Source organism: Artibeus jamaicensis, unplaced genomic scaffold (assembly GCF_021234435.1).
Source record: "Artibeus jamaicensis isolate MK-2021 breed Jamaican fruit bat unplaced genomic scaffold, CSHL_Jam_final scaffold_1019, whole genome shotgun sequence".
NCBI lineage: Eukaryota > Metazoa > Chordata > Mammalia > Chiroptera > Phyllostomidae > Artibeus > Artibeus jamaicensis.
The window spans coordinates 12327380-12399468 of NW_026522025.1; the positions used below are offsets into that span (position 1 = coordinate 12327380).

The 72089-nt window shown below is 38.8% G+C and overlaps 1 non-coding gene and 1 pseudogene across 1 annotated transcript; one reads left to right on the top strand and one right to left on the bottom strand.

Moving 5' to 3' along the window:
- The first annotated feature begins 11602 nt into the window (after nt 1–11602).
- On the top strand, nt 11603–35107 carry LOC119042510 (40S ribosomal protein SA-like; annotated as a pseudogene).
- Nucleotides 22645–22780, bottom strand: LOC128625885 (small nucleolar RNA SNORA11). Its single transcript, XR_008389748.1, has one exon. It is a non-coding gene; the product is annotated as a small nucleolar RNA SNORA11 (small nucleolar RNA).
- Nucleotides 35108–72089: the final 36982 nt, after the last annotated feature.

Genomic DNA, 72089 nt, shown 5'->3' on the forward strand with positions numbered 1-72089 from the left:
AAATCGGGAGAAACAGGAACCCTCATTCAGTGTCGGTGGGAATCTACAATGGTGCAGCCCCTTTAGAAAACAGGCTGGCAGTTCTTCAAAAGACTAAACACAGAGTTACTATATAACCCAGAAATTCCAATCCTAGATATATATCCAGGAGAAATGAAAACATGTGTACATGCAGAAACGTGTACATGAATGTTTATAGCAGCATTATTCATGATAGCCAAAAATAGAAACAACCTAAGCATTCACCAACTAATAAATAAATATGGAAATGTGGTATATATCTACAGAATGGAATGCTACTTGGACAGAAAAAGGAATGAGGTAGTGATACATACTACAACATAGATGAACCTTGAAAACATTATGCTAAGTAAAGAAGGCAGACACAAAAGATCACGTATAGTATTATTTCATTATATATGAAATGTTGAGGATAAGCAATTTTATAGAGACAGAAAGTAGATGAGCGGCTGCCAGAAGCTGGGGGCAGGCAGGAATGAGGGGTGGATGTTAATAATGGGTCTGGGGTTCTTGATGAGGTGATGAATATGTCCTGCAACGAGATGATGGTGAAGGACATACGATGCTGTCACTATTCTAAAAACCACTGAATCCTACGCTTTAAAAGGCCGAATTTTCTGGTATGCAGTTATATCTTAATAGTGTTGTCTTGAAAAATACAAAATTCTTACCCTGGTCTCAAAGATTTTTCATAATCTGGTTTGACCCTTTATCACTTTCACCACCTCCACTCTGTTCCTCTCTTCCGGCTGTTTCTCAAACACTCAACCACACTCCTGGCACACGGCTTGTAAACTTGCTACTCCCTAAGCTGGGAGTATTCTTCCTCCTCTAGACCTCTCGTCCCTGTAGCGTTCTCCTCAAACACGGCCTTGTAGAATCCGTGTTATGAAAGTTCTCTGGAAATAGCTCAACCACCCCCACTTTCCTACTGCTCATACTCTATTTCCTTTTTCTGAGCACTTCCAGTATAAGCTCCAGTACCACTAGAGGTACTACTGTACCTCTAGAATTTATAACTCCGCAGGGCATGTAGCACATGCTCGAAGTGACACAAATAACAAGTGCCTAGCAGTGTGTTTCAATTGGCAGACGCCCACTTTCAAGGAAGAAAGTCCCTGCTCCTAAGAAGACTGTTAATAGCTCCACTGGCATTGAGCTCCATAGAAGAAAAGCTATATACTAGCACAAGCAGGAGGAGTAATCGAAATTATTGGGATTAGACCTGGTGGCAACTCTAATAATATCTATATTAGAAAGAGAAATATCCCAAATATTGGGATTACAGGTAGGAGTATTTGAGTTGGTGGGAATGAGATAAGATTATAAAACACAATCTGCCACTTTATAAAATCCTCTAAGCATCTCCTGGTGGTCCTTTTATCTTTCTGATGGTTTTCTCTGCTACATTCATTGGTAAAGAAAAGTGAGGAGACAGTGGCAAAGGATAATTGCTGACGGGGCAGACATGTAATTACACTGGGAGAAAGAAGCAAAGAGAAACCTTTACCCTCCAACATCCCAAGTCTTTTTCCTCTTCAAGCCCTGGAAATGGTGATGTAAGTTCTATGTGCGCTGCTCCACAGAGACCGTACTACTTAACACAGAGCACACTCCAAACCCTAAGCTGCTATCTCATCAATTCCAACCCTTTGGTTATAGAAGAGGGCAAGAAAAGGTGTGGGTGTGCAGAGCCACGACTACACAAATAAAAGGGAAAGCCCTCCCAACAATGGTCCTGGAACATTTGTGCACCCATATGCAAAAAAATTGATCTATCTCATGCCATATGCAAAATTAGCTTAAAGTCATCACAGAACAAAGTGTTAAAACCCCAGCAATGACATTTCTAGGAGAAAATACTGCTTATCTTGCATTAGCTAAATATTTCTTAGATATGACAAAAAAATACAGTCTATTAAAAAATTGGTAACTTTGACTTCATCAGAAATGTTATTTGAGGGACACTCTAAGGGGAATGAATGAATACGCACAGGCCACAGACTGGGAGAACATATCTGCAAATCATATATCCGATAAAGAATGTGTATTCAGAACATAAAAAGAGCACTCAAAATTACATTTACTGTATTCTCCCTTACAATAAATGGGCAAAAAAGGTGAACAGATGTTTCACCAAAGAAGATATACAGATGGCAGATAAGCACACTGTATTGGTTTTACAGAGCTGCCATAAGAACGTAACGCAGACTGGGTGGCATAAACAACAGAAACTGACTTCTCACAGTTCTGAAAGCAAGAAGTCCAAGATTAACAATCCTGTCGCCAGGGCTGGTTTCCTCTGAGGCCTCTCTTCTTCACTGGCCAGTGGCCACCCATCTGCTGCCCATTTCCATGGTCATCCCTCTGTGCATGCTTGCTTCTGGTGTGTCTTCTTCTGAAAAGGACACCAGTTATATTGGATAAGGGACACACCCCAATGGCCTCATTTTAACTTGATTGCCTCTTTAAAGCTCTATCTCCAAAAATGGTTACCTTCTGAGGTGTTTGGGGTTGGGATTTGAACATACAAATTTGGGGGGGCACACAATGAGATACCATTACATACGTATTAGAATAGCTAAAATAAAAAGACTAATAACAAATCTTGATGAGATGTTGAGCAACTGGAATTCTCATACATGGCTGGTGGAAATGTAAAATTGTTTTCCTGTTTTCTAAAAAGTTAAAAACACCCCTACCCATGTGACCCAGGTTTTGAACTTCTTAGTATTCACCCAAGAGAAATTACAACATGGGTCCGCATAAAGATGTACATTGAGGTCCGTACAGCTTTATCAGCAATATCCAAAAACTGGAAACACCCAAAATACTCACCAGTAGGTGAATGGATAAACTAATTGTGGTATATCCATACAACGAAATATTACTCAGCAATAAAGAGGAACAAATTATTGATACACAAGACAAATCAATCTCAAAATAATAATGTTAAGTGAAAAAAAAGCCAGATACTGCCACCCAAAAAAGTATATACAGTTTGACTTCATTTACATAAAAGTCTAAAAAATACTCACTGATCTATAGTAACAGAAAGCACAGGGGGAGTTGCCTGGGGACAGAGGTGGAGGCAATGAAAGGGCCAGAGAGGGTGAATTACAAGGAGCACAAGAAAACTGTCGGGGGTGACAAATACATTCGTAATATTGATTATAGTGATGTTTACACCAGTATAGGTATATACGTCACAATTTACCAAATTGTACTACTTAAAAATTATGCATTTTATTTTGTGTCAGTTTTACCTTAAGAAGCTTTTATATACACACACACAGTCCAAAGAACAAACCATTCTGATGTTGAATGAATGGTCTCCTAATTACCTTTTCCCATGCCAACCTGTTCTTTGCTCTGCCCCCAGAATAAACTTTTAAAAACATATAATATTCCCATAACTCTTCTTCTTAAAAACTTCCATGGCTCCCCACTGAATAGAATTCTTAGGACATTTTTCTTCACCTAATCTCCATTTGCTTTCTAGGCTGATCTTTGCCTCTTTTCCTTCAGGCTTTTCTATACCTATTACAATGCATCCCTCATTGAGTCTTGGACATTCAGTTTCTTTGCTTAGAACACCCTTACTCTTCTATGACCTGCTCCCACCACTCAGTCTGGAGAATTTCTATTCAACCTCCAGGACCCAGTACAAGTGGGGTCTTTCCCATTTCCTCCAGACCAGTTCTCCCTCCTCACTGCTCTCAGGACTCAATACTTACTCTCGTTAATAGCTTTTGTATTATAGAGCTTATGGCTGTTTGTTTTTCATCTCTTCAATTGAGATGTAACTGACATATAACATTATATTAATTTCAGGCCCACAACATAATGATTCATTATGTTAGTATAGATTGTGAAATGATTACCACAATATATGTCTAGTTAACATCTGTCACCATACACAGTTACAAAACATTTTTATCTTATGATGATAACTTCTGGTAAAAGGCAAAAGATTTGTCTGATTTTAAGAAAAAGCAGAGTATTGTGATAACTTTTAAGATCTACTCTCTTAGCAGCTTTCAAAATAAACAATACAGTATTATTAACTATAGTCACCGGTGTTTATTTTGTATCTGTCTTCCCCATTAAAGAAGACATTGTGTCTCTTAGTTTTCCAAGAGCTTAGCAAAGCAGCTGATACGTAGTAGCAATTCAGTAAGTACTAGTCAAATGAATGAAAGCACAGTGGTGCTTTGCATATTTTATGTTTTAACATTTTTAACAATAAAACAATTAGCTTTAATAAAGTATTTAAAGAATCTCCTAAAATAAGCACATAAATGTTGTATGCATGTAATAAAAATTATTTTTATAAAATGAATAAAATAAAATGATCTTGTGCTATAGTTAGGATTTACCACACAAACCAAATATCAGATGGCCAAAAATTTACCCAGAAATTCTGAAGATCATCTAGTAGGAAGACCTGGAAAGAGAAATGTGGCTAATTCATCCTCGAGATTAAAAGGTATATTCTCATTTTGATGTTCTGCTATTTATATATGCAACTCCCATTAATGCTAATAGGAATTGTGCACATAAATTCTCACAAACTGAGAGGAGAACACATCCCTAAATGTGCAAAGGAGGGATACAGGCAGACATGTAATTCCAGAGCCTAAGAAACTAAGCCCATAGTTAAGACGTGTGGATCTCTTGATGGCAGCCGACTGAGTTGCTAGCACACTTACAGGCCCAGTTCATCACACTATATCTTCAGCCCTCCAACCTCTCCCAGTCCTGGAAGCAATGGATGCTGGTAAGCGGCAAATTGCCTCGTCCAGGGGAAAGGTCTGTCAGCGGCAGAAGTCTCACAGGACCAAGGAGGAGAGGCAATGACAAGGTAGAGCACTGTCTGGGGAAGTTGAAAACTTGCCAAAGATCCTTTTGTTTCCAGCTCCTACAGGTTTGTTTTGGGGGGGGGGGGCGGCTTTCATTTGACAGTAATGTCTGCTTAGGAGAGAATTTCTGAATCTAAAACCTTCGAATGAAAGCCAAATATTCTGCTCTGCAGGAGAATATTTATAAACCTGGTCTATTCACAACATACCATACAAATGCTCTGCTTGGAAGAATCAACCAGTCAGTATTTCTGAAAACCCAAATCAACTCCAAGGGGAATACAAACACATGATTTCACATGATATGTGATCATAATCACTAGGTCTTTACAGACTCGTTAAAATTTCCACAAGTTATTCTACATACTGCTGTAATAAATTTACTTCTGACTTTAATCCTGCCAAAAGCAGTAAGAATCTACATTGACTTTAGCCTAGTTGAAAAGCACACTGAACTTGGAATTCAAAGATTTGAATTCAAGTTCCACCTACTAGTGCTGAATAAAAAAATCCCTCGGAGCCACAGTTTCTTCTGTTGGAGAAGGAGAGGCAATAACCCTTGCCCCATCCACCTTTCAGAGCTGTTATGAAACTCACATCACATTCTTTTAGCTTCTTTGTGAGCATCACAGTCCTTGACGCAGCCTCCTCCTCCCAGCCTTTCAACATGCCGTTCCCTCTGCCTTGGCATCTACTAGACTCCTCCTCATCTTAGCTCAGTCAGTACTGCCTGACGGAAGTCTTCCATCTCCTCCCTTGGTCAAATCCCTGACTTTACATGTGCATAGCAGATAAACATCTCCTGAAGACTGGCACTTCTTACTTCAATATTGGCTGTCTCCTTCAATGAACCATAAGATCCAGAAGAGCAAGGTTTGTGCCTGTTTATGCTCACCACTTCTTTCTCAGCACCTATCACAGTGCCTGGCACATAGTAACTACTCAATTAATATTTATTGACTAAACATGTCTGTCATCTTATTCTAGTAATGAATAAAGCAAGTTAGCAGGCATTTACATCTTAGTAAACAAGAGATAAACTCTGAGAAGGAAGGGATTTTTGTCTCTTTTATTCACTGATATGTTCTTAGTGTGCAGAATAGTCCTTGGCAAACAATAGTCATTCCATAAATATTTCTTGAATAAATGAAGAGATAATATATCTATAAGCTCAAGAAATGATGATAACATGTAACAAGCCTCACTGGCTTACTACATATTCTTTCACTTATTTCATATCTACTTTATTAGGCAAAATCATAGAAGTCATAAACATGACCATTACTTCCTTACTGGGTGACCTTGGGAAGTTACACAATCTCCTTCAGATCTGTTTCCTCATCCCCAAAAATGAAAATAATATTACATGTCCTGTTTTACATGGTGTAAGATTCAAAGGAAATCATGAAAACCATAAAGAGCCAAATAGATGAATAGAAATAAACTAGTGTTTTTGAGGGCCTGCTATATATGATAAGCACCAGACTAAGCACTGTGCTTAATAAATGATAGAATAGCGAGTCCCTCTGTGCTGGTCTCCACGCAAAAACCCCTAAAAACTCATGCTTTTCCCTGTTCATCATTTTCCCACTTTTTTATTTTTGATCATAAATTAAGACTACTCACATGTTCTCTTGCACTTTGAAATACAAGAATTCTGGGAACTACAAGGCACAGCGAGAAGTGGCCGAGATCAGATAAAGGAGAACTTAGAACTTCAACAAGAGATTCGGCCAAAACTCTAAATGTGGAGAAGGGGCAGGCAGTGAGGAATCTGAGATTATTCTCAGGTTAAAGGACGGAGGGCAAAACTCTTTGGGTAGTGCCACTGGATGTTTGGGGTCAAAGACAAGTACTGCAGTTTTGATGAACATTCTTTTGTGAACCTCAGAGACATTAATTGTGCGGCAGAAAAGAGCATAAGGAAGGGTGGTGGACAGTGACACTCTCGCTGCCTTTTCTTTATTCTACAGAATACTTGTAGATAGTCTTGAGATAGCGGTGTGCTGGCTTGCTGAGAGCAATCACAACATTTCAGGTGTGCCTACCCTAGAAAAAGAAAAGCCCCATTCTCACTCTCCCCACCACAATCCACATGCAGTGACCCACCATCCCTTCTCCCTCTCTACTCATTATTACACTACTCACTGGGGGCCCAACCAAGTCCTCCAGACAGACTGTTGACACAGGGCACTGTGGTCAATGTTTCCCAAGTAGAAATAGGTCTGCTTGCTGGGATGCACTTACATGATATAGTGAAACAAGCCAAGGGGACTAGACACGACTAAGGGATGCTCTTATTTTCATAATTCTGGGTTGCAGAATTGTATTCACTACTTGAAGAGAAGTACACACACTTAATTACACACTCATATTGAGAGATTCTCATTCACCTGGGTTTGCTGATTAATCTCTTAAAGGGAGAGCATGAAAATTTCTCCCTTTTAAAGCCATTTTAGCTGGTGTATTCCCTTGACTCTGATCCAAAGAGCTCAAGTTAACACTTTAAGGGAAGAAATATTTTCAAAAATATTTCTGAAAAGAAGGCTACATGGTTTTCACAAGAAATGAGGCATTGCTTCTCCTGTATTCAACGTGTATTTTTCCTGAAGTACAACTTCTCTTCTGTAAGTATGCAATATTTGCATTCCTATAAAGCTCATGTTATTTAAGAAGTGATTGTAAAAACTAATGGTTTTAATGAGGGGAAAAACGGTTTTCAGAATTTTGAGTTCCCAGGAACAAGAGAAATGAAAGAATTTATAATGCATAAATATATTTTAGTTTCGTAAGTGAAAATTATCTGATCAAAGATAATTAGCTGATCAAATCATCATTAAGCAGATTCTAAACACCATGTAAGACTAGATTTTTTAAAATGAGATTTTAAATCTGTTGTTAACAAATGAGAGATAAAACATGCATTTTTAATATTTTTAAAGCACAGAATCAAAATAAACAGTAGCACAGTTCATAACTACTAAGAAGAACCACAAAAATAAGTTGTCACCCTGGTGACAACACACCCTGGTGTGGTTAGTGGACTGAGCACCAGCCTGTGAAGCAAATGGTCACCAGTTCAAATCTTGGTCAGGGCACATGCCTGGATTGTGGGCTGGGTCCCTAGTTAGAGGTGTGTGAGAGGCAACCAATTGATATCTCTCACACATCGATGTTTCTCTTCCTCTCTTTCTCCCTCTCTTCCTATCTCTTTAAAAATAAATAAATAAAATTTTTTAAAAAACACACACAGAAGAATAAATTGTCAAATGAACAGCCAGCCACTCAAAACAAACATGCGTGTGTTCCCAATGCTGCATGAATAACCACCTTTCTCCTGCAACTGATGTATAGCCGACAGCTGCATGTAATACAAATCATGTTCTCTAATTACTCTACCTCCACGTATTCTACGTGGACGGTGAAAACTCTCACTGTAGGAGAAATGCCTCTTCATCATGCCTGCCAGTCTCTACATGAAACCCAATCAGGAAACTCTATTACAGCAAAACTAAAACATCTCTGCCCATCAAGAAACCTTAAGTGTGAGGCATAGGTGTAGTGGTATCTTAGAATTCTGGCTCTGTCACTGACTAGCTATGTGATCTTAGGACATTTACTGAGTCTCCCTGAGTCTTGGTTTCCTCATCTATTCAGTGGGGATAATGATACATTTTTAGGGGGCCTGTGAAAATTAATCGAGATGCAATAAACCTTTAAGCACAGATACTAAGAATCCAGTGAAGGATAGCTATCAAACAAGTGATTTCATGAAAAGAAGAGAAGAAGAAGAAGGAGAAGGAGGTAAAGGTGGGGCTGGGGCTGAATCATCCCCGAAAACAATATGGAGTGTCCTTCAAGAAATTAAAAATGGGCCCTGGCTGGTGTAGCCTAGTGGATTGAGCATGGGCTGTGAACCAAAGAGTCACTGGTTCAATTCCCAGTCAGGGTACATGCCTGGATTGTGAGCCAGCTCCTCACTGTGGGGCACGTGAGAGGCAACCACACATTGATGTTTCTTTCCCTCCCTTCCCTTCTTTCTAAAAATAAATAAATAAAATCTTAAAAAAAGAAATTAAAAATGGAACTACCATATGACCTAACAATTCCACTTCTGGGTGTAAGGAGACAGAAGCACTATTTTGAAGAGATGTCTGTACTCCCATGTTCACTGCAGTATTATTCACCGTAGCCAAAGTGAAGCCACCTAAGTATCTGCTTGACGAGTAAATGGGTAAAGAGACTGTGTATGAGGTCTGTGCAGAGGTATCCAGCCATGTAATATGAAAAAGAATCATCTGCTGAAGAAGACACAAGATACAAAAAACATGGTACGTAGGGTAATGATGCGTCAGTCTATTTCAAAGTAGGCATCTAGAACCCCACACAGCTCTCCCAGTTGCCATAGCTGCCCCGTCATGTTTTCCTGAATTTCATTGATGGTCTGAAATCTCTCCCCTTTCAAAGGTGATTTTAGTTTTGGGAAAAGACAGAAGTCAGAGGGCACCAAATCTGGGCTTCCGGGGGACTGAGTCACCTGGCTGATTTGATGTTTTTTGCCGAAAAACTCTGCACCGGACCTGATGCATGAGCAAGTGCATTGTCATGATGAAGCTGCCAATCACCAGCTGCCCAAAGCTGCAGTCTTCTGAATCATCTGAATAGTTTGGACAGAGGAATGTTCAAACTTAACATAAAATTTGATGCAGATTCATTGCTCTACTCACTCAGACATTTTGAATGCAGCGGCCACACGGCACACATGCTCTCTCAATGGCACCTACCACCCCCACTGACTAGTACAGTGAAGCCGTCATTGTTCATGTATGTGCATTCCAGTCCTCTCACCTCGGTTGCCAGGTCACATCAATTCGGCACAAACTGTTCTTGTTATATTAACAACAATTGGACTTCTTCAGGACAGACCTCATACATATACAAGGAATATTGTGAAGTCTTAAAAAAGAAAGAAATCTGACATTTGAGACACCCTGGATGAACCTGGAGGGTATTATGCTAAGTAAAACAAGCCAAACAGAGAAAGATAAATGCTACAAGGTATCACTTATACATGGATTTTTTTTAAGGTGAACTCATAGAAACAGAGAGTAGAATGGTGATTAGTATAACTGATTTTCTAAGTCAAAATACCAAACAATCTTTTCATTCCTCAAAGGCAAACTTAGACAGGAATGTCACTAAAGTATAGTAGTTATTCCATAACAATAAAAAAGTTACTTCTTTCAAGAAGTCTTGGCATTGTTTTGATCAGCACCAACTTCATGAGTTATGACTCAGGTTCATAGTGTAAGTAGTGTATTAACTCTGGTTGCATAGGTGGGAGTGGGTGGGGCAGGGGAACGTGGTGGTGGGAAAATGGAGGCAACTGTATTCAAACAACAGTAAAAAATGATTTAAAAATTTCTAAATAGAAAAAATTTTAAATGTTAAAAAATTACCTCAAAACTAGGCGACTTAAAACAACAATAATCCATCTGTTGCCATTTCCATGGGTCCGGAATTTAGATGGGGCACAGTGGGGGCAGCATCAGCTCCATGATTTCTGTGGCCTCAACTAGAAGACTTGAAATTCAGAATCACCTAAAGGCTCATTTAGTGTCGGCTGATTCTGGCTGTTGGCTGGGCATCCCGCTGATGCTGTGGGCCAGAGCACCCACACATGGTGTCTGACACCATGTGGCCTGGGCTTCCACAATGTGGAGGCTGGGCTCCAAGGGCAGGTGTCCTGAGAGAGCCCAGTGCAATCTGTCCTTTGTGACCAGAAGGAATGCAATGTCACTTGTGCTGCATTTTATTGGTCAAGGCAGTTCCAAATTTCTGCGCAGGTTCAATGCACAGATCCTACCTCTTAATGAAAGAATGCCATCATTACATGGCAAGAAGAACAGGTGGGGTGGAGTGTGTATTGCTGCAACTATCTTTGGAAAATATAACATGCCACAAGCAAGAAAAGAGAGACAGAGTTCTTCCTGTTGCCCAAAGCTTTAGCTTCCTCTGCCTCCCTGCTGAGGCTGCCATTCATTTGTGGTCTTGTATAAAGCACAGTTTTTCAAATAATTTTATTCAATTTTTTTTTTTCAGTAAAAGGGGAAGGCTGATTTGGTAAGAAGGCAGATAAACATGGCAAGATTTAGTTAGAACCATCATGGTGAAAATAATGACTAAGATGGATTGACAGAGTTGGATTGTTTAGTTCATACCACAATTTCCTTCTACCACGGATTTGAGGTGGCTTAGTCCTATCATTGTAACTTTCATTGCCATTAGGTACCACTCTCATTATGGTTTTTCCTTGGTTAAAATGGATTTTAATTCCCACCTTTCTAGTTTTATTAAGCTATTCTTGCCACTTAAGACAGTATAACTATATTTGTCAAGCTCTTTTGTTTCAAGAATAGATATTTACTAAATTGAGTTCACTTGTAAAGGTTGAAAAGGACAATTTTTCTGACCCAGATATTTATAAAGCCATGCTTTATATAAACAAGAGCTAGAAAGAAAGCTTTAAAAAAATATCAAAATTTCATCTCTTTTAGAGCTTGTACAGTCTTTCTCACTTCCACTTCCTTCTGTGTTACTCTGTCTCTTCCTTTGCCTTCCCTGCCTTTTTCCCTTCTTCTCCTCTTCCCTCCCATCCACCCCCAACCCTGTCTTTTCTCAACACCCCATCTTCTTCCACTGGGTGCACAACACCTTACATGGCTGCCAGCCTCAAGTTCATACCTGAAAGGTCCAACACCTACCAGCAGTACAATCTCTGTGTCCTAGGACAAATTCTTGACAGAGAAAATCTAAGTGACCGCCCACCTCCACTAATCATCTGTGACCAGAAAAGGTAGGGTGACATGATCAAAATACCAGGCTGCCAAATCTCGCACATAAGCAGGGACTATGTGCAAGGCGGGCACCCTCAAACATTATTCTACACCAACTTCTTTCTTTCTTTTCTCCTTCCTTCCTCCCTTCCTTCCTTCCTTCCTTCCTTCCTTCCTTCCTTCCTTCCTTCCTTCCTTCCTTCCGCAGTGTTTTTATTTATTTCCCCCTCCAAGTGGTATGCTTTCTCCCTTGTACTCTTACTCTCCTTTCCTTCACAATCAAGTTTCATGAAGGAATTATCTGTGCCCAATGTTTCTAATTCTTCCTGGCTTATTCATTTCAAAAACAAGTCAATGAAGTGTCTGACCTTACCATTCTGCTGGGACTGCCCTTGCCATTCGTCCTTCTTGTTCATTCGAAAGGACACCTGACAGTCCTCATCTCACAAGACATCTCCGCAGAGAGTGACTCAGTAAGCCATTCCCGCCACCTTTTTTCTCTTAATACGCCTCTTATTGTTCCTGTCAAAGGGCCATCTTTTCCTTGGTGAATTTGCTGTATTCTTATTATTTAAATAAGATCTTTTTTTTATCATTGTTTCCTTCTTCTTTAGGGGAACTCTATTCTGATTCTAACTTCTTGAACTAAATCTTCACCACATTTTTTAGAAAATGTTTTATTGTGGTAAAATAGATGTGCATAGCACAAAATTGGTCATTTTAACTACTTTCAAGTGTACAGTTCAGTGGCACAGAGCACATTCACGTTGCTGTGGAACCGTCATCACCATCCATCTCCAGAACCATTGCATCTCTGCAAACAAAAACCCTCCACCCATGAAACACTAACTCTGTTCTCTGCTGCCCCTGGTGCCTGGGAAGCACTATCCTATTGTCTCTGAGTCATTCATCTTTAATGTTTTTGTTTGCTAATATATGCATTTCAGCTATGAATTTTCCTCTAAGTATGTTTGTACTGCTGTATGTTTTGACATGTAGTGCTCTCACTGTCATCAAAATATTCCATAATTTCTATCATAATTTCTTCATAGATCTATGTACAGGGTGAGGTAAAAGTAAGTTTAAAGTTTTGGGCACAAAAAACATAGTGTCTATTCTTGTATTATTATTTATTAATAATAATTATTGTATAATTATTGTGTATAATTATTATACAATAATATTGTATAATAATTATACAATAATAATTATTGTATTATTTTCCATACAAACAACCTATAAACCTACTTTTTGCCCAACCCTCTATTTAAAGGTATGTTTTTTAGTTTCCCAAGTATAAGAATTTGTATACTATCTCATGATATTCATTTTACAATATAATGCAAGTATATTTGTTATGTTACATTGTACTGTATCACATGACATCACTAGAGTATATGGTTTTGGTTCTTCAGACTATGTTAAACTTCCTGTTTGCCCAGCATGGATTGGTATTTTTAAGTGTTACACGTGTGCTTGACAATAATGTGAAATGTATCAGAACACCCCATTATGAGTGACATAAGCAACAAAGACCTTTAGCTGTCTCATAAAACTGGAAGTCCGAAAGTTAGGCGATCCAGAGTTGAAAGCCTAGAGCCATGGTTTGATGGTGTCACTTCAGACACAGGCTCTGCCCTTCTGTTCCTCTCTCAATGGTCCTCATGCTTGGTCACAGCATGACAGACGGAGATGTCACAGTTCCAAACCTAACGCCCTGACATCATTGTTACAAGCACAAAAGAAAGGAATAAAAAACTTTATTCTCATCAAGCTCTTATGTTATCTAAGAACTTTCCCAAAAACCTCTGCATCGGGCATTGCCTTACATCTCATTGGTCAAAACAAGTCTCATGGCTGTCTCAAGCTGAAAGGTCACAGGAAAACAGGAACAAGGAAAGGGGGAACAGGAAAGGCATGATGCATCCCCTGACCTGACAGAAGGTTCATTACCACAGAAAAGTGGCTTCCTTGGTCAACACACAGGAAACAAGCACTGGCATTTCTTCCATCTGCAACTGAAGACTTCAGGTCTAAACATGACTTTGTCTGAGTCAGCTGGCCAGAACTAGCTACACAGTGCTGCCCAGTCGCAAGGGGGCTGAGAAGTATGGTTTTCCCTGTGCCCAGAAAAGGATATGGGAGAATACGGTGATGATGACCACACTATCCATGCAGCTTTTCACTTCTATAAATTCTAGAATATTCTTTTTTGAAATACTCACTTTTAAAAAATAGACTATTTTTAGAGCAATTTCAGGTTCACAGCAAAATTGAAAGTAGAGAGAATTCCCATATACCCTTGCCCTTCCACATTCACAGCCTCCCACTATCAACACCACAGCATGACAGGGATGCATTTGTTACTATCAATGAATGTGCACTGACTCATCATTATCACCCAGCATCCATAGTTTACATCAGGGTTCCCTCTCACTGCTGTATGCTCTGTGTTTAGACAAATGTGCAATGACATATACTCACCATTATAGTATCATGCAGAGTAGTTTCACTGCTTTAAAAATCATCTTTGCTCCAACTATTCACCCCTCCCAACTTCCTTACCTCTGTCAACCTCTGACTCTTTCACTGCCTACAAAGTCCTGTTTTTTGTCAGAATGTCATATAATTGGAGTCACATAGTAAGTTTGATTTTTCATATTGGTTTATTTCACTTAACAATATACATTTAATATTCCTTGGTATCCTGCTGAGGATCAATTGACCATATACTTGAGGGTTTATTTCTGAGCTTTTTAATTTGATCTATTGGCCTATGTGTCTGTCTTTATGCCAATACTGCACTATTTTGATTACTGTGGCTTTATAATATGTTTTGGAATCAGGAAAGGTGAATCCTCCAAATTTGTTCTTTTAAAAAATTATTTTTGCCATTCAGGGTCCCCTGAGATTCCACTTGAGTTTTAGGATGAGTTTTTCTATGTCAACAAAAAAAGATACCATTGGGATTTTAATAGGGATCACATTGAATCTGTAGATTGCTGTGGCTGGTATAAAAATCTTAACAATATTAAATCTCCAAAACCATGAACATGAGATTTTTTTTAAATGTTTGTCTTTAGCTTTTTTAACAGCAATGTTTTGCAGTTTGCAGTGTACAAGTCTTTCAACTCCTTGGTTAGGTTTATTCCTAAGTATTTTATTCTTTTTGATGCTATCATAAATATAACAGTTTTCTTCATTTCCTCTTCAGTTGTTCATTGTTAGTATATAGAAATATAGCTAACTTTCATGTTCTCATTTTGTATCCTACGATATTGCTGAATTCATTTATTAGTTTAACTTTCATCAGAGTTTTGTAGTTTTCCTCATATACATCTTGTACATATTTTGTTACCTTTCTATACATCTTTTGTACATTTTCTATATAATGCTCTTACTTCAGTATGGCTTCTGCTCTTCCTTTTATTGTGTATATCATTAGAACATAATTATTTTACAACAGTTTTCAAATTAGTCCATTATTTCTGGGTCTTAGTGATGATTCCATTGGTTGCAGCAGCTGATTCTCCCTCATGGAGGCGCTTTCCCTTATATGGTTTGTAATATTTTTCTGTTCCACTTTCAAAGGAGTTCCTTCATTCTGTCACAGTCATGGGTGCCCTGGGTTGTGAAAGTATAAAAGATACACAGTATTTTCAGGTTCATTTCCACAAACACGTTTTTCCCAACGGTGTCGGTGGTCCTGTGCTAGTTCAGAGATTATGACTCCTATATCGCACAGGTTGAATAAATTTGGGCAGCACACTTACACACAGCACAGGCTTGGGGCTTTAATTTCCTTGACAGACGGCAAGCTTCTCTACCACACATCTGAGCCAGAGAGGCAGTGTTTTGTAGCTTGTGAATACAAGAACTTCTGAGTTCTAGGCTTTGCACAGGGACATCAATTCTAGCTTCCTTACCTTGTGGAGGCTTCTTAGCCACATCTCTCATCTCTCTGTGGGAATCACAAACCCAAACCCCTGCTCATGGGTCTATCAGTCTCCCCAGGTCAACTGCTTCTATCTAGGCAATGGGGTCGCCCAGTGCAGCTGGTTCACAGGTACTGAAAGCTCACTCACTGGCCTTTCATCTACATGGAGTCACCTGTGTGGTCTGTTTGAAGGTTTCAGAACAGCAACTCGGCCTAAAGCATCTTCCTCAATCAGGGACCTAAAACTTCCTTGGGATTAATTCCTATGGAGTAATCATTGCCCTCTTCCCCTTACATTAGCAATATTCTAAACAGGCCTGTCTTGGCAACAGTACCCCTGGGAACATTTTTCATAATAACACTGGCACACATCTATTCAAATATATTGTCCCCTCCTGTACTCATTTGGTAAAAATCAATACATTAGCATTTCAGTGAAAATGACAAGAGAAGAAATCAGCAGGAAGACGAAAGAAGAAGAAGCATTTTATCAATTATTAAGGCATGAGCACTGAAAAATATTTTAAACAAAATTAAAATAAGCATGGTTCCTGAGACAGAGCTAGTATACATCTCTTGGTTTTCGTCAATGCAGCAACCTTGTCTTTTTTGGTTACAGAACCCTTCTTTGCTGGGGTAACCTACTCATGCAGTTTGGGTAGGGATGATGCTGGAGGAACAAATGACCCAGGCCTTGCTAACTAGTGTGACCCATTCCACTAGCCTCAGCTGGCCACAGATGAGGCTTTTCTGCTGCAGCTAAAAGAAGATGGTCTCTTCCAGTGAGGTTAAGTTAGGAGGATTTGAATCTGTGGTTGCCTGTAGCCATTTTTGCTCCCACATGGAGAGAACTTGGTGAAGAAGGCCATAGGAGAGTCAACGGAGCCAACAGATACAAAGGGAGTGTGATGGAGATGGACACGTGCTTGCTAAAATCTGGTCTTCCTTCTGGTAACACAGAGAGACTGCATTACTGTCTTCCTTGCAGACATTGCAGCTGAACTCTGGCCAGTGGCTGTGATCTTCCAGGCTCTCCCCCACTCCCACTCCTATCCATTGGCTAGATGTAGAGTCCAGCATAGGAGTCCGAGGCCCTAGCAGTAGCCAGCTAGAAGTGAAACAGGCTTAAAGCCCTGTATCTCCATATTAAAGGCCACCCACTGAAAGTTCTCATTAAACTATCATATGTACAGAAATAAATTTCTACTGTGTTGAGCTACAGAGATTTGAGATTTGGGGTTTATCAAAGCATTAGCCTACTCTGATTAACAGAGAATACTGAGCCCTAACGACCTTGTTGGAGTCCATAGAGCCACATATGGCTTGAAGCTAGCTACTCCCTGGAAACCGTGCTCCTCAAGTTGGTTTAAATTGGGTGTCAATTTCTTGCAATAAAAAGAGATCTGACTAACACAAATGGAAATATGTAAAAATTTTTACAAATTAATAATATCCAGTGTAAAGTGAGTTACAAAATCATTTTGCTTCCTAGAAAGAACTAGAACAATATCAAAATATTATCCACCTGACAGGTGTTGTCAATTCAAATGTATCTTGAATCCCATAGGCCAGAAAAATTTTCCTTCAATTCATATAATAATTTTGAGTAATAGTTACATCGTTAGTTGTTGAAATATTATTCAATAGTCTTTTTGCACTCCATCATTAATATATATTTAAATAATAATTTATCACTAAGACAAGTAGCTCAATATGTGAGAATACAAACATACTCATAAAACCCAGCCTCATGAAATAGAGATAAAAAGGAACTTTAGAGAGCGTCTAGCCAACTCTTTCATTCTACAGGTGAGAAGATTATGGTCCAGAGAGGTGAAAGTACAAACCCACAAGTTCACACAGTAAGCAGGTGGCAAAAACCAAAGTTAGCACTCAGATTTTTAAGAGAGGGAAAGAATGAAAGTACAGGAAAAAGAGGGCATGGATGATAAAGCAATAAGCCAAAGACAGGAGGAGGAAATGGGACCCAGAGCACAAATAGAGGGATCAGCCTTAGACTGAAGGACGTTTAAAATGGAAGACACAATGGACGTGCAGACAGATTGACTTTTAGGGGTGTAAAGAAGTTGCATTTACCATAAATGCTGCAATTTACCGATCTATCACACCATCTCCCTGACCTCCACTATAACAGGGACTGTATAGATACAGTATATGGCCTTTGCCAAATCCACAGCTCGCCAGACCCCCATTCCCAATAACAAGTCCAAAAATTCAAATTAAGCCAAGAAAACTTTAGAACTATTCAAGTAAATAGATTGACCCAGTACATGAGGATGGGGTTTGTACAGTAAATGTGTCCCATGGGATAAAATGGGGAAAGTACTCTAAATAGAGACAAGTCCCACCAACAGCCAAACAGCTGGTAACAAAGGCTGGGCTGCACAAAAGGTCTCTCTGGCTGCCCTTTTACACAGGAGCAAGAAAACCATGCATCTCCGCTGGGTGCGAGAGGGATGCGGCCACAACATCTGTCACACCATTGATTGCCAAGCTGGCTTCATTAGTTCTGGGTGGCCAGGCTAGTGTCTCCTTCCTCTCTTACCTTTGCACATGCATCTCCTCAAGCTGCGTGCTCAAGAAGGCATGCTTCTCTAATGAGCCATTCTTCAGAGAAGAGTATACTTGTTATCAGGGAATAACCCCACTTGATTCAAGAACCTGTAAATAATTTCTTAGTTTTGACATAATTTTTCACCCTAAAGGACTATCTTTAGTGCCAACAGCACCAGAGTGGCTGAGACCTCATGGGAAATGAGGTTCTAGCTCTGGAATTAAGGATTGAACAGGAAGAGTCCGAAGATTTTCATATTTTCATCTAGGATAGAAAGCCCCCAGATTAAGAGGAGCACGGTAGAAACAACTGCTCTAAGGATGGTGTACGATGCCCTGACCTTTGGGCTTCTTGTACATGGACGTTGGGAAGGCAACACGACCTCATGGGATTTGAAGGCCTGATGTGCATCCCAGGTCCTCTCGTCTCCACACTTCCCCGACTTCAGTTACACCCAGGCACTGATGCTTTCCTGTCCATGGCCCTTTCTAGAATCCTGGCCCTCATACCCACCTGCCTACAATACTCTTCTAATTAGTGTCCCACAGGCTCAAAAAATAATTTTTGGCATCGACTCTGTGCCAAGTAATGTCCCAGTCTGAACTTACCATTTTCACTTTCCTCAAAGGAAAACTGGATGAAACCTGGGGGCTTCCACCAGAGCTTTAGATTGGACTAAAGCTGGAAGCATCCAGTGTCAGGTACTATCCGAAGTACCTCCACCTCTGTATCTCGTTTAATCTTAACACTAACCCAATGAAATAAGAATCCTTACTTCCATTTAACTGGTGAGAAAACATATATATAAAATAGGTACTTTTAAGATTTTTAGAGTTTAAAAACATTTCAAAAATATTTCAGGGAGTCACATAGGATTACTATTGGAATAAATAGGAAAAATGAAAAAATCATTGACTATAATGTTATAAAAGATAAGTTATGTTATATGATGAAAACTCAAATGCGTATTACCAAGTAAAAAAAGGCACTCTAATATGGCTAATATAACATGACTCCAACAAAAAAGTTTCCTTTATGAATGTAAACTGTTCTTTCAATTCAATAAATTTAGCTTCATGAAAAATCAATGTTATCCTTATTTTTCTCATTTTGCTGCCAGTTAGTGAAAGCCTTTTCACAAGCCCTGAATTTGGGGACCATTCACTTGAGTTACTTGCTCAGAACTCTTGGCCTAACTATGAGAACATCATGGTGTTCGAATAAAGGGCTGGGTTACACCTCTGTTCTCCAGCCATCTTGCCAGAGGCCCTGGGCTGGGCAAATAAAATTATGTTGCCTTTCCTTAAGATGTGACACAGAGCATCTTGGGCTTTCCTTTGGGGGAGCTGTAGCTCATTCAGGGGGTTGCTTTATATCTAAAAAAAAAAAAGAATGATCACCTATGGCCTTTTCAGAAAAAAAGTAAACTTTGCAATATTCAGTTTCTTCAGAGATAAACTACAATTTCTGGAGAAAAATTGTTTTTTCATAACTATAATTTGTTAAGATTATAATTTTATTTATAGTATTATCTGAATAAATCAGAAATTAATGGAACAGAGCTTAAAATTTTAGCTTTCAGAGTAAACGCAAAAATAATTTTTAAATTAGACTAATGAAAACTTATAATTTGTCAGAAACAGTAAAAAATTTTTTATGTTAAAAATTATAATGTTTAAAACTAACTAAATTTGGAAATTAAATACTACCCACTATCTCCTGATACCTAAATGTTTTTAAAGAGGTCAAATAATACTGCTTGCTAGACCTAGCCCTATGGACTCGAGACTCATTAACACTGAAAAATATATAATTTAGTATTTGGAGTGACAGGTATATTATGCAATAAATTTTTTGTAATAAAATATCATTCAGTAAAGACAGCAAGGCCAAAATCAGCAATCAAGGTGAAATAGGCAGAAAGGTAGAAAGAAAACTATAAGCAGTGATGTAATTAACATATTTGGAGTTGTCATTATTTTGACAATTATATTACATTTTTGGTCAAGTTAAAAACAACTTAGGAAAAATACTAGGTTGAATCAAATAAAATTTTTACTTTTGTGAGTCAAAAGATGATTAAATATCACAAGCCCATATGATTCAAACTAATATCTCACAATCCTCAGTATATTTTAATCAGGTTTTTGGAAAACACAGTGTTCATATTTATATATAGGAAAATCAAGGGGTCCTATGACTTGGCTTTATGCCTGATTATCACAGAGGAATCAACAACAGAACTAAGACTATGACCTAATACAATAAGAGGTTTATCAATTCCACTAATCACTAGCACTCACTGAGCACCTATGACATATTAATACACACCCCACAAAGTTCTAGAAGTGTGTGTATTGGATGATGTGGGGAGGGGGTGGTGGGGGAGCAAGGTCACGTGTGTCACAGAGATCTGGATATTTGAAGTGTGACAGGCAGAGAGTTTATTGCAAAGGCACAGGGAAAGATGTAAGACTACATCTTTTTTTTTACTTCTGTTTTCAAGGTCAAGTGTTTGTTTCTGTCATCAACAGAAACTGATGAAAGTGTGCTAACTTAATCAAGTTGTGTGGTATAGAAGGCCCAGCAAAGCCAGGCTTGGCCAGTGGTTTCACATGCTAATATCAACAACCGAAGCACTTTCTGCCAGGAACTTTTCAGCTTAGTGAACAGTTTCATGAACTGACATTGTGGCAAAATATTAGCTTTAATAATGAATCTGCTAATTCTTCTTCCCTGCCTGTCTTGTTCAACATTACATTCCCATTCCAGCAAATATGCCCTCAAATAAATATCTGTTGAATGAACAAATTAGCTGGTGTTTGCTCCTTGATTATAGCATAATAATTCCTGCCAGATAAACTATGTTCACTGTGTTTATTTATTATACATAAACTTTTAAACAAATAGTACATCATCATAAACTCATCAATTCTAACATCTTTCCCGACCAAATAACACCACTGTCTCTCAGAGTTTTTCAAAAATCAAATCCATATAAAATATTAAATTAATAAAATGTTAGCAAATTATTTTAAATACAGGGTGAGTCAAAAGTAGGTTTACAGTTGTTCATATGGAAAATAATACAATAATCAATAAATAATAATACAAGAATAAACTATTTGTTTTGTGTACTTACAACTGTAAATCTTTTGCCCCATCCTGTATTTAAATATTCTTTCATTGAACCATCCTAATTTATACATTAATTTATGTGTATCTTTTATGCTAGAAATATAATCAGAGCTATGAATATACAAAAATTCAGTTTCCTTATATTGCCTGTAATACGGTACTGTATGACTATTTCATAAAATTGTTGTAAGAATTAATGAGTTATATGAGAAAGGATTTTAAGTATTAAAAAGCCTATTCCAAGTGAAAACATTGTTATAATAATTCTATATCTTTGTCCAATTATCATATACCACTTTATAAGGCTGCTTATATATATACCAACTTCCAAATAGTCTAAGTAAAAATGTTTTAACCTATATTTTAGGCAAAAAAGAGAGTCTAATTATAACATGTTATCCAATGATTAAAAATAAAAGCATTGTCAACTTAAGTATTTCAACTGCCAGAGTTCTATAGGCCAGATAATAGTTTTAAATAATAGTTACATTGTTAATTGTTGAAATAATATGTAATAGTCTTTCTTCTCCTCAATCATTAAAATCTTATATAATATTCCAATAATAATTTATCACTAAGACAGGTATTTTTCTAAGTAATGTATCACCAAACCACATTTTGTTTCTGGTGTCATCTGCCAGAATCAATCCATGTTATAAAATGACACATGGGCTAAAAACTTGATAAACTTTGGAACAAAGTTCACTGACATGCAACTAAAAATAGACCCTTTATAATTTTTTCAAGAAATTGAATATGAATATGGTGATAGAAATACATTAGGATAATAGAAATTCACCCTACATTAGCTTTTAATGAATCTTAGATATCACAATTCTTTTATATTCCAAATTTTAATTAGTCTTCAAAAACAATAACTACCACCCCTTGAGCGTCACAACATACCCGATACTGTACTAAGCACTTTACGTGGTTTACTTCACAAAACCTTCACTGCAGTTATGTGCATATTAATTGGTATGCCCCTTGGAAACTGAGACTCAGAAGATAAGAAATGTGTTGCAAATAGAAAAACTGGAATTTAAATACCTCAGGTTATTATCTGAGTCCAAAGCCCATAGTCATAACTAACCATCCAGTTTTAAGAAAACTAAGTCCTAAATATGGAGAAGTAGAAAGTCAACAAAGTTAAAATACAAATCAAGTTTGACTATAGAGAAAAAAAGATACTGCTAATCGTTAAAGAGATAAACTATACTAAGTCTTATTTACAAAACAAATAAGACAAAGAAATTTTCTTTTCTTTTTTTCCCCATATGTAGGGTGTCTGCTCACAGGAAGGGCATGAGTTCTGTGCCCCTCCACACAGCAACCCTGAGCTCCTGTTTGGTGTATTGTAAACTGAGGAGAGAATTTTCATTTTTAAGAAATTAGTCTCTTTTGACAATATTTTAAAGATGATTTCAGAGAATAATCCCTTTCAGAGTTTCTTGCCGATCATGCTTTCAGTCTAGACTAAAAATTCAAGGTCTTTTCACCATCAAGTTTTTCACACCTGTAGAGTGGTTTCACAAAATAATGTGCATACTTTTTTTAAAGCATTTAATTACAAGTTATCAAATATCTGTGAGGAAAGGAAACACAGGTATTTAAGCTTTACACTGTCATTTCTCCTCGATGGGGAATTAAGTTATTTTCAAATTATCAAAAAATTCATGACACAATTAAAACACAGCAAACAAGAGTCACATTTTATAAGGCAGCAATTATGTTCATGTGCTACCAGGATAATTGAAAGACAGAAGACATTTCATTCGTTAATAACACAGAATTTCTTCTAGCAGGTTTCCTAGAGCTCATTAGATATTCCCTGGCTGATTCTCCTAAGTAATTAGATTTTAACAGGATTTTCAACAGATCAGAGCACTCTCTGTGGGTGCCAATAGAAGAGTCCCCCTCTGGCCTTACCAGCAGGGCAGAGCAGATAACATCCAGACTGGGAGTTAATAGGACAATTACTGGCCTCTTTTAAATGAGTTACATTAATGCACTTAAGCTAAATGGCTCTGCATATGATTAAATATTAACATCTGCAAAATATGAAATGATATGCAATCAAGTTTTGTTGTTTTAATTTCCCCAAAGAAAGATTTCTATTGTTCACATAAATGCCTTTAAGTACAGTGTATTAAACATTTTTAGGGTATACTACTAGAAAGTGGGAAACCATTCTTCTGACTTAAGAATCCGAAAGTATACTGACTTTTAGGGCGCCACTTCTGGCCATGATGGAGTAACTAAAAAAAACAGAGAAATATATAAAATGGTAGTTTTCAGACATTGGACAACAGGCAGCGCCAGGACAATGATTCCTAAGAGAAGGGAAAGTAAATAAGGTGGTTTGCCCGAGTTGAGAGACAAGGTTGAGCGTTTGGGGCAGGCAAAGCGGCTGGAATTCACAGGGAGGACAGAGTCCCAGAGTACAGAGAAGAGCACTCTGAAGGTCTGCAGAGGGTGCCCCTCAAGTCTTATCCTGAGAGTTAGTTGATCAACACATGCACAGGGAAAAACTAGCCACGGTGGGAAAAAGAACCGCTGGAAATAAAGCAAGTGGAATAATTTTCAGAGCTCACACAGGGCTGGGAATAGTTCACACTCCCAGCTGCCAGAGTTTTTAAAAAACACCCACCAAAATACCTCATAACATATAAGGCAAACAGGTAGGAAACTCAGAGGATATTGTCTCAGTGGTGGGGGCAAATAGCCCGAGACCAAAAGTTGCTCCGGTTCTACCTAAAAAAACTTAAAGTCAAATCTGAAAAGAATCAATCTATTTCCAATTTACTTGAATGTCGCAGAACAAAGCTGAAAAGTATTTACAAGAGTACAAAGAATCCAGCAGTAACCAACATAAAATTCACAATGTCAAGTACCCATATTCACTAAGTCATGAAAGAAGCTGGAAAACATGACCCGTCGTGAGGAGAAAAAAATCAATCAAGGCCAACAGAACCCCAGATTAAACATCAGTCACTAAGAGAAAAGAACAGCAAAACAGCTGTTGTGAATACACCGCACATGGTCCAGACAACAGAGAAAGTCAGGAACACGGTAAGGAGAGACGTGGAAGACACGAAAGCGACCTCGACCAAACTCCCGAAGATGAAAAACACATCTCAGTGGAAAACTACAGTGGAGAGAACTAGCAGTCATCTGCCTCTGAAGACTACAAAGATGGAGAGAGAGCATCAGTGAGCTGCAACCTCAGGCAGCTTAATATGTGAGTAACTGAAGCCCTAGAAAGAAAAGAGAGAGAGAAAAACATCTGAAGATATAATGACTGAATTTTTTACAGCTTTGATGAAAATTATATACCCAAGAAACATGAAGCTACACCAAGGCACATCATAAATTAAATAGTCTAAACTATGCTCATTTTTAAATGCGCTTTAGATATATTTTAATTGCCCCTAGCGAAACCTAGTGCATATTGGTCCAGACCTGATCCAAAGGTAGTCTTGTACTTGAATCCTATGATACTGGCCCATAACATTTTCTAAGAATAATTTTCAACCTAACGCAAAGTCAATTTTTTCATTAAGTATGAGGTATTTCAGAAGTTTTATCATAAATTCCATTCTTTACTTATTGATTTTATAGAGTTGCTTCTTATTCTTAATGTCATTATAAGGTTACTAGCCTTATACTCCAAAACATTACCATAAAATATCAAATTTGGCCCCAACATGTGCAGAGGCAGAGGCTGAACCAGACAAATACGTGCTGACAAGCACTACCTCTATCCCTTAATTGACTTTTATTCATTTGGGTAAAATAGGGCATGTGATCAGATCAGTAAGAATCTTCCCACCTACAGGGGCCTCCCACAATCACCAGTTATTTGGTGGCAAGTTCACATCCTCACACACCAGAGAGAAAAGATCCTATGTGCTCACAAAGAGGTGCTCACCAGCCATAACCATTTTTTTCTATGAGAAACAAGCTAGAGGTTTTAGGGTTACATCACAAAGAAAAACTTTCTGGTATTGGAATGAATTCAAAACAAAAATAGAATTTTCTTTTTAAAGGTTTTATTTATTTATTTTTAGACAGAGAGGAAGGGAGGGAGATAAATATTAACTTATTAACAATTTAGTAAAGTTAGTATACTTAGTAAATAAATATACTTTATTGTTAATAAAGTATATTTGTAAAACCAGGTAGAATGGAAATACCTTGCATAATTTCCACGGACACTGGAAAATGTTAGTATCACAAAAGCACATACAGATAACAAATCAGACCATGAGTTTTAGAAAATGGGTTGAATCAACTTGGCGGAATTGATTACATTGGTCATACTAAAATCCACATGAAAACAAGCATTTGCACAGAGCTCAAGGAAACCAAATTTGCCTAAATGAATTATAAGGAATGTTCATTTCCCTATCCTCACCTCCTTTTGAGATTTTTCAGGGCCGTTTTACAAAATAAACTTGAATTACTTGGTGGTAAGCATATTAGTGGATTAGATTGGTGCAGTGGACATTTAAATATGCCCTATCAACACATGGAGCGTTGAAACTAAGGAAAGACAAGGGTACTACACATGAAAGAGGGTAAAGGGAAAAACCCCATGGTGGAATATGTGATTTCTGAATCCCCTTTAGAAAGCAGAACTAAAACCTGTGAGTTGAAATTACAGGAAGATGAGCTAGGCCCAATATAAAAGACTAAACTTTTCAAGCATCTGAGCTAAACAAAGATACAAGATCTAGTGTCCCATCACTCTGAGTGTGCAAACATCCACTGAACACTGGGCAGGGCTGGTTTAGATTGGATTCAAGTGTGTACAGGAGATTGGATTAGACAGCATTGAGAGACCTAATCCTCAAGCCTTTCTCAACATTCACAAGATCTGAGTCTATGATCCTCAGTGCTTTGGTGGTTACCCAAGGAACTTCCTTTGTCTTAATTTCTCCATAGGATGACTGTAACACCTGTCCCTTTACTGTATATAGGAAGTACTAAACCAGAACAGAGCTAGGGTAGTTATGGTTCTATCACTAAATTGTTGGATGACTTTAGACCAATCATTTAACATTTCTTGGTTTTGATTTTTCATCAGCAAGTATGACCTTGTCCCAAGAGTTCACTCCACTTTATAGAGTTTGATTCTCCAAGTCTCTGACTCTTACCTGTATGTCAGCCTAACACCTTGCTAGAACAGCCAAAAGATGTTTCCAACATTCTGAAAAATGTGAAAGCTGTGACATTATAATTCCACGTTTTTGATGTGGGAAATCCTACACTCATAACTAACTTCTGCCTGTTTGCCCCACCAGTACCCATTTATAGTGGCCAACCAATCACAGAGGAGAGTCCTGGAAGCTTCTTTAGTTATCAATGGTTGTCACACACCAGCTCAAACATTCAGCTTGTGGGTTGTATTACTACTACCAAATGGTGTTACATCCCTGAAAAGAATCCCATTGCCCCTGTTCCCAAAGCAACTCCAGGTGCTATAATCCTAAGGAAGAGCAAATAGATAAGCTCAATTTTTTAAAATATTGCCATTACAATATTTTAAAATATTAGTTGTATCATTTACTGCTGCTTCTAAAATAATAGAAAGAGAATATTACTAAGAAACATGTTAAATGATCACTTTGCAAACAATGCCAAATGCAGCACAGAGAAATAACTGAAACTAATTCTTACAGCAATGCATCACAATGGACCGTCTGGTCATTTGCCTACACCCAACTCTAGGTTGTTAAATTCAGAAGTAATCTTTTTAAAATGAGAAAACTGCTTCTTGTTCTTTGTCCTGTGTCTACCTTGTAATATTCTTTTGTACTCCAATTAGAGAGGGGCCTTTATAAATTTCTTTCTTCTATTAACCTTTCATGCATGTGATCCAAAAACTCTGCTTCAAAAACACAGAATAAAACTGAGTAAAACTGAACTCTTGATTTTTCTTCAAAGAGTTTCTGAATGTTTAAAATCATCGTGGAAAAATCAACATTTCTTGTTGTGTAATGCCCACTTCTTGCTACTTTCTGCCTCCAAAGGATACTGTTTTCTTAAGGGGATGAGGCCACAATCATTACCCAGCTTTCCTATCTGTCATCCAGAAACACTCGGGTAAGGAAAAGAGAGTCTGAATAACAAGAAAAGTCTGCCCTCAGTAACTATGAGATTCAGAAATTAATAAAAATAATGACATATACATGGCACTTCAAACATTTCAACATATAAACCTCCATATCGCTTGACGTACTGGTAACCTTGAGGTAACAGCAGGCATGAACTGCCACCCACAGAAAGGAAAAATCCGATGGAAATCACTTGCCTTGTCACACAATAAGTTTGCTGTGGACTGAGCTGTGCCTCCCTCCCCACTCCACACTTCCTATGCTGAACCCCTGACAGGCAATGCGACTATTTAGAGAAAGGACGTACGTATAAGGAGGGACTTAAAGGTAAATGAGGTCAGAAGGGTGGGGCCCACATATGATAGGATTAGTGTCCTTGTGAGAAGAACGTTCGCTCCATCTCCCTGAGTGCATGCAAAGAAGTTGTGAGGGCGCAGAGCAAATGGTGGCTGTGTGCACACCAGGATGAAGCCCTCACCAGGTCCCAACCACGCTGGCACTCTAATTGCCACCTCATAGCACCCAGAACTGTGAGGAAATAAATGTCCATTGTTTAAGCCATCCAGTCTATAGTATTGTTTTTTATGGCAGCCCAAGCTGACTTAAAGAGAGCTAATGATCATGAAACTTCTCCTAAAGCCAAAGTCTCTTACCTCTCAGTCTTCTGCTGCATCAGTACCGTACAGTGTCCGGCACTGAAGTATTGAGAATGATCGCATACTTCAAGCAAGTTTTCCTGAACTTGTGGCTGCCCCAAAAGCCTCTGTCTCTTCATTTGCCATCAAATAATAGAAGTATTGTTATCCTGAAGATACCCCTCAGAGGGGAAAAATGGGAGCATCATCATAACTGTGTAATGAATCCTATGGCTTTCTCCCTAGCGATAAACTTTTGAACCGATTCCTCTGTTTAAAATTTCCACCTGTTATTGGGGAATGATGTTTTTCTTATGTTTAATGTTTCTTTGTATGACGAGAGCTAAGGCCTCTCTCTTTCTGCCTTACACATTAGCCTCTAACTGGTACAATAACATTTGTAAAGACTAGCTGGCCATGCTCCAACAGGCTCGCCTCTTCTTTTCCTTGAGATAAGCCTGTCCACAGAAAGCACAAATTCTTTGCTCCTCCATGGTAAAAATCTTAACTACAGGCCTTGCTGGTGTGGCTCAGTGGATTGAATGCCAGACTGTGAACCAAAGGGTCTCAGTAGATTCCTACTCAGGGCACATGCCTGGGTTGCGGGCCAAGTCCCCAGTAGGGGGTGCATAAGAGGCAACCACACACTGACGTTTCTCTCCCTCGCCTTCTTCCTCCTTTCCCCTCTCTAAAAAATAAATAAAATCTCTCTAAAGAAAAATCTTACTTACGTAATCCTTCCATATAAGGAAACCCAAGACCTAGTGAGTAAGTGTACCTTGTGTCACTCTTTGTTAGAATGCCCATTCGGTTCCCACACTAAGCCAGCTAAGCCTGTATCAGTAATAAAGGTGGTGTTTGGCTGCAGTAGTAACTCCTTTCTTTTTTAATTTCTCAGATTATTCACAAAAGGAAAAGTGTGATGTTATTTAATGCAAATCCTTTCATAGACCACCAGATTCCCTGCAGGACAAGGCCTCACACCCTACTATCACTACTATTTGAGAGGCCAGGAGAAAACACGGACCTTCATGGAGGCAGAATTATCCTTGCAAAGACTGCAGTAAATGTTTGTTGAAGGAGAAAAAAATGGAAAGAGAAGATATACCGTATATACCCAGTGTTAATGGAAAGCCTATTTCTGCCATATACATTAGAGAAATTGTTCAAGAACAGTTCATCCATGTGAAAATATTAGCACTGTAATTCTGCCAAGGTCAGTAAGACCTAGTGATTTGCTGAGATATCACCTTCATTTCACCAGGTAAATAAAGGCTCCTTTTTCAGTATGTCCTATCCAAGAAGGCACACCACAGCAACAGTTAAATTATGAATACAGCACATATGTTCCATACCATATCATTTACAGCACAATTTAGCATAGACATAATGCTTTGCAACAAACTACAATACCATTCACAAAATGCATTTAAATAGCATAATTTAGTTCATTAAATTCAGTCATTTACAGTAAATCAAAATCATCATAGGAATTGAACAGAGTACACAGTTGTTTGTTTGAATAGTTAAGCTAGGTAAGTCAATTTCTTTTTGAAGGTCAAGGACAGAGTTGTTTCCATTTTCTGTTATAAAAAAGATATAGCTGGTGTCAAAAGATAATTTAATGTCATCTCAAAATGATCCACCCTCTTTTTATTCCTCCCCTTCTCTCTCTCCCGGTTGCATGTCATATCGCTGCCACTCCTGAAATAGATCCAACTCCCTGAAAACATTTTACATACTAGTTAAATAGAATGTGCCTGAAGATTTTACAAAATCTCAAATGCACAATTTCTTCAAATTCTGTGCCAAAATATGTACACTTGACCCTGAGAAAGGTTCAAACACTAGATCACAGTACATGTAATCATTTGTCTGTTGTTCATTTCCTACTATAAGCCTCTCCTGGGTAGGTGCCTAGTCAACCACATTTGGATTCCTACAGACTAGCACGCTGTGTAAATTCCTTGAAGCAACACCTGGTTCTTTCATTTATTTATTTTTATTCTTCATGACTTCTACCATAATGTTTCACACATACTCCATTCATATCTGTTGATTAAAAAATCTTGTCAGAAGGGCTTACCTCAGGATATATTTTATAAACAGATAAATTCACTCTATTTTTTGTTGTCTTATAAACCAGCGCCTAGGTAACAACGACAGTAAGCAAAGAGTTCAGGACTGAACACGACTTATCTGACCCCATCTCACTGTTTCACTGCCCAGTGCACTCTGAGCAGGACTGTACTCCATAGGGACACAGCTATGTCTTCACCTGGCACAAGTCTGTCTCCTCGCTTTTGCCTGACATGCTTTCACCACAGACTCAGCGATAGTCAACAGCAGGAGGACTTCAGCTCTCGGACAGCTGCTTTAAAACCGCTGCAATCTAGGCAGCGGTCACAGAGGCTCAGCATGTACCCAGAACGTTAAGAACCTTATGTACTCCTTGCATGAGGCACTGTGTTAACTGCTGAGGATATAGACTCAAGTAAGACCTGAACTCTGTCCTCAAGCTGCTCCTAGTAGAATCTAGGAGGGCATAGCAACAGCAGTGCGGTTGCTGAGGTGACACAGAGTGCTGAGAGCAAGCCCACTACCTTGATAAAAGATACCAACTCCCACCCTGGCTGGTGTGGCTCAGTGGACTGAGAGCTGGCCTGCAAACTAAAAGGTCACTGGCTCAATTCCCAGTCAGGGCACCTTCCTGGGCTGTGGGCTTGGTCCTCAGTTGGGGCTGTGAAAGAGGCTACCACACATTGATGTTTCTCTCCCTTTCTTTCTCCTTCCCTTACTCTCTCTCTAAAAATAAATAAATAAAATCTTTTTAAAAAAGATACGAAATCCCCTCTACTCAGCATTACTCATCCCACAGGAAGAACTGATTTCCACCCTCAGCACCTTTGAGAGGGCTAAGGACACACTGCAGAAAGTATAGAGGAGAGATGCTGGTGGGGTGGGGAACCCCCCACATTTTCTCCCCTCAGGTTACCTTATTTTGTATTGAAAGTAACTGTCCTGACAGTATCTGGGTATTGCTGGGGTGAGTCTTGCTGGTTTGAGGAACCATGTCCAAGTCCATGACCACGAACAGCCTCTAACGATATTAACTCCCTACACTGAGAGCATGAATAGCTCCACAAAGCCCAAGCTGTGAAGTGCGTACTCAGGCCGCATTAAAGATCTCTGAGGCTTGGCTTCAGTCATGTTTCTCTTTGTAACAGAGACTGCCAGTTCCCTCCCATTTCTGTCTCCTCCTCTCCTATTGGTAATAAACTGCTCAGCTGGAAATGAGGCCACCCCCCAAAAAAAGTTTGTTTCCCAGTTTCTCCTATAGGTAGGTGTAGCTATGTAACTAAATTCAATGAGCCCTGATTGTGTGGCTCAGTGGCTTGAGTACTGGCCTGCAAACCAAAAGGTTGCCAGCTCGATCCCCAGTTAGAGCACACGCCCAGGATGTGGGCCAGGTCCCCTGAGGGGGGCGTGCAAGAGATAACCAGTCAATGCACCTCTCACACATTGATGTTTCTTTCTCTCTCTTTCTCTCTTCATTTCCCTTCCTCTAAAAATAAATAATTTATAAAAAATTGTTACATTTAAATTCAATGGGATACAAATTGTCAGGAGGAAATGTCGGGTGACAACTTCTGGGAACCTTGAGAGACAAAGGACGCATTCCTCATCCTGCTGATTGGGACATGAATGTCACAACTGAAGTTCTGTCGTGAACTGTCACGACAGGGGCCACGCTCCAGGGATGGGGAAGCAGAAAGTTGGAGGAACTGGGTCCCTGAGGACTTTGTGGGACAGAGCCGCCACACCAGTCCTGGGTTGCCTCTCTCCAGATGTTCAACTGAAAGAGAAATTATTTTCAACCTTATTTCAGCCACTAAAGCCTGCCACTATTTGGAGGCCCTGTTATTTGCAACCTCGCTTTCAACCAGGTCCTCCTCTAGCAGGCCTGCGATGAGCCAGGCACTGTGCTAAGTCTCAAAACACATCTCATTTAACCCTCACGGATACCCTGTTAGATAGCCCCTATTATGAGCTCTATTTTACAGATGAAGAAACGAAGACTTAGAGAGAGAGATTCACGTGCTAACAGGAGGCAAAGCCAGGTTTTGGAGCCTAGCAGTTTGTCCCGAGAGTCTACGGCCTTTATCTCTACGCTCCATTTATCTGCTTCAGACTGAGCCCCTTTCCCTGCTCCATGTCTTTACTCCTGTTACTCCCTGGGCACCTCACATGACTCTCTGTCTTCCTGTTGTCCTTTCCTTTCCAGATGCCACCTGCCAAATGAAGGCCCTGCTGCAGAGCGGGAATAAATCACTCCTTGAACTAGTCCGTTGCACCTTGACGATGCCTCTGTTACACCACTTTGCATGGCCTGCCTTGCGATCCCATTAGGTGTGTTATATGCCAGTCTTCCTCAATATATTTCAAGTTGCTGATGACAAAGGACAAGAAACACACTTTATCTGCCCTTGTATTTCCTATAATACCTAACAGGGAAATTCAGTAAATGTTATTTGAATTACAAAAAGAAAAAAAGAAAATAAAAGAAAAAAATTATCATTGAAAGAGATGAGTTTTTGACTATTTTAGAGATGAAAGACACCTGGAGAGTTGTGGTTCTGAGTCACTGAAGCCCTATAACTGCACGCCCAACAAAACTTTCCACAGCATCAGGAATGTTCTAGATCTGTGCTAATGCACTTGAAATATGACTAGTACAATTGAGGAAGTTAAATCTTTATTTCACCTCATTTTAAGTAATTTAAATTTAAACAGCCACATGTGGATAATGGCTATGATATTAGATGTTGCAGCTCTAAAGAGTCTATGTAAATGCCTTGGAAAACAGCTCCTTCATGCTTTGTATAGAACTGACGCTCAGGCCCTGGCTGGTGTGGCTCAGTGGATCGAGCACTGGCCTGTGAACCAAAGGGTCACCAGTTCGATTTCTGGTTGGGGTACATACCTGGATTTCAGGCCAGGCCCCCAGTGGGGGGCATGAGAGAAGCAACCACACATTGATGTTTCTCTCCTTCTCTTTCTCCCTCCTTTCCCCTCTATAAAATAAATAAATGAAATCTTAAAAAAAAAGAACTGATGTTTAGTAAATGTTTGCTGTAGCACTTTGAACTGGATTAAGGTGACTATCAACCTCAGTAGACATAATCTATGAAGATTAAAAAACAATAGACTGAGAAAGAGAAACTTTAAGAAATTCAGGGACAGCATGGACAAAGATGAAGTTGAAACAACAAAAACCAAAAAAACACCAAAGATCAGCATTTGCAGCAGAAAAAAACCTCAACTAATTTTGTCCTTGCACAAGCAGAGTCTGGAAGGAGTGTGTCAAAACACGTGACATTAAAACCCCAGTTTAAAAAGGCTGGGCTAACATCCATTTGCAAAATTCTCCAAAGGACACTGAGGTTTCTCATGCTATCTTTAAACAAAACAAAACAAAACTAGCTGTCAAATGTTGGAATGAATCTCACTAGGCTGGAAAGAATTAGTCCAGATCACTTTACTTAACAATTATTCATCACATGTCCTGTTTTTAGTTTGGTGTGGGAAATGACAGAAACTCACCCACTACTGGTTATAGCAAGTCAGAGCAAAAAAAAATTTATATTATCAGGCCCAATCTAAATTTTAGGCCACTTTAGAATTTTTCACTCTTGCTTTTACCCCACAGAGGTGGAGCACTAAAAATACAGTGAGGGATCCACACTGTTGGGGAGGCCCTCCCAGCCTGGCCACAGCGGGTGTGACCTTTCACCAGGACCCTGGCATAAGGCATAGTGTTATCGCCTGGAGCAAAGCCAGAATGTAAGATGAAAAGCCACAGGCGGACGATGATGCAAGGGAAACAATCATGACTCTCATACTGAGAGCCAGAAAGAAATCTGAGGTCTTATGCACACTAGTCCCTAAGCCTGGGTGTTTCATTCAGCATATACTTCCCTTAAGGTTTTATTTTTCAGGATTTTCAGCCACACAAGAAGGAGCATACTAGCAATCACGCTTTGGGCGTGTCACTGCACACTACCCAGAGAGGGGTCCAGATGGCATTGTTCTGGGTGCCCTCAATAACATAAACGGAAACTTTCACAAAGTGCAGCCGTGGATGTCCTGCAAATGAAGGAGGAGAATGTCCTCAAATTCCTTGCAGCAGGAACCCACTTAGGAGGCAGCAGCCTTGACTTCCACGTGCAACAGCACGTCTACAGCAGGAAAAGTGATGGCGTCCACAGCATGACCCTGCAGGGGACCCCGGAGAAGCTCCGGCTGGTGGCTTGAGCCATTGTTACCACTGCAAACCCCGCCGCTGTCAGTGTTATACGGTCCAGGAACACCCGCCAGCAAGCTGCGCTGGAGTTCGCTGCTGCCCCTGCAGCCACTCCCAGTGCTGGCGCTTCCCCTCGGGAACCTTCACTAACAAGATCCAGGCAGCCTCCCGGGAGCCACAGCTTCTGGGGGTTACTGGTCCCAGGGCTGACCACCAGCCTCCCACAGACGCGTGTTATGTTAGCCTGCCTACCACTCCCTGTGTATCATAGATCGTCCGCTGCACTGTGTGGACATTGCCATCCCTGCAGCAACAAAGGGGCTCACTCAGCAGGTCCGATGTCCTGGGTGCTGGCCGGGAAGTTCTGCGCATGCGTGGTTCCATCTCCCATGAACACCCGTGGGAGGTCATGCCTGATCTCTACTTCTACAGGGACCCTGAAGAGACTGAAATGAAGGATAGACCACGGACAGGGCTGTGACCGAGGAGGCATTTCAGGGCAGATGGCTGCTCCAGCTCCTTCATCCACTGCTGCTCAGCCTGAGGTCACAGACTGCTCTGAAGGTGCAGTGCCCTCGGGCCTGTCCAGCAGTTCCCTCCTGAAGCCCGGAGCGCTCAGCTGCACCGAAGACCGGCCTGCAGCCCCCACTGCTCAGGCTGCTGCCTGGGAGTGGTCTTAAGCTGTTCCTCCATAGGCTCTTCAGTGAAAAATGGAAATAGGGTGAATGGAAAATAAATATCAGTCTCTTTTTAAATAAAAATTGTTTTGGCTGTAAAGTGTTTATACTGCTCAAGGGCCCATGTTAGCCCAACAATCTTTTCTTTTTTAGTTCCCACTATGAGATCGCAGCACTGCGTGCTGGGAGCACAAAGAGGAATACAATGACGCATGATGTACAACTATTGGGGCACTCAAACAATGTCTTATGGGGAACAGATACTTTTGAAAGCACTGCCATGCTTTACATATGCTGTTTCAGTTAAGCCTCAAGAGCCTATATGTACTAGTATTCTATTTGCTCTTTTCAAATGGAGAGGTTAAAGGTCAAAGTGATTAAACAATCTGCCTGTTTGCACAACGGGAATTGCCACAGCTCAACAAATCAAGGCCTATCTCAATCCAAAACATGAGCCCTTTTCTCCCCCACCTCCCAAACACAACTATAGACAACATACTCAAAGATTAGTCCCAAGTTCTGTCAAAATTAACCTCACAGGGTGATCTGATTATAAATTCCCCACTGGGAAGGTCATGGCGGGTAGTCCTGCCCCAGGCACACAACTTCCTTAGGGAAAAAGGTTTGTCTTTGTCTGAAGCAACCCCTGTCCATTGTTTCTATGTATCTACGTTAACACACCTTTTAAAAAATAAAATTTTATTTATTAATTTTTTAAAAATTTTACTTATTCATTTTTAGACAAAGGGGAGAGAGAAAGAGAGGGAGAGAAACATCCGTGAGTGGTTGCCTCTCATGCGCCCCCTACCAGGGAACCGGCCTGCAACCCAGGCATGTGCCCTGACCGGGAATCGAAGTGGTGGCCACTTGGTTCACAGGCTGGAACTCACTCCACTGAGCCACACTAGCCAGGGCTATTTATTTATTTTTAGAGAGAGGGGAAAGGAGGGTGAGAGGGAGAGAAACATTGATGCGACAGAGAAACATCGATCAATTGTTTTGACCAGGGAACAAACCCACAACCCAAACATGTACCCTGACCAGAAATCTAACCAGCAACCTTTCACTTTGTGGTAAGACACCCAACAAACTGAGCCGTGTACACCACTGAGGGCTAGGTTAACACAACTTTGAAATACATTGTAAACACAATCGAGAGAGCGTATGACCTTAACTATTTTGAAATTCAATCCCCACCTTGCTTTCTCCCATCCTAATGTAATCTTCCTTATGTCCCCACCTTAATTTCAATGCATAAAAGAAGCTGCAAAACTATTATTCTCCAGAGAATTTGAGATCTTACTCCTTGGCATACATCCTCAGTTTGGCTAAAATGAACTTTCACAAAAATCCCCCCCCGAAAAAAATTAGCCCCCAAAATAAAAAAATATCAAATCTCTTTAGAACCTGTAACAGTTTGCTTTCTTAAACATTAAAGTGACTACTACTGATCATAACAATGACTTATTAAATGTTTATTATACACAAGCACTTATTATATTTTATCTCTAGTGACAGTTAATCCTATAAAACAAATAATTGAGTTGGCCATGGTCCTATAACTACTGAAGGAAAGAAACAACATTCAAAACTAGATCCATTTAGTCCCAAAGTTCATACTATTTCCACTAACCATCCACCTTGAAACAGATTCCAAAGAATCTGAAGTTAGAGTAAACTCTAGATTTAATACTAGGCCTTGTCCTATCTGGGGGAGTGGGAGGACCTTCTTCCTTGATTACCTAGTAGAAATGTGTGAGTTTGGAAGAGGAAAATTATTAAGATGCCAGAAAGAATGAACCAGATTTCATGTTAGAGGATAGAAGGCTCCATAAGCATGAGATCAGCAAAGGCCCCCAGTAAGTAAGTTATGGGTTAACACTGCTGAGAGGAGTGGGAAGCACAGACTTAGAGTCAAAAAATCCGATTTTAAATCCTGGCTCTGTCCTTACTATCTCAATGATTCAGCCTCTTTGGACCCCATTGTTGCTTTTGTACCTGCCAATATGAATTATTCAATTGGCTAGTGTTAAATGCTTTACAGAAAAAAACTGACAGTCTGGAAAACCCACGGTGTACCAAAACCTGAAATAGAATTGGACGTTGTGATGAGATTGAGAAAGTATTACAGGTAAAAACACCCTTAACACTAACAGGAACTATGAGATCATTGTTAATAGTATCCCCTTTTAACAGAGGAGTAAACTGAAGTATGCAGACGTGAAGGACTTTACCCAAGGTCACATGACCAATAAGTGGTGGAGCTGTGACTTGGACCCAGGAGGCTGACTCTAGAGATGACACTGTCACCCCCTGTCCTGAGCTACTCTGGAAAGCCAGGGAACAGCAGAGGGAGCAGGGCTGGAACCGGTAACCTGTGGAAGGTGGCACTCAAGTTAAAGCTCAAAAGCCTGGAGAAAAATGACTAGCCTAGAGTAATGAGGGTCAGATAAAGCCTTGGACTAAAACTAAGTAAGAAGGCAGCAACTTGGAACTTACAGATAGCACTGAGTAAGGCAAAATGGCAGGTCAACAGACTGAGCCAACTAGGAATAAAAGAACTCGAAGGAAAACTCCAGAAAGAAAAGACAGAAGAAGGAAAATACTCTTAGACATTAGATATATGGAGATCTATATACCAAGTGGTTAAAGGAAGAAAATTGTGATTGGGGGCAGGGAGTGCACCAACTGAAAGGAAAATGCTTTTATTATGTTCCAGCATAGCCCCTTTTTTTTAATCCTCACACAAGGATATGTTCATTGACTTGAGAGAAAGAGAAACACCGATGTAAGAGAGACATTGATCAGTTGGTTTCCATACACAACCCAACCGGGGATTGAACCTGCAGCCCAGGCATGTGGCCTGACTGGGAACAGAACCCTCACCATCTTGGTGTACAGGATGACACTCCGAGCAACTGAGCCACGCAGCCAGAGCTGTTCCAGTTTTGTGTAACTCTGAACAAGAAATACTATTGCTTTTGCAATTTTAGAATTAATAAAAATAAAACCATAAAAATACGTCACAGAACAAACTAAAAAATTTTCAGCTGCTGTAGATGGAAGGACCAGGTAAAGGTCAAAACCCAAATAAATAGGCTTGGCACACAGGTGTATCCAAACCCGGGGAACCTATGGGATTGGAGTCCAGGTGACAACGTTAGACCAGAATGGCAGGGTTAGAAGGGACCTTAGACAATGTCTTGCCTCCCCACTACACCACTTTAACATTTAAATGACGTAAACTTCGGCCTAGAGAAAGAAAAACGGTAAGTTCAATGTCACATCATTCACTTTTGGCACAACAAAGACACAAACAGCTCCAAGTATTAAGCAGTTCAGGCTCTAAAGATTAAAACAAGAAATACACTGGAACACAGGAATAGGGGCAAAAGAGAACATATTTCCTAACAATAGTCATTTTTTAAAGTTCCAGACTTAGGGCAAAAATTCCCATACGCTGGTGAATGTGCAGAACCCCTGCAGTCTTCTCAGAGATTTTTGTTTTGTAAAACAAGGGAGTCTGTGGGGGGAAGCAGAAAGATGCCTGAGTAGAAAAATCAAGATTTCATGGATAGGCAATCAGCCCACAATGCAAAGTGACTGCCTTTTTGTCTAATGAAATAAACATCCATGAGACCTCAAGCAAGTCATTTACTCTCTCTGAGCCTGTTCCTCCATGATCTGAAGTATCTCTCTAAATAAGGCAATTATTGCAAAACTAGGATTTCTCAGACTGTATTTTGCAAAATTCTTGGGGACAGGGAGAGGGAAGTTCCATTGGTACGTGTGTTTGAAAAACCTTGCATTCTTTACCCACCATGTTGGACGATCAAGATGCACACGAAATGGGCAGTTGTTCCTCTTGAACATCTATTCATCTTACTTCCAGCAACTTTCTTGGGTATCTTTTTGGAAATCCGCCCTTCCCTCTCAGTCAGTGTAGATCCTGTGGGCTTGACTCCCACTCCCTGGCATGAAGGACAACATGTGGCCCACGTGAGGCCAAAGTACAGTATCCACTGCCTCCCCACTCGGGATAGCAATTGACTGGAGGGAGAGGGCGCATAAGAGCTAAAAAAGTAAGGTCAGCGTGAAGCTCCACTGTTGGGCTGAGAATGCCAGGATAAAGTTGCTCATTCTTTTCCCCTGGATTCATACTTTGGACAGAATGCATTCTATCCAAAAGGAGAGCTTGTCCAAGAACAAAACCTCACAATGAAAGGCAGAGTCAAAAAATAGAGCTCTGACACATTCTAATGATATTATGTTAGGCTTTGAAAAAAATTTTAAATTAAATCCCGTTACAGTAGAAAACAGTTGGGGAAACACTAGCCTAAACTAGCATTTCCAAATGGTTGGCATTTCTTCCTGGTCTAAGAGTTCCGTGACTCTCAGGCAGAAAGATCTTAGCATAAACTGACCCCTGAAAGGGGAAACACACACCTGGCCCATAATACACTGATGAATGAATGAATGAAAACATTTTTTTTAAAAGGTGAAACACAGAAGATTCATTTGGACCATCTGAAAGCACCTTAGCAAGCTGTATAGATCAAAGCAATGTCCTACACACTTCTCACCAACGGAGGGAGTTTAGAGTGAACTAAAGACATTTACTACCCCCTTTACTTAAACAATGATAGATAAGTAGGGGTTATTTAGGGACAAGAATTGAAGTAAAAAGGCCCATGTACCTTCTTTCAAATATTCCTTGATTTTTGTTTGTTGGTTTGTTTTTTTTATCATTCTTCAGCCCTGGCTGGTGTAGCTAATTGGATTGAGCCTGGGTGTGCAAGCCAAAGGGTTGCCTGTTCAATTTCAAGTCAAGACACAGGCCTGGGTTGCAGGCCAAGTCCCCAGTAAGGGACACATGAGAGGCAACCACACACTGATGTTTTTCTCCCTCTCTTCCTCCTTCTCTTCCCTTCTTTCTAAAAATGAATATATAAAATCTTTTAAAAATCATTCTTCAAATAATAGTTATACTAAATAATATTAAGTATAAGCAGTGTCCAATACAGTTATAATTCTACTCTGCTAGGCAAAATTTTTTCAGAATGTTGCTCTTGGCCAGACCACATGAATTACTCTCTTCATATTAACCCAGCCTGGAAACAGTATGACATTTGGCCGATCAGGTCTAACCAACTTCAGGATTCACTAGACAGCTACCAAATTTCAAGCATAGCCACATAGTGCTTGGAGAAAATAAACAGATCTTATGGATCTGGAGATCTTTAAATGCATAAAAAATTTGGAAATATATACAGCACCACATTACATAAAACTTTGAAATAATAATTTATAGCACTGATGCTACATGTCTTCAAGCTTCTGATTTCTAATACTTGGTAAAATAGTAAGCAGAGAGGACAAAAGTGGGTTTTGAAATCGTGACGATCTAAATATGAATCTCTACTACTTACAGCTGTATGGGCTGGACAATTTAGTTCTCCGGAATTCTTTTACCTTCTCTGTAAACAAAAGGATAATAATGCCCTTTGAAAATAATTGTGGGGCTTAAGATCAGGCACACATCTATTTCAGTACCTGGTATATAAAAGATGCTCAGTAAAAGGGAATTAATAATGTTACTTAAAATTTCTAGTGCATTAGAGCTAGGAGAAACAGATATATATCCAATAGGACTCTTAAACTTGCAAGTGATGAAAAACCTATCTCAACATATTGAGCAAAAAAGTGAAATGTATTAGCTCATGCAACTGAAAAGTTCAGAGGTAGAGTTTTCTTTCACCTGAACTTGCTCTAGAGACTCCATCTATCTACCTCTGTCTCTCAGCTTTACTCTCTTCCACACTGTGATGCCACAAAGAGGCAACATGTCATTCAGTAACCCCATGTCTATGTCCTCCTAGGTTTCAGTCTAGCAGAAATGAGAGTGACTCTGCCCAGTGGCTCCCAAATGAGCTTTGGGCATTGGAACAGCTGAAGTCATGGGGTCACCCCTGCGGCAACTGTTACTAGGAATGGTAACTATGTCAGGTGGTGGATGTGCTGTATTAATTAACTTGAATGTAGTAATCATTTCACAATATATATGCATATGAAATCACCAATGTTGTACATTTTAAATATATACAATTTTATTTGTCAATTATACCTCAATAAAACTGGGAAAAAATAATAAAGAAAAATTTTAAAAACAATGTTATTAAGAGTATTTGAGCCCTGGCTGGTGTGGCTCAGTGGACTGAGTGCCAAGCTGTGAACCAAAGGGTCCCTGGTTTGATTTCCAGTCAGGGCACATGCCTGGGTTGCAGGCCAGGGCCCCAGTGGGAGATGCTCAAAAGGCAGCCACATACTGATGTTTCTCTCCTTCCCTTTCTCCCTCCTTTCCCCTCTGTAAAGAATAAATAAATAAAATCTTGGGGGGAAAAAGAGTATTTGATACTCTGATACGTCAAGACTGAGTCACCTGGTCTATTTCTGGTGAAGCTTCACCAACTACAGACATGGAAAGACATGGTTCTGCAAAAGACATGTGGGTGGCTTCCAGAAATTATGAGGAGCAGGAAAAAAACTATAAAAATACAGAATTAAATTTTTTAAACAAATAGCAAAATACCAAATGAGGAAAGAGACATTGTCATATATTACTTTGAGTGGGCAGTTTGGCAATATCGACCTAAACTTCAAATGTACATTCTTGTTGCCAAATACCACCACTTCAAGAAATGTATCCTACTGATAAGTCACAACAGTATGTAAAGATGTTATTTAGAGGATGATAACTGCAGCATTGATTGTAAGAGCAAACATTGTCCATTAATATAGAAGTTGTTAAATTATGATATTCACAGAGAAGAGCATTGCACAATTATTTTAATGAGGTAGATCTATATGTTCTGATATGGAAAGAAGTCTGTGATATGTAGTAAAGGGAATGAAGCAAATCGAGGAAAATAAGTAAATATGGTCCTGCTTGCATAATACATAAATATTGGAAGAATATCCAAAAATGTATAACACTGTTTATTGTGGGGGACGAAGTACTAAAGCTTTAGGAGTGGCAGGAAGAAGAAATTTACTTTTCACTTTACATCCTGTCGGGTATTATTTACCCAAGTACACATGATTTTTATTACTTTAAAAAGTTAGTCTAAGACTTCCGCCAAGATGGAGGTGTAGGAGGAAGCGCTACGCCTTCTCACACAACAAAGCTTTAGCAACAAAAACGCAGCCAAACCACAGAAAATTGAACTACACAGAAGTCCGACAACAACGAACCCTTCAGCCAAACCGGTAACAGGGGCAGAGCCAGCAGCAGAGCGGGGTCGGAAAGATCCACTGGACCAACCTGGGAGCGCAACCCAGGTGCGCCAGCCGCTGTGGGCGAATCCCAGGTGCGGAGAAGCAGACGGACCCACTGAGGGCGCAAGGTGATGGACCCACTGAGGGCTGATCGTGGTGACACATTCGCGTGCAGATAAACTGGTGAAGGAGCTAGCAGTGAAATGGACCCGCAAAGGCCCCAGCGGCAGAAAGCAGCAGAGGGAACCGCCATTTTCCCTCTCTGGCCCCGCCCCCACATACAGCATCACAAACCAGCAACCTGGGTAGCCCCGCCCTGGTGAGCAACTAAAACTCCACTCCTCATACCTAACAGGCATGAACAGATCAAACCATGGCTCAAGAACAACTCAGAGCCCCAGAGCCAATAAACCTAAGTGATGAAGAAATAGCCAAACTATCAGATGCACAGTTCAAAACACTGGTGATCAGGATGCTCACAGAACTGGTTGATTTTAGTCACAAATTAGAGGAACAAATGAAGGATAAACTAATTGAAATAAATGGAAATACACAGGAAACCAATAGCAATGGAAAGGAAACTGGGACTCAAATCAAGGGAGTGAACCAGAAAGAAGGAAAAAATGACCAAACAGAAAAGAATGAAGAAACAAGAATTCAGAAAGGAGAAGGGAAAGGCGGGGGTTTGGGACAGTAAGTAAAAAAAATGTACTAAAAGTCTAATATTTAATATTAAAAAAAATGAGGAAAGGCTTAGGAACCTCCAGGACATCTTTAAACGCTCCAACATCCGAATTATAGGGGTACCAGAAGAGGAAGAGGAACAATCACAAAAGGAAACCTTATTTGAACAAATAATAAAGGAGAACTTCTCCAATCTGGCAAAGGAAATAGAATTCAAGGAAATCCAGGAAGCTCAGAGAGTCCCAAAGAAGTTGGACCCAAGAAAGAACACACCAAGGCACATCATAATTACATTACCCAAGATTAAAATGAAGAAGAGAATCCTAGAAGCAGCAAGAGATAAGGGGACAGCCACCTACAAAGGAGTTCCCATCAGACTGTCAGCTGATTTCTCAAAAGAGACCTTACAGGCAAGAAGGGGCTGGAAAGAGGTATTCCAAGTCATGAAATCCAAAGTCCTACAACCAAGATTGCTCTATCCAGCAAAACTTTCATTTAGAATGGAAAGGCAGATAAAGTGCTTCTCAGATAAGATCAAATTCAAGGAGTTCATCATCACCAAGCCCTTATTATATGAAATGTTAAAGGGACTTATCTAAGAAAAAGAAGATAAAAAACATGAACAGTGAAAGGACAGCAAACTCACAGTTATTAAGAACCCCACCTAAAACAAAAGCAAACTAAAAGGACAGCTAGATCAGGAGTGGAAACATAGAAATGAAGATCTCAAGGAGGGTTAGCAACAGGGGAGTGGAAGGAGGAGAAGGGGAGAGAAGGTACAGAGAATAAGTAGCATAGATAGTAGATAGAAAATAGATGGGGGGAGCAAGAATAGTATGGGAAATATAGAATCTAAAGAACTTGAGACACATGGTCATAAACTAAAGGGGGGGTAATGGTGGGGACGGGGGGTAGGGTGGAGGGGAATGAAGGGGGGAATAGAACAACTGTAATGGCATAATCAATAAAAAATAAATAAGAATTGAAAAAATAAAATATATTAAAATGGTATAGAAAAAAAGAAGCAATATAGTTCTGCATTAATCTAGCAAATTATCTGAGCTACTGAATCAATGTGGTTCGTTTATTTACTTTGTTTATCGGGCAGACCAGCCCATCACAGGATTTTGCTACCATAAATTGGCCCCTGGACTGACTCATTCAGGCAGGTAGCAACTCCATCAAACCCAGCAATTAATTGGGCCGACCTCCTCCATATGTCGTGACGACTGTTCACTAAAGCCATGCATATGGCTCTTACCTCCACACTCTAGTGTTTGCTCTTAGTCACGGCCCAACAAATTTATAAACCTAGATCCAGTGGAACAAAGAAAAATAATATAGAAAATATTACAACAAGGCTGACAGCTTAAAATTAGAAAAGAAACAAATTGAGAGATGTTGCCATCAATGAGAGAAATTACGACACAGCAAACATGCGTTGATTGCCTTCTATGTGCAAGGCGCAAGGCTACACACTAGGAACACAAAAAGACACACATGACATTGTTTGTATCCACAGTCTTACTTTTTGTTTGAGGAGATAGTAAATATATTAAAAAGAATAAGTGATGGCATAAGGTTATCCCTGGTGAGTGCCATATATTTCTAATTATCAAAATTCCTATTTGAGATGTACAAAGCATCTTAGGAGGCATAAGTAAGTGGGGTGTATCATACTTCACATGAGATATATATAGATATGAACTCCCATTAAACTTAGAGTATCATTGTGGAGTAAATGTGTTCCCTCAAAATCCATGTGTTGAAATCCTAACCCCAATGTGATGGAATTAGAAGGGGAGGCCTTTAGGAAGTCATTAGGTCATGCAGGTGGAACCCTCAATGAACAGAATTATTACCATTACAAGAAGAAACACAAGTGCTTATTCCAGCTCTCTGCTCTTCCCTCCCTGTGAGGAGCTGGGAGTCTGCAACCCCGAAGAGGGTCCTCACCAGGTCTGACACTGCTGGCTGGCATCCTCACCTCTCACTTCCAGCCTGCAGAGCTGTGAGGAATAAATTTCTGTTGTTTATAAAACACCCAGTCTGTGGTATTTTGTTAGAGCAGCCCAACCTGACTAAGACAAGTATATAGAAGCATACCATTTCCTAAAATAAGAAATGAAGATTACCAAAATGAATTGATCATGCCTTCACAACTTTAATATTCAAAATATAATTTCCATACGATTTGTTTAACAATATATATAAATACAAACTAGAACACTGATTTAGAGGAGACCCTTCAATTGTCACTGTGAATAATATAAGATCATAATCATACCCATAATAATAGCTAAGATTTGCCCTGACTGGTGTGGCTCAGTGGATTGAGAGCCAACCTGTGAACCAAAGGGTCACTGATTTGATTCCCAGTCAAAGCACATGCCTGGGCTGCAGGCCAGGTCCCCAATAGGAGACACTCAAGAGGTAACCACACACTGATGTTTCTCTCCTTCTCTTTCTCCCTCCCCCCTCTGTCTAAAAATAAAATACATAAAATCTTTAAAAAATAATAGCTAAGATTTATCTAGTACTTACTATGTCCCAGGTAGTAAATATATACTTGACACATATATGTGTTTTATATATAAATATATATTTCATCCTCACAACAATTCCTTGATGCAGGTAGTTTTTGGTTTGTTGCTTTGTTTTATTTACTTATGGATGAGAGGTAAGTAAACGAAGGCACTGAGAAATTAAGTAATTTGCCCAAAGTAAGTGTTCAGGCCAGATTTTAAAACTGGGCACTCTTGAGTCCACAGAACTCTGCCCAAAACCACTATGATGACTGTATGATATGTATGCTCTGCATTACCACTTTCCTCATATTTTTAAAAAGAAAATATAAAGCAAAGAATAGTAAATATATGATTTCTTCCCCTATTCTGAGATGCTGCACTTCTTTGGGGCCTCAAGCCATGCCTTACATATAATAGACAACCCATAAATACCTGTCCTATGCAAGGCTGAGCTCTGGGGCTGAGAAGAGTGTTTGTGACTCTGTTCCCCACCTGTCTTAGCAAGCTCTGACCACACTGCTTTTCCCTTGCATCCTAGTACAGAGGGTGGCTCCCTTTCCAGAGTTCCAAGCAAGAAAAAGAAAGGTTGGATGGAGCAGAAAGTGTAAAATAGAGCAGAGCACTGGTCTGGGAATCAACCCAAACACTGTTTAGTTATACAAGTTGGTTCACTCCTCTTAGAAATGAATGTTCATATGTGTCAACAAAAAAATTGGATTAGGTGAGTGATTTTCAAACTGTGCTCAGAAGGAAGGAAGAAGGGGAAGCATATGAACAGGTGTGACCTCTTTGGCTTCAAAGGGAATGGCTCCCCTTAAACCCCTCTTACGTACTAAGTACATAAGATTTTGTTTGAATAAAGGAACTCAAAAATTTACAAAGTCTTACGACCACTGAATTCAATCAAGTTCTTAACCACAGTCTCATTTCAAAAATTTGATTGCTCTTGACTTGCACAGGCACACTCCAATACGTCAGACTATTTGTTCTGACCTACTCAACAGACATTTTAACTGAAGCTTGGAATTCCTTCCATCACTATAATTCTAGACCTATCCTTTCAAAAAAATTTGATTTCCCCCTCCACTCATATTTATCAGTCCATTTTTGTGGAAGCTCTTCTTGCTACATCCTTAAATAAGTAAATAGGATAACTGTGGTAATTGCATGACCTGCAAAGTGTACAGAAATTCAAGGTTAATGCTCTCAGCACAAGATTTTCGCACAAACAGCAGAATTCTGCTAACCCTTTGCTGAGGCATCAGTTCAATAATAAGAGAAAATCATGCTGTTTATTGAATTACTCAAAATAGAATTATCAGAGGGTCCCCTGATAGTCTAACTATGGCTAAACTGTATTCCAAAAATAACTGGTCTTGAAGAAGTTCAGGAAAGGCCCTTATCAGAGACACACAGTAGAAGAGCCAAATATTTATCAACAATGTAACAACCTATACATCCAAGAATTGGTAAAATCCTACTCCAAATGTTGTGTTAATTCCTGTTTCATTTTATAATTCTGAACTTCCTTTCACATGAATGAAAAGAATGGTTACTATTAATCCTATCCATTTCCTGAAATTCCTGTCGTCAGTTTTCATTAAGGACTGTCAAATGCATACATCATTTAGGGACTTTTAAATTTTATTGAAGATGTGTTACATATGGTTTAATATTTCAGTTCAGCAGTGGCAATCAGCAATAAGCATTACTCCAAGAGTGGGATTAATTAAATATTCTAGCAAACACAGTGATCCAAATAGCAAAGAAAAATCCTGGGCACTGAGCCCAGATTCCCCACCCTCTCTTATGGTGTAGCTCATCTCTCTCTCAAATAAACTAGACAACCAACAAATCTTTCATCATTATTAGTGAATGTGTAGGTGTGCAATAAGTGAGCAAACTCTTACACCAAGTATTCTATTAAATTTTTAAGTAGAAAAAAATTACACAAAATCAAATAGCCTCCAAAAACGGTATTTTTTTCAAATGAAGGAGATATACAGTGGTCAGAAATAAAAGATAATTTTACATAGTAATCAGCAGTTTTCCTCTAACTTGACACTCTACCATTCCCCAGTGACAAACTGGGAGATGGTGCTGTTGTATAGTTATCCATCTGTCTTTGCTATGTTAGGAAGGTTTAAAGTATGTCTCACCTTTGTGTATTATAGTGACTGTGACTCTCAGCACCACAGAAACCAAGAGATCCAGAGCAAACTCATGGTCTTGGTCCCCAAAAGAGTACTAATGACACTCCAACCTTGAATCCTAGCCTTAGAGCTGAATGTCTTGGTTTTCCTAATTCTAATCTATTTTAATGGTGAGGAGGTGGGAGAAGCTCCAGGCAGAATATTTACAAAGTGTCCTATTCATCAGACATTCATCTCCCGGCAGCAGCTCCTTGGTGACACAATAGCCGTATTTAGCCCAATCAAAAATGACCTTCCAACAACCACTTCCTGCCACGAAAGCTGCATTTCCGAAACATGATGCACCTTAAAACTTCTATCTTGTCACCCTCTTAGAAAATAGATCCGATTTGTGGTTGGAAGAGAGGGACTGGATTAAGATGATCAAAAAGAACAAACTTCCAATTATAAGATAAATAGGTATGAGGGATGTAATATACAATATGTCGATATAACTAATCCTGCTATATGGCATGTGTGAAAATTGTTAAGACACTAAATCCTAAGAGTTCTCATCACAAGGAAATCTTTTTTCCTTTTCCCCTTTCTTCTTTGTATGCATATGTAATGATGAAAAAATCATTTTGTATGCCAAAAGCAAAGGCAACAAAAGCAAAAATAAACAAGTGAGACCACATCAAATTAAAAAGCTCTACACTGCAAAGGAAACCATCAACAAAATGAAAGGCAATATACTGAGTGGAAGAAAATATTTGCAAATCATATCTGATAAAGGGTTAATATATGAGAGGATGGATTTTAACTGAACTTCTAGTGATAATTATTTCATGATATATAAACATAAATCAAATCATTATACTGTATACCTCAAAGTCATACAATACTGTATGTCAATTATATCTCAATAAACTAGGGGGAAGCACCATCTTTGTTCTACAGGGTAGTTATTAATAAAGCCAAAGAAGACAGAGCAGCTGAGAAAAGAAACAAAAAGCAAAAAGGCAGCAGCAACATCACATCTACGCAGCCTTAACAGTTGCCAAAGCACAATCAAGTACATTACATGATTTTATCTTCCCCATAAATTTGTAAGGTGGTCATAATCTTGAGTCACTTAACTTCTGTGAACTTTAGAATCCTCACCTTTAAAATGGGGATCATATTTTACAGGGTTGTTGTGAGGCTAGAACAAATAACATATGTAAAGTACTCAGTTCGTATACTCACCTGATAAATGCTGGTCAATTTTTAAATTATTATTATTCCTACAAATAGAGGATGCATTGCTTAGGAAAAGTAACCAGCCCAAGGGCATTCAATGAATAGATTTTATTGAGTACCTGTATAGGGCTTTAAATATAAAAATGTATAAGATCCCATCCTGCCTTCTATCTAGAAATCAGACTCACCCTTAGTAGGAAGAACAAATTCTAGAACCAAGTACTCTTTTTACTCTATTCTGAGCCACATCCAAAGAGGAAGAGCTAAACTGAGACCCTCATCAAGTATTTCTTAGATGAAAAACTTTCTTACTATGAAGTTGATTTTTTTCACTGTAGTTTAGGGGACTCAAACTCAGTATGCCCTTCTCAACCCAGCTCCCCTCAGAGTTAGGAAATCCTTAACAGTAAGGTTTTCTTCCTTTGAATGGAGAATCCCTTGCTTTCTAGAATGCAGTACAGTTGACTAAAAATACTTTAATCTAATCTATTCTTCCCTAAACCCTGAGAGGTATGAGTTACTAAAATTATTTTATGGAGAAGGAAAGGGAGACACAGCTGTAAGCATCATAATCCAGACTAGAATAGATCAACAGCTTCACACCAGTTTAATTACTAGTTTAAAGCTTGCCCACTAAACTACACCAAATCTATACAAAAACATGTGTGTACTCTTACCTAGATGCCCTTCTATTTTTTGTGAGTTCCTGTGACGTACTCGAATTCTCCTAGCGGTCTAATATTGAACCTTGTATTTGAGAGATTCCCTCAGGTAATGTATTTATTCAATAACCCATGCAACATAATATATTATCACCTTTTCAAGTATGGCAATGACTTTTACACAGACTAGATCCATAAAGAAAAATGAGGAATGATACTTTGCATTTGTTTAGCAGTCTCTCAAAGTGCTTTCATATATATTATTTAGAGAAGGAGAATGAAATTTGAATTTAAGAGTGGAAAGGATATTAAAGATTCTCAAATCCAGTGTTTCTTAACCTTCTTTGGGTCACTTGCCCATTTGAGAATCTGAGAAAAGCTACAGACCTCATACCCCCAAAAATGTACCTGCACACACATAAACAAAATTTTGCATAGTTTCACTGAACCTAAAAAAAACAAAATAAACTAATCAAAAAGCTAGAACAGGAACAGAGTCACAGAAATAGAAATCACATGGACGGTTATCAGCAGAAAGGGGACGGGCAGAGGAGAGACTGGGGGAAAAGGTACATGGAATAAGAAGCATAAATGGTCCCTGGTTGGCGTAGCTAAATGGATTGAGTGCTGGTCTGTGAACCAAAGGGTTGCTGGTTCCATTTCCAGTTTAGGGCATATGACTGGGTTGCAGGCCAGGTCCCCAGTCGGGGGCATATGAGAGACAACCCCACATTGATGTTTCTCTCCCTCTCTTTCTCCTTCCCTTCCCCTTTCTCTAAAGATAAATAAACAAAGTCATTTAAAGATCTGTTTAAAAGAAGCACAAATGGACTTCCAGCCAAGATGGAGGCATAGGTAGAAACACTGTGCCTCCTCACACAACCAAATTTAAGGACAACAAAGATTTAGAAACAAAAACACAACCAAAACAGACAGAAAATCAAACCGTACTGAAGCCCAACAACAACGAACCATTCATCCAGACTGGTAAGAGGGGCGGAGTCAGCGGCCAGAGGAGAGGGGTTGCTGCAGGGAAAAGCAGTGGCTGCCAGACCAACCCAGGAGCACAGGTGGTGGTTGGCAGATCCCAGGTGCGGGGTGGCAACAGGCACACTCAGTGAGGGTGCAAGGCAGCTGGCTGACCATAGTCACACATTCAAGTGCAGATAAACCAGGTAAAAAAAATGGACAATGACACAGACAGTGCAATGCAAGGCCCCAGTGCCAGGAAATAAAGCCTAAAAGCACTGATTGAAAAAAGTTCCAGGGGTCGAGGTGCCAGGAGAGGCTCCCCACCTCACAGGAGAGTTCGTTGGAGAGACCCACAGTGTCCTAGAATTTACACATACCCACATACCTGGGAACCAGCACCAGAAGGGCCCAATTGGCTTGTGGGAAGTGGCAGAGGGGACCAAAATCTGAGAGAGAGCTGAACAAACGCCATTGCTCCCTCTCTGACCCCGCCCCCAGTCACAACCCAGCAACTGCGTTGACCTGCCCTACTGAACACCTAAGCTTTCACCCCTCAACAGGTGCAAACAGACCTAAACATTATGGCTCAAGCAGAAGAACAACTCAAAGCCCCAGAGCCAATACTTCTAAGTGACCAAGAGATAGCCAACCTATCAGATGCACAGTTCAAAACACTGGTGATCAGGATGCTCACAGAACTGGTTGATTTTAGTCGCAATTTAGATGAAAAAATGAAGGCTACACTAAGTGAAATGAAGCAAAATGCAAGGGGAACCAATAGTGATGAAAACAAAATTGGGACTAAAATCAATGGAGTGGACCAGAAGGAAGAAAGAAACATCCAACCAGAAAAGAATGAAGAAATGAGAATTCAAAAAAATGAGGAGAGGCTTAAGAACCTCCAGGACATCTTTAAACATTACAACATTCGAATTATAGGGGTACCAGAAGGGGAAGAGGAAGAGCAACAAGCAGAAAACTCATTTGAACAAATAATAAAGGATAACTGCCCCAATCTGGCAAAGGAAATAGAATTCCAGGAAATCCAGGAAGCTCAGAGAGTCCCAAAAAAGTTGGACCCAAGAAGGAACACACCAAGGCACATCATAATTACATTAGCCAAGATGAAAATGAAGGAGAGAATCCTAGAAGCAGCAAGAGATAAGGGGACAGTCACCTGCAAAGGAGTTCCCATCAGACTGTCAGCTGATTTCTCAAAAGAGACCTTACAGGCAAGAAGGAGCTGGAAAGAAATATTCCAAGTCATGAAATCCAAAGTCCTACAACCAAGATTGCTCTATCCAGCAAAGCTTTCATTTAGAATGGAAGGGCAGATAAAGTGCTTCTCAGATAAGGTCAAGTTCAAGGATTTCATCATCACCAAGCTCTTATTATATGAAATGTTAAAGGGACTTATCTAAGAAAAAGAAGATAAAAAAGATGAACAGTGAAAGGACAGCAAACTCACAGTTATTAAGAACCACACCTAAAACAAAAGCAAACTAAGTGGACAGCTAGATCAGGAGTGGAGGCACAGAAATGGAGATCACCTGGAGGGTTAGAACAGGGGAGTGGGAGGAGGAGAGGGGAGGAGAAGGTATAGAGAATAAGTAGCATAGACAGTAGGCAGAAAATAGGGGGGGGGCAAGAATAGTATGGGAAATGTAGAAGCTAAAGAACTTGTGACACATGGATATGAACTAAAGTAGGGGAATGGGGGAGAGGGGGGTGCGGGGGGAGGGGAATGAAGGGGGGAATGGGACAACTGTAACGGCATAATCAATATAGTATATTTCAAAAAGAAGCATAAATGGTAGGTACCAAATACACAGGGGGCATTAAGAATAGTATGAGAAATGGAGAAGCCAGAGAACTAATATATATGACCCATGGACATTAACTAAGATGGGAATGATGGTAGGGGGAAGCACAAGGCAGAAGAGAATAAAGACGAGGAAAAAATGGAAAAACTGTAGTAGCATAATAAAAATAATATATTTAAAAATATGCATAGTTTCAAGGGGGTTCTGGGATCACCCACAGATTAAGAGCTGCTCTAATTTGTCCTGGCTGGTGTGGCTCAGTGGACTGAGTGCCGGCCTGTGAACCAAAGGGTCCCTGGTTCAATTCCCAGTCAGAGCATGTGCTTAGGTTGTGGGCCAGGTCCCCTGTAGGGGGCACACAAGAGGCAACCACGCATTGATGTTTCTCTCCCTCTCCCTTTCTTTCTCCCTCCCTTACCCTCTCTCTAAAAATAAATAGATAAAATATTTTTTAAACTGCTCTAATTTGCAATAACCTATTTATTTATTTATTTACTTATTTTTAGAGAGGGGAAGGGAGGGAGAGAGAGGGGAGAGAAACATCAACATGCGGTTGCCTCTCACATACCCCATATTGGGGACCTGGCCTACAACCCAGGCCTGTGCCCTGACTGGGAACCAAACCAGCAACCCTTTGGTCCACAGGCCAGCTCTCAATCCACTGAGCCACACCAGCCAGGGCTGCAACAACTCATTTACAAATGAGGAAACTACTATTTATCATAATAGTATTCTTATGAGGAGGCAGAATAAAGACTACTACCCACAATTTCCAGATCTGGAAACGAAGATCCAGAAAGACTGCAAGACTTGCCCAAAGTCTTACAGCTAGTCAATAGCAGTAAGAGAAGCCAGGACTCTGACAGTCCGGTTCTCATTCTTCTGGGTCATATCACCTACCACTGCGCTCTGCTGGAGTTCCTCTTTCTATAACTCACAGTTAATTTACCCTCCATAATACTGGTACATCTTCGCCTCCAGAGAAAAGGCTCCAACTGCACATGTTGTTCTACTAGCAATAGCAACTTAATTCTTAGAGATTTCAAATAGGTTATAGCCAGGCCCTGGCTGGTGTAGCTCAGTGGACTGAACACGGGCCTGTGAACCAAAAGATCATGGTTTGATTCCCCGTCAGGGCACATGCCTGGGTTGCGGGCCAGTTCCCAGCAGGGGATGCACCAGAAGCATCCATACATTGATATTTCTCTCCTTCTCTCCTTCCCTTCCCTTTCCTTCTAAAGATAAATAAATAAAAAAATTTTAAAAGGTTATAGTCATTGCTAACACATTAAATGTTGAAATCTAGAGTTAAATTGTAAACAACTCTGTAAGTTCTACATTGGTGTTAAAGACCAGTTCAGTCAAATTCTTTGACCAGCAGATGACTATACCTAAATATAAGCAAAGAAGGCAAAAATGTTAGCCCTACTCTTGGAAGGGTGTGCAGAAGTGGTATCAGCAGATTTAGAATTATTAATAAATAAATAAAGTATTAATAAATGTGTTGAATGAGTAGATGAATTTATTAATATTTAGCATTAAGTTTCTCAAGTATTTTGTTTCTATTTCTAAAAATTAATTTTTTAACAATTAAAATTTTTTAAATGTCAAAAAGTTTTTAATTTAAACTAAGAATATACTCAAATACCTTATTTTTTCACTTAAGGTCTAAGTTAAACTAATAATATCATATTCAATACTAAACTATACATAGCACAAATATGTTTTAAATGTTTAGTCAGATTACATCAAAACAGACCTAGCTGGTGTAGCACAGTTGATGGAACACAGACCTGAGAATCAAAGGGTCACCAGTTTGATTCCCAGTCAGGGCACAGGCCTGGGATGCAGGCCAGGCCCCGAGTAGAGGATGTTCGAGAGGCAACCACACACTGATGTTTCTCTCCCTCTCTTTTTCCTTCCCTTCCCTCTCTCTAAAAATAAATAAATTATTTATTTAAAAATTTTCTAAAAAGAAAATTATGTTGAAACAATCTATATTGTTAAAATAATGGTTTTGATGAATTTTATTATAGTTTATACATTTTTCTATAGCAACAAATACATCTAAAATATTTACTAGGAGGAAAATATATATGTATAAAATATTTAGATATGCCAAGTATATTATAACACTTATGATGAATGTTAAGTTTTTACAAGAAAATGACTATTATTAACATTTAATTTAACTTCACTTAGGATCAGGCTAACTTGCTACACTCAAGATTTCCATTCCTAAAGAATAATCTCTATTTGTAAGTCAAAAGCATCTAGAATATATGCTAGAGCCCTGAGCATTTTGGTACTTACAGAAAAAAATAAAAGATGCCACATTTTAGCTTTGTTTATTTATGCTGGCTTTAATAGACTTCAAGGCTGAATTTTACTGTTTTATTATCATAGTTTTTCTGTGATAACTGGATAGATTAAGAATTTTCTACAAAACAAATGCTTAATAAGGCAATAAACCTGTTGAAAGAATAAATTAGCAGGCAGGTTATGCTTTTAAGATATCTACACTACAGAAAAGGTATTGTACTTACTCTACCTAGTGATTAGGTTTATATTGCAATATGACTCATAAGACTCACTGTACTGAATAAAAATTTAGGCAATTAGTGATCTTATTTCTTAGGAAGAACTGCTTGCTATCATATATTAACACAGATCTCGCTCAATTAAAATTGCTCACAGTCAGCAAAAATAATTTCTGCACTGTAATGAAATAATGAAATAATTATATGCAAGGGAGGACTCGTGATCTTTTTAATTATTCTATTCTTCATTTTTAAAAGGGCTATTTGAAAACGTACTCTTATAATTGATTGCTATAAATCAGTCAAACGCATTCTAAGGATCATAAATATTCTAACTTTTAAAAGACAAAGAAATGCTAAATATTCAATGGAATACTTCAATATTCAGAAAATTTAATCTGGGGGTAAAGGAGAGACTGCTCTTTGGAAAATAAAAAAAGTAAATTTGTTGTCCTGTGAAAAATGAAATATCTTGAATGTCAGTAACAGAAATGGAATTAACGGGAGATCTTTTTATTGTTTTTTAAGGTCATTAGGCTGTGAATTCTATAATTATGGAAATTGTCAGTCCGGTTCTGTAAGAATGTTTGCTCCCATCCATAAGGTAGTGGAATGTTCAATCAGTCTCTCTCGTGGGAAAGTTAGGTCATAACTGTAAGTGTACCAGCAAAATTGAATTAAGCAAAGAGATTTCATTAGTATTTATAGCCAGAAGGCATCTGTAAAAGTACAGGGCAAAGAAGTTATGTGGAAGTCAAAGGAGAAAAAAAAATGGGTTTCTAGTGACAAAGGCGAATCTGAAAGAGATATAAGTGTATAATGAATAAGAGCTATTGAACGCTACTGCAAAGAGGGAGTTGCAAAGATGTCAAATATTGATTTTCTTGTGTATGCCTTTGGACTACATATGTAATTGTTTGGGTTTGCTGTCTTCATGGTACAACAATGTTTGTAGTCGAAGGTTAAAAAGCTTTATGTGAAATAAACTAAAAACTGAGAAACGTGTTGGAGAATTATAATAATTCTTCGCTCAGCATTTCACTGAGGTTTCTATATTTTTCTCACAAAAGAACATTTTTAATGAAGAAAAATGTACATTTTTCAGACAATATAAGATGTTATTATTGTATTATTGAAAATTATTTGATTGACTTTCAGCATCAGTTATTTTTAAATTAAACGAGGTTTTCTACTTCCTTATTTTATTGAATGGGTATCCTTGAACCACATATCTGTTTTGAAAATACCATTAAACCATACTTCATTTTTTCAGTGCAATTATAATGAATCTAATTAAAGCTGTTGATAATTAAAATCTGATGTTACTCCTTTAAAATAAATACCTCCAATAATATTTTTTCACTATTAAAACTCCAGAAAGATAACTTCTGTATTTTAAAGCCTATATAAACATATATATTTAATAACAAATAGCAAACTCAAGTAATCAAATAAGTAATCAAGTTTATATGGTCACTAAAATACTTTTTAAATCTTTTCAGAGATTATTTTGTCCTTGAATATTAAAATCTTAACAAAGAATTTAAGCTATCAAATGCTCTTTTTTAAATAATAGACACCCTTGTTTATCTAATTTTATCTTATTATTTATTAAGATCTTGAGTCATACTTACTAATATTACTTTATTCTTGTTCCTACCTTAGGAAGTTTTAAAACAACAGCAAAACTCTCCGGGTGAATTTTATTGGACTTAAAACCACAGTGATCACAAACAGAAAAAAAAGAAAAAGAAATGAGATATTTTAAGCATTAGAGGAGGACTGCGGTACAAATAAAAGGAACAGTGTAACACATGGCAGAAGCTTATCATTTTACCAGTGCAGAAAATACTAGACAGGAAAACTACAGAGAGGAAAATTTCTGCAGCACAAATAAGTTTCACCGTTTACTTTCAATGTCTCACTCTTAACGTCACTAAATGTTTAACAGCAAAATAAAACACAGTGACAACGTTGAGTCTATATGAAATCCGATATATATTTTTGCCAGTGTTTTGGAAGCATGTAGAACGCATAGAAGAAGATAATCCGACAGTAACAGCAGCTCCTCTCCGGGGTAAATACTTGTCAGGAGCAAAACATAATTCCATTGTACTCTTTTTCTCTGAAAAGGTTGCTTGTGGAATATCCATCATAAAGTCATTTCTGTTTCTTAAGAGCTATTAGTGCCTGGCTCCTTGGCTTCATTAAGACACTCTTTCTCAATGTATTCTTTTATTTTAGACTTCACCCAACTTCTCAACCGCACGGTGCACATTGCAGTTTCTCGGCTCCTACGAGGGAAGTCAGCCACGCCCCCCAATGACTGGCACACAAGGACAAGAGAGCCCTGGTGAGCAAGGCGGCCGGATTTGTTGGCACTAAGGCAGAAGCATTTTTTAAAACCTAGAGGTTAAAAGGTGTTTGGCAAAGCGTCCCAGGCAGAGTGCTACATCATTTAGCTGACACTAACTTTCCCGAGCTTCTCATTAGGAGGGTATTGGTCTCCTGGCCCGTTAATCTCCCCCAATTCTGGTGGAGCTAAATAAACACAAGTTTTCAGAATCCCTGCTGCCAGACCTCAATGTTGCCTAAACAAGCATTAAGAGATTATGGTAATAATAGGTGCGCTTACACCAAATAAAAGGTTTCATTAATCAAGCCATATTGAGATAAACCTGTCACTGGACAGAGGAGACCAGAAATCAAATGCTGTGAAAGTTCTGACAGATTGTTAAATAGAAACCCTTTAAAACAGAATTTAATTTACTGTGATATTATAGATATTTATGCATCAATAGGCAAGTGCAGATTGAGTTCAGAGGTCAGCTCTGGTATTTGAAAAATAAAAGCACAGGATGAAACAAAAGGTGACAGTTACCTTTGTCTGGAATTAGGGTTCATTAGACCAAATGGGAAGGTTCTAACTGGATTCGTGCAGGGAAGTGAAGCAGGGCAAGCGGTGTGGTGTGCAATACTGGGTAACAGGCAAATCCAATTAAGGGATCTTCATTCTGTTCAAGGCTTGTCCACAAACTTTAAAAAAGGAAAATCCAAGGACCGTTGGTTGTCTGTGGTGGTCCTCTCCCACACTACAGTGGGTGAACATATTTTCTTTGTGGCATTATGGATAGGAATGCTGAATATGGAAGTCAGACAAACGAGTTCAAATCTCAGCTGGGCAGCTTACTAGCTGTACAATCCATATGCTCGTCAGAACAGCAGGGGTACTGTCAGGACTACCTTGCAGGGCTACTGAGGATTGAGAGCAAGTTGGCAAAGTTAGTGCGGTGGTTAGCAGTACCCAAGAAACCAGAGTTATTCATTCTTCTTACTCCTTTCTTTCTCTCCCTTTGCTTCTTTCAGTCCCTTTCTTCTTGCCTTTTACCCCCCCCCTTACATTTTCTTTTCCCACTGATTATCTCACCGCACCAACCACCAGCACCAGCACTGCCTCCAGGCCTCAGGCAGCCTCTGGATGGAAGGGCCTGCTGACCTTTGGTTTGTGGGCAGAGTTCAAACAGACGTTATGAAAGGTCTGTTCATTCATGTTGACTCACTCATGAAAGACTGTTGCGAGTTCCCCTGGCTCTGTGATGTCTGCAACTTGCTTGTTCAAACTGGTAGAACTAAGTTGCAGATTCTACCAAACTGATCCACAGATGCAATCTCTCCTCTTTTAAAACCAGCACTTTGCCACAAATTTTGTATCCACTGGTACCTAGAAATAAATGGCAAACTACTAAGAAGATTTTTTAAGGATCCCATACCCCAACTGTTTTCTTCTTACAGTTTTACATTATGTATATTTTAGTCTCCTACTTCATATTTCCAATTTTTCTATATACATCCTGAGTTCTGTTTTGTATTTTAATGTTTCTTTCTTTTAGTGTCTTTGTCCACTTCCATTAGTTCTGGTTGAAAGAAAAAAAGTCCTTAAAATTTTTAAAATAATTTCTTGATGAATAACAGTTGTAGGAAGGGTCTCTAGAAAAACAGAAAGCACCTTACCAATATATGAAAGATTGCCCTGGCTGGTGTGGCTCAGTTGGGTGGAGTGTCGTCCTGTGAACTGAAGGGTCACAGGTTCGATTTCCGGTCAGGGCACGTGTCTTGGTTGCAGTTCGTTCCCCAGTCAGGGTGCATAGGAGAGGCAGCTGATCCATGTTTCTCTCTTCCATCGAGGTTTCTCTGCCTCCCTTCCCTTCTCTCTAAAATCAATAAGTGTGTCCTTGGATGAGGATAAAACAGAAAATAAGAAAGATAATAGGCAGGCAGCAAGCATACAATCGTGTTCCTACCACTATCCCATGTCTAGAAAGCAGCCAAGATGAATTCAAAATGCTACAAAGCAGCTGTATGTCTTTGACAAAGTCATTTGTTCTTCCCAAGCAAGGTGCGCCTCTTCTATATTCTCCATCTATTCCCTGTGAGTACCTGTATCAGAACTCTTCCCACATTATTGAAATTATCTGCCCCACCACCAACCTGTAAACTACTCATAGGCAGAGATATCTTATTTATCTTTGTATTCTCTGGCCAGCAGCAGTGCTCTTGACAAATGTTTGCAGAATTGATCAAAAGTATTCATATCTAGGCCTGAGTTAAATGACCCATTGAAATCCCCTTCATGTTTATTAATTGAAAGTGGCATAATTGACCTGTGTGTAAAGATAAAATGACTTGGACCGCTCGAAATGACTTAATACCAAACAACAACTCTCACAAAACTTCTCTTTAAATGAAAGTCTATTCAAACTGTAATTCTCTCATCTGAATTTGTTGGTGTCATTTTCGACTTACTCTCCACTTGTATTTTAATGGAGCCATATTCAAAGAAAAATGGAAAAAGAAAAGAAACACGTTTTTATTCTTAGCCACCACCACTCCCTCCAATAAATGAATCACTTAACTTTTACGTTCTCAGTTTCCTGTGCAATAAAATGGAAATACTGAATACAGGCCAAATATAGACACAGTGTCTGTTTCTAAGGACCAAACCTCATCATGAAAACATCTACATTTTTATTATGATAGCTTTTACATTGAGAATACTCAGTTGTTGTCTTGTCAGTGGTATTAGTTATCTATTGCTGTGTAACAAATTACCTCCCAAATTCAGCAGCTAAGAACAAAAATCACTACTTCACAGCCCCTGGGGTCAGGAATCTGAATGTGGCCCAGCTGGGTGGTTCTGGCTCAGGGTCTTGTGAGGTTGCGGTTAAGCAATCAGCTGGTGCCACAGTCATCTGAAGGCTTGACCAGCGCCGGAGAGCTCACTTCCACGCTGGCTCATGCACCAGGCTACTGGCAACAGGCCCCAGTCCCTCCCTGGTTGTTGGCAGACAGCTGCAGTTCATTGCCATGTGGACCTCTCATAGACGTGTCTGAGCGTCCTCATGACCCGGCAGCTGGCTTCCCCAGAGTGAGGGATGCACAGGAGGGCAAAGCAGAAGCCACAGTGTTTTCTGTGAGGAAATCTTAGAAGTGACACACCCTTATTTCTGTCATATTCTGTTGGTCACACAGACCAACTCTGAAACAATGTGGGAGGGGCTATACAAGGCCAAAATTACCAGGAGACAAAGGAAGCATTAGGGACCATCTTGGACGCCTGATGACCACACCAATAAAAACGAATATCCAAACCCACGGAGCAGAGGAGCAATGAAGCTGGTTTTCAGGGGGTGCAAAGCCTGAGTCCAAGGGACTCCCTCAGAACTGAGATTCGACTCTGTGCTAAGCCACCTCAAATCACAATTAATTACTTAATTAATTAAGTGGATGAACTTGGGATTCTGACTCCTTTTCAAACCCCTCTGTCCTGTGCTTTTTACATCCAGAACTCTTCACTGTATCATTTATTCTCTCAATTCACACACACACACACACACACACACACACACACGCACATGAAGTTCACCTTCCCCAACTTTCTCTATAACTGCAGCACTTGGGGTTAGGGGGAAATCATATTTCTGCTAAGCAATAACTAACATCAATAACCAAGGTATAAAATAAACCCACATGTACAGATGTAGAAGCCAGAAGACACAGACTGGATATTCAGTAGGCAGCACTTAATTTTATTATACCAGCTTTTTTCAACACCTTAGCTGGTTACACAAGAATCAACATGAAACTAGAATATGTTTATTCTCAGCTGAAAAGTATAAAAGTCTGAATCCCTGTGGCTCTGAAAAATCCACCAAATGATCACTGCTCCTCCCCCACCAAAAAGATCATTTTCCCTATACCCTACATCCTGCCTGCTGAAGATGGAAACTGAGAATTGAGAGGTGAGTTCCAGCCCCAGCTCTGTCATTAACTCTCTGTGTCATCTACAGCAAGTCACTTGACATCTCTGGTCTTGAACTTTAAAGCCAGGATTGAATCAAAAGAATTCTTCCAGGGCTAAAAAAAATCCTGTAATTCCGATTCACCTGTGCTTCCAGATGAACCCAGTTTTCTTATCCTTGCTTGTTGTCACTTGTGACTCTAATCGCTTTGATTCCTTACTACAATGTGTCAGAAAGCAATAAGACAGTAGCCATATCTAAACGATATGAGGCCTTTATCCGCTCCACTCCTTCACAAAAATACTTCTGGGCAATACTCTGTAATAGTCACTGTGGGAAGCTCAGCAAAAATGAAAATAATCAGTAAGGAAAAACTATTCTGTGACCGATGAAACCAAACTGGAAATAAATTTAGGTGCATAGATATAAAAAACGATTTTTTAAAAAATGGTTTTTAACAAAAAAATGATTGCTTGTAGACCAAAATAGGAAGGTGTCCTTCCCCAAAGGATTCACTCTTCACAGTTTGGCAGCACAATGAAAGGCGGTACGACTCCACAGCAGGAGAGGAAATGATACTCTCATCGGCTGGCAACCAATCTGCCTCCAAGGAGGTACAGACATAGCCAAGTCAAACCAAAAGTTATGAACGTCCTTGAATTCCCACAGGAAAGAGTGCAGTGCGAAGACAGGGGTCTCATCTATTAAACTTGAAGAAGAAAGGGAAGCCCTTAAGCAAGAAAAGAAAGGAAGAGAAGAAGGACTTGAGGGAGAGAAATGAAAGTAAGGAAGAGAAAAGGGTAAAGGAGCAAATAGATGAGGCAAATGCAAGAATAAAAGAAAGGAGAGAGAAAATCGAGGTGGCGGGGTGGAATTGTCTGAGACTAAAAGCTCATCAAGGAAGCCCTGATTGCCTTGTTCAGTAAGATACCACTACCCTCTGCCACAGTGCCTGGTATAGAACAGGAGAGCTGGGTGCTTGATGAATAACTGAAAGAATGAGAATAAAGACACAAACAAAAACCAGTTTTGAAAAAGTCAGTGTATTCACTTGCTTTCATGTGTATATGGACTCTGGCCAAGAATCTCACAACTGAACAATAGACGTGAGCGAGCTGAGAAACAGTAAATGGATCAGTACAAAGTTATTACCCCTCTGGAAAGAAAGAATAAAAACAAATGTCTTGCTGCTACACACATTGTCACTCTTTCAAATTTTCTTCTGTATTTTAATAACCTGTATCAGTTAGGCACCTCATAAACATCTTAGGATCTCATGTAAAAAAAAGATAATAACATTTTTATTTATATACAGTTCAAAAAAATGTAATGGCTCTATTTTTAAAAGCACTTTATTTGGACAAGGTGTAGTCATCTATACTATTTCTCAGAGCTCTACCAATATTTCAGTATTAAAATTAAATTGTCAAGAAAAGTCAATTGAGTAAAAAACCAGCATTTAAATGTTTCTAGGATTTTTTAACCTTCTATACAATAAGTTATTAGTTTACCAAGTTGGTTCTTTTTGGTTCTAGTTGGTTAAATACTGACATGAGATCAAATTGCACTGCACTTAGAAACCTCACTTCATTCCCCTTCTGCAGATGATTTTAGATCCTGGTCTAACAGAACTATCCCTGTAGGACCAGTTGGATTGCCATAGTAATTGCTCAGTGACCACAGTTATTGCAACTTTGACACAGGAATGACCACGGTTCTAGGTCAGCTCTCACTTCACGGAGAAATGAAGACACATTAACAGAAGTGGGACTACATGCACACACAGCCTGAACCACACATACAACCTGTTATAGAGAACGAACAGACGGAACAGCACACACCACAACATCACACAAAGACTCAGACTAGAAATACTATTAATTTGTTCTTCCATCACTCCTCTTTTGAGAACATGAAAAAAATCATTTCCATACAGCATTTTAATCAGATATGCCTTTGTTTAAATGAAGTATATTCCTAAGTGAAAATAACCAAATCACACAGCCTGTAAATAATCCATGAAATGTTTTATAAAATACATTTTAAATTATCTAATTTTATTTCAGCTTAAAATGAGATTATTTTTAATACAGAAACTATAAACATGTGATCAAATAAGCTAGATCATGAGTAAGTAAAATTTACCTATAAAATGAAAAAACTTTAAATTGAATCAGGCATCAAATATCTATAAATGCTACTCCATGCCTACCCACATGCTGAGTAGAATAAAGGTGAGATGAGATACTTAAGGATATAAAATGCAAGATAGTATTCAAACAATAAGTTTTATGTGTTCATATTTTATTAAAAAAGGGAACTAACTTTTAAATAAGCCAATATTACATTCTAAGAGAGGGCCAAAATATCAATTTTTCAAGTAATTTCAGTCTTGGCTGGTGTGACTTAGTGGACTGAGGACCAGACTGTGAAGCAGGGGGTTGCCAGTTTGACTCCCAGTCAGGGCACATGCCTGGGTTGCAGGCCAGGTCCCCAGTGGGGGACGCATGAGGGGCAACCACACATGGATGTTTCTTTCCCTTTCTCTTTCCTTCCCGTCCCTCTAAAAATAAATAAAATCTTTTATTTTAGTTTAAAATTAATTAATTAATTAATTAATTAATGGTAAGTTTCCTTCTGCAGATTTGTATTCTTATCTGAAATTTCTCAATCTGTATTAGTAAATATATTATAACTACAAATGGTGACAAATGTTAACTAGATTTATTGCGGTAATTATCTAGTAATATATTCAAATATCATGGGGGAGGGAGATAATGGGGGAAAAGGGGAGGGACAAAGAAACACAAATAGAGGACTCATGGGCATGGACCACGGCAGGGGCAGAGATGGGGTAGAGAAGTGCAATGGGGGAACTGTAACTGAACAACAATCAGAAAGAAAAAAGAAAACAAATATCGAACCATTTTATCGTAAACCTGAGACTAATATAATGTTGTATGTCAATTGTATGCCATTAAAGTAGATAAAATAAAATTTTAAAATAATTATAACTAAGATTTATTGCACACTTATACATTGCATGCTAAGCTAAGCATTTTATTTACATGATCTAATTCAATCCTTAAAACCCTATGAGGTAAATAAATTATTTTCTCCACATTACTGTTGAGGAAACTGACCATACAATGACCTCAGACAACAAAAACAAACTGTCTACTACAAAGACATAGAAATGATGAAAGAAGTAAAATAAACATTATTTTTAAAGTATAGGAAGCAAAAAAGGGAGGAAGGGAGGAAAGGAATGATAGGAGGAGGGAGAGGGAAGGAAGGAAGGAAGGAAAGGAAGGGAGAGGAGGGAGGGAGGGAGGGGGAGGGGGAGGGAGGGAGGGAGGGGAGGGAGGAGGGAGGGGAGGGGAGGGGAGGGAGGGAGGGAGGGAGGGGAGGGAGGGAGGGGAGGGGAGGGGAGGGAGGGGAGGGGAGGGGAGGGGAGGGGAGGGAGGGGAGGGGAGGAATCTGTATATCAATGCTAGGTGCCAGTGAGATTGCTGACCCATAACAAAGAGCGGAGCTCCAATGGCCTTGGTGGAGAAGAGGTCCCATTAACCTAAAGACTTGGATTTTAATATTCCCGTAGAGAAAAAAAGATGAGACTTTGCATGTATATGAGGAACTCAGGATCCTTCTGTAAAACCAAGATCCTCAAATAACTGCTATTTCTGAAAAGGGATGAACTAGAAAAGAAATATGTTTGTCAAGACAAAATGACAAAGAAGTTTGTCTATTTCTTTTATTTCTACACCTAATGGCAGTTTTTATTCATTTTACAGTTTGCTGTTTCTTTTTATTTAGCCTTCGCTATGGTTTAACAACTCCTTTCATTTATTGGAATTATAGACAGATTTGAAATGTGAGTTGTACCCGTAAGATGAACACACATCATTACCTTTCCCCCTCCTGGTGTGCAGCCCTCTGTGAAATCTGCTTAGTGAGTGTACTCTAGGGCTCCAAATTGGAGTGGGGGGAACCTTCCTCCCAAATTAAAAATCTCAGGCCTGTGTCTTCCATAAATTTGAGGCTAAAATGAATACAGTACTATGCATGGTTCAAAAGGCCTCAAAATGACAAGTTAACACAATGATTGATGTATGGTTGGTGAACTCCCAAAAGCAAATGAAAGAAGCAAAATCAAAAAGCCTCAATAAATATCATCTCATAATAAAACATGTGAGGGAACAACCCACAATGAACAAGAGTCCACATCCAAGACTTGGAATCAACAATAGCCTGGAAAAGAGCACTGAGAGTCCTGGCTGGTGGGGCTCAGCTGGGAGGAGCATCATCCCATAAACCAAAAGGTTGCGGGTTCAGTCCCCAGTCAGGGCTCATACCTAGTTGCAGGTTCAATCCCCCTGGTTGCAGTGCACACAGGAGGTAATATATTGATGTTTCTCTCACTCATCGATAATTTTTTTTCTCTCTCTCCCCCTTCCTCTCTCTCCCTCTAAAAAGCAATGAAAAAATATCATCAGGTAAAGATTTAAAAGAAAAAATGCTGAGAAAGGGAAAAGGTCATTTAAAAATAAAAGAATGTAATGTAAAAAGAATTCATTGATTATGAACAAAAAAATATAAAACTTAGAAAAAAAACTTTAGCACTTTTAGCCCTGGCTAGTGTGGCTCAGTAAATTGAGTGCTGGTCTGCAAACTAAAGGGTTGTTAGTTCAATTCCCAGTCTGGGCACAGGCCTGGGTTTCAGGCCAGGTCCCCAGTTGGGGGCATAAGAGAGGCAACCACGCATTGATGTTACCCTCTCTCGTCCCCTTCCCTTCTCTGTAAAAATAAATAAATAAAATATTTTTTTAAAAACTTCAGCACCTTTAAAACAAAAATTAAACTCTTGAAAATAAAACTCAAAGAATATTTCAAATAGAAGATTAAATCCAGCTGAAAAAAAAGAATTAATAAACTGGAAGATAAATCTGAGGAATGAAGCACAAATAGCTAAAAAAATGAGAAAATGCAAAGAAAACTTAAGAGACATAGAGAATAGAATAAAAAACTCTAACATATCTCTGATAGGAGTTCCATAAGAAAGGAATGTGTAGAATAAGAGAAGTGCAATATTCAAGATAATGTCTGCAAAAATGGTATGGTCATTGTGGAAAACAATTTGACACTTCAAGAAGTTAAACAGAGTTAGGTGTACATCTATATGAATTGAAATATTATGTTCACACAAAAAGTTGTACATGGGCAGCAATATTAATTATAGCCAAAAAGTGAAAACAATCCAAATGTCCAATGACTGATGATGAATGACCAAAATGAGGTATGTTCCTACAGAGAATATTACTTGTCCACAAAAAGGAATGAAGTTTTGATATGTGTTACAACATAGATGATCCTTGAAGCCAGACATGAGATGCCACATGTTATATGATTGCATTTATTTGAATGTCCAGAATAGACAAAGAGGCAAATCCACAGAGACTAGAAGTAAAATGCCAGGGGATAGATAGAAAAAAGAATGGAGAATATTTCTAATAGGTATGGGGTTTCATTACCAAGTGACAAAAAAATCCTGGAATTTACTATGGTGATAACTACAGAACTCTTTGGACAAACTAAAGACCACAAAATTGTATATATATGTTTAAAGGATGATTTTATGGTATGTGAATTATACTTCAATTTAAACTTAAAAAAATACAGATTAATTAAAGATACAGGTCTCCGATAGGATAAATAAAATCAAGGATATAATCAGCACAGTGTAAGAAACCACAGAACACCAAATAAAAAAAGAAATATCCTCATAATACCCAGAAGAAAAACATAGATTATTCACAAGGGAATAATAATTAAGCTTGAAACAAATCCCTCAACAGCATAAATAGAGGGCAGAAGAAATTAAATATCTTCAAAAGATCAAGGAAAAATGTCTATGAACAATCAATATTCTACCATGCGGGAGACAGCCCATAAACTCAAAATGTCCAAATCAATAAAGTTACTGGTGAAAATGAAAAATGTGTCTTTTATTTTCTGGGAAACACTAGATGGACTTTTTAGCCAACCCAATACAACGGAATATTACTCTGCCATAAAAAGTGAAGTACTGGTATATGCTACAATATAGATGAATCTTGAAAACATTATGCCAAGTTAAAAAAAGTTAGATTAAGATTATATACTATGATTCCATTCATCACCAACAGACATGGTCTGCAATAAATGTTAAAGAATGTCGTTTAGGAAGAATAAAAATGATACCAGATGGAAATATAGATCTCTCAAAAAAATAAGTAAATAACAAATAGATAAATACCATCAGAAAGGGTAACTATATGAGTAAATATATATTTTTTCTTTTTAAATCTTATAAAAATACAAAATAAGAGTAATAATAATTATGGGGTATATAACATGTAAAAGTAAAATGCATGACCACAGCACAAAGGTTGGGCAAAAAGGAAATGGAAATATGAATTGAAATATTATGTTCACACAAAAGGCACTTGTGATAAGGCACTTATACTGCAGATGATGTATTACAATATCACTAACATGGAAACTGTGACAAAGATGCATATTATAAATTCTAAATCAAACTCTAATATAACAAAAAAAGTTATAACTAAAAAGTTGATGAAAAAAAATAAAATAGAGTCATAAAAAACATCCAACACACAAAGAAGGCAGAGAAAGAGTAAAGGAAGAACAAAAAAGATGGAACAAATAGCAGGATGGCAGATTTAAACCTGAGCATTATCAATAACCATTTAATATGATTATTAAATGTAAATGTTATAAAAAACAATTAAAAAGCAGAGATTATCGAATTGGGTAAAAAAAAAGCAAGACCCAGCTATACGCTGTCTACAAGAAACACACTTTGAAGATACAAATAGATTGAAAGTAGAATGATGGAAAAGTTCTCAGCACAAAGACTACTGCTAGGGTTAAAGAAGGTCATTTCATAAAGATAAAGGGGTCTATTCACTAAGAGGACATAACAATTCTAAGCATTTGTAAACCTAATAACTAAGCTTCAAAATACATGAAGAAAAATCTAATTGAATTGCAAGGAGTAAATAAATCCACAATTACAGTCAGAAATTTTAATATTCCTCTATCAAAATTAATAGAAAAACTAGAAAAAATCAGCAAGTATACAGAAGACTTGAAAAAAACTATTAACCAATCTGATATAATTGACATTACAGAACATACCACCTCACAACAGCATAATACACATTATTTCTAAGTACACATAGAACAAGTACCATGGTAGGCCATATCTCAGCAATAAAATCTTTCAATATATTTAAGAGTATTCAAGTCACATAAAGTCACCACAAAGTGAAATTAAAGTCACATAAATGTTTCAATATATTTAAGAGTATTCCAGTCACACGAAGTGAAATTAAATTAAATATCAGTAACAAAAAATATGTAGAAAATCCACAAGCATTTTCAAACCAGACTTTTAAATAATCAATAAGTCAAAAAAGACATCCAAAAAATTAGAAAGTATTCTGAACTATATAAAGTTGAAAATACAAAGCATCAAAGAAAAAAAAAGAATGATTTCAAACCAATGACTTTGGCTGTCAACATTAAGCTAGAAAATAAGGAGCAGACTTCTAGCCAAGATGGAGGCATAAGTGGAATCAATGTACCTCCTTGCAGAATCAAATTTAAGGACAACAAAGATTTAGAAACAAAAACACAACCAAAACAGGCAGAAAATTGAACTACACGGAAGTCTGACAACAATGAACTATTCATCCAGACTGGTAAGAGGGACAAAGTCAGCAGCTGGTAGAGAGGGGTCCCAGCAGGAAAAGGCGGTGGTTGGTGGACCAGGTGGGTGTAAAAACCCAGTAAGGCTCACAAGGTGGCTGGCTGACCGTGGACACACATTCACGCGTAGATAAACCAGGCAGGTTTAAAAATGATCAGTGAAAAAAACTGCACAACCCATGGCCCCAGCAATAAGAAATAAAACCTAAAAGCACTGATTAGAAAAACTTTTGGGGGTTGAGGTGTTGGGATAGGCTTCCAGCCTCACAGGAGAGTTCGTTGGAGAGACCCACGGGGTCCTAGAATTTACACATACCCACATACCTGGGAACCAGCACCAGAAGGGCCCAATTGGCTTGTGGGAAGTGGCAGAGGGGACCAAAATCTGAGAGAGAGCTGAACAAACGCCATTGCTCCCTCTCTGACCCCGCCCCCAGTCACAACCCAGCAACTGAGTTGACCTGCCCTAGTGAACACCTAAGCTTTCACCCCTCAACAGGTGCAAACAGACCTAAACATTATGGCTCAAGCAGAAGAACAACTCAAAGCCCCAGAGCCAATACTTCTAAGTGACCAAGAGATAGCCAACCTATCAGATGCACAGTTCAAAACACTGATGATCAGGATGCTCACAGAACTGGTTGATTTTAGTCGCAAGTTAGATGAACAAATGAAGGCTACACTAAGTGAAATGAAGCAAAATGCAAGGGGAACCAATAGTGATGAAAACAAAATTGGGACTAAAATCAGTGGAGTGGACCAGAAGGAGGAAAGAAACATCCAACCAGAAAAGAATGAAGAAATAAGAATTTTAAAAAATGAGGAGAGGCTTAGGAACCTCTAGGACATCTTTAAACATTACAACATTCGAATTATAGGGGTACCAGAAGGGGAAGAGGAAGAGCAACAAGCAGAAAACTCATTTGAACAAATAATAAAGAACTTCCCCAATCTGGCAAAGGAAATAGACTTCCAGGAAATTCAGGAAGCTCAGAGAGTCCCAAAGAAGTTGGACTCAAGGAGGAACACAACAAGGCACATCATAATTATATTAGCCAAGATTAAAATGAAGGAGAGAATCCTAGAAGCAGCAAGAGCTAAGGGGACAGTCACCTACAAAGGAGTTCCCATCACACTGTCAGCTCATTTCTCAAAAGAGACCTTACAGGCAAGAAGGAGCTGGAAAGAAGTATTCCAAGTCATGAAATCTAAAGACCTATATCCAAGATTGCTCTCTCCAGCAAAGCTTTCATTTAGAATAGAAAGTCAGATAAAGTGCTTCTCAGATAAGGTCAAGTTCAAGGATTTCATCATCACCAAGCCCTTATTATATGAAATGTTAAAGGGACTTATCTAAGAAAAAGAAGATTAAAAAGATGAACAGTGAAAGGACAGCAAACTCACAGTTATTAACAACCACACCTAAAATAAAAGCAAACTAAGAGGACAGCTAGATCAGGAGCGGAACCATAGAAATGAAGATCTCAAGGAGGGTTAGCAACAGGGGAGTGGAAGGAGGAGAAGGGGAGAGAAGGTACAGAGAATAAGTAGCATAGACGGTAGGTAGAGAATAGATGGGGGGAGGGCAAGAATAGTATGGGAAATACAGAATCTAAAGAACTTGTGACACATGGACATAAACTAAAGAAGGGGAATGGTGGGGAAGGGGGGTGCAGGGTGGAGGGGAATGAAGGGGGGAAATGGGACAACTGTAATGGCATAATCAATAAAATATATTAAAAATAAAAATATATATATAATAAAATTTTAATAAAATATATAGTAACTACTAAAGGATAGAATCAAATGTATGACTTCCAAAGCAATGAGAAGGGAAAGAAAAAGAATACAGAAAACTGAAACAATATAACAGAATTCAGGAAAATAGCAAGGCAAGGAGAAGGAACAAAAGAAAGCTTAGGTAACTAGAAAGCACAAAATGAGATGATGACAAAACATATCAATAACTGAAACTAATATAAATCAACTAAATTTGTCAGTAAAAAAACAGATATTCATACTGAATTAATGACACAAAACTTTGCATACACTGTATTTACAATTAAAACACCTAAAACATGAGAATGTATTATAGAAAAACTGAAACTAGTCCTCACTGATGTGACTCAGTGGGTTGAGTGGAGGCCTGTAAACTGAAAAGTCACCAGTTGGATGCCTGGTCAGGGCACATGCAAGGGTTGCAGGCCAGGACCCCGGGGGGGGCATATGAGAGGTGACCAATCCATGTTGCTCTCACACATGGATGTTTCTCTCCCTCTCTTGCTCCCTCCCCTCCCCTCTCTCTGAAAATAAGTAAATAAAGTCTTAAAAAAAAAACAGAAAGTAAATGAGCAGAAAAGTTATTCCATTCAAATTGTTACCAAAGGAAAACTGATATAGACTATTAATATCAATTAAGATAGGTTTTAAGGCAAATATGCATAGGCACTAAGAGAATCACCACATAAGAACAAAAAGAAAAGTTCAGCAGAAAGCTCTAACAATTCTGAATTTCTATGCACCTAAAAACAGGGCCTCAAAATACAGAAAGCAAAAATGCACAGAGTAAGTAACTGTCAACCCTACCATTATAATGTGAGATTCTAACTCACCTCTCCCACTGATGATAGGACAGTATAAGGATAGATATGTATATAGATACAAAAGTTTTGAACAATACAATTAAAATGCTTAAGCTAATAACAGAACTCTGAATTCAATAGTTAATGAATACTGTTTCTTTTCAAGAACATGAGAAACATTCAACCAAAAAACAATTAAAAAACACCAGGTACTAAATTACCAAAAAAAAAATTTACTAAGTACCCAAGAATCTGATGCTATTGAGATGAGGAAATAATTTTCGTATTGTTTAAGTAATTTTTGCAGAACATATAATTAGTAAGTGGTATATGATTAATTCCATGGTCTCTGATACTAACCACTACACTGTACTACCTCTTAAAAATTTAATTAAAAACTAAAACTTTTTGTGCATACTATAGTAAAGTTATTCTTCCTATATCATCTCTGACATTAATTTCATTATATATAA